This window comes from Bubalus bubalis, chromosome 6 (genome assembly GCF_019923935.1).
Source record: "Bubalus bubalis isolate 160015118507 breed Murrah chromosome 6, NDDB_SH_1, whole genome shotgun sequence".
NCBI classification, from domain to species: domain Eukaryota; kingdom Metazoa; phylum Chordata; class Mammalia; order Artiodactyla; family Bovidae; genus Bubalus; species Bubalus bubalis.
In genome coordinates, this window is record NC_059162.1 from 11,805,156 (window position 1) to 11,877,244 (window position 72,089).

At 40.9% G+C, this 72,089-nt stretch overlaps 2 protein-coding genes and 3 pseudogenes across 3 annotated transcripts; all 5 read right to left on the bottom strand.

The window, feature by feature from the left end:
• Nucleotides 1-4,876: 4,876 nt before the first annotated feature.
• LOC123333961 (T-cell surface glycoprotein CD1b-2) lies at nucleotides 4,877-8,517 on the bottom strand. Of its 2 annotated transcripts, XM_044944164.2 has the most exons (6): nucleotides 8,377-8,517; nucleotides 7,856-8,122; nucleotides 6,917-7,195; nucleotides 6,418-6,696; nucleotides 5,821-5,914; nucleotides 4,877-5,182 (listed from the first exon to the last, which is right to left on the bottom strand). In XM_044944164.2, exons 1-6 carry the CDS (start codon nucleotides 8,435-8,437, stop codon nucleotides 5,155-5,157), a joined length of 1,008 nt encoding a protein of 335 aa, XP_044800099.1. In that variant the 5' UTR covers nucleotides 8,438-8,517; the 3' UTR covers nucleotides 4,877-5,154. The 2 variants fall into 2 exon arrangements, with proteins under 2 accessions (XP_044800099.1, XP_044800098.1); XM_044944163.2 differs by lacking the exon at nucleotides 8,377-8,517 and having other exon boundaries at nucleotides 7,856-8,288.
• A 5,363-nt stretch (nucleotides 8,518-13,880) lies between these two features.
• Nucleotides 13,881-16,513, bottom strand: LOC102389446 (annotated as a pseudogene).
• A 13,382-nt stretch (nucleotides 16,514-29,895) lies between these two features.
• Nucleotides 29,896-33,166, bottom strand: LOC123465916 (annotated as a pseudogene).
• A 4,736-nt stretch (nucleotides 33,167-37,902) lies between these two features.
• LOC123465917 lies at nucleotides 37,903-41,171 on the bottom strand (annotated as a pseudogene).
• Nucleotides 41,172-54,265: 13,094 nt separating this feature from the next.
• Nucleotides 54,266-57,905, bottom strand: LOC102389101 (T-cell surface glycoprotein CD1b-2-like). The gene is made up of 6 exons (XM_045165991.1): nucleotides 57,759-57,905; nucleotides 57,238-57,504; nucleotides 56,306-56,584; nucleotides 55,807-56,085; nucleotides 55,210-55,303; nucleotides 54,266-54,571 (listed from the first exon to the last, which is right to left on the bottom strand). The coding sequence occupies exons 1-6, from the start codon at nucleotides 57,817-57,819 to the stop codon at nucleotides 54,544-54,546; spliced, it is 1,008 nt and encodes a 335-aa protein (XP_045021926.1). The 5' UTR covers nucleotides 57,820-57,905; the 3' UTR covers nucleotides 54,266-54,543.
• Nucleotides 57,906-72,089: the final 14,184 nt, after the last annotated feature.

Sequence of the window (72,089 nt, forward strand, 5' to 3'; positions counted from 1 at the left end):
TCACTGTTTCTATTATTTCCCCATCTATTTACCATGAAGTGATGGGACCAGATGCCATGGTCTTCGTTTTCTGAATGTTGAGTTTTAAGCCAACTTTTTCACTCTCCTCTTTCACTTTCGTCAAGAGGCTCTTTAGTTCCTCTTCAATTTCTGCCGAAAGGGTGGTGTCATCTGCATATCTGAGGCTCTGTAGTGGGGCTAAAGGTGACCTCCTCCAAGAGGACTTATGCCACACACTGCAACTCTCAGGACTGCTGCTGCCAAAGTCCTTGTCACCATGACAGGCCACTACTTACCCCCACAACCTCCACAGGAGACACTCAAATACTCAAAGGCAGGTCTGGCTCAGTCAGCTGTGCAGGTCACTGCTCCCTCCCTAGAACCTGGTGCACACAAGTTTCCTTTGCATGCTCCAAGTGTCTCTAGAGGGTATGAGGTTTATTTTAAGTGCAATTGCCTCACTCTTGCCATCTTGTTTCAGGTTCTCCTTTGCCCTTGGACATGAGGTATCTTTTTTTGGTGGGATCCAATATTCTGTCTATGCTTTTTCAGCAGCCCATTGAAATATTGCTGTTCTTGACAGAGAAGATAAATGTGCATTCTTCTACTCTGCCATCTTATGGGTATGAGATGGTAAATAGAAAGGGAAATAGAAGTTGAAACAGTGAGATATTTTTGTGTGTGTGCTCCAAAATCGCTGCATACTGTGACTGCAGCCATGAAATTAAAAGGCGCTTGCTCCTTTGAAGGAAAGCTATGACAGACTTGTACAGCATGTTACAAAAAACAGAGATATCCCTTTGCCAACTAAGGTCCACATAGTCAAAGCTTTGGTTTTTCCAGTAGTCATGTACAGATAAAAGAGTTGGACCACAAAGAAGGTTGAGCATCAAAGAATTGACGCTTTTGAATTGTGGTGCTGGAGAAGACTTGAGAGTTCCCTGGACTGCAAGGAGATCAAGCCAGTCAATTATAAAGGATATCCACCCTGATTATTCATTAGAAGCACCGATGCTGAATCTGATGCTCTGATAATTTGGCCACATAATGTGAAGAGCTGATGCATTGGGAAAAAAAAAAAAACCCTGATGATGGGAAAGATTGACGACAAAAGGAGAGGAGGCAGCAGAGGATGAAATGGTTAGATAATATCATTAATATAATCAATATAATATCATTAACTCAATGTGACAAAATTCAGGAAAAAGCGAAGTAGAGGGAAGACTAGCATGCTGTAAAGTCCCTGGGATTACAAGGAGTCAGACTCCTGTGTAACTGTTGTTCAGTTACACAGGAGTGACTGAACAACAACAAATGCTAGCCATTGTTTCTTGAGGCTCAAACTGTCCCAACTGTGACATGGGAGCCTTTTCACACCAGTCATTTGTGAATTCTTTCAACACACATTTATCATTGAGCTTCCCTTTATCTTATGGCATGCAGAGTTCCAAAGAATAGCAAGGAGAGATAAGAAAGCCTTCCTCAGTGATCAATGTAAAGAAATAGAGGAAAACAACAGAATGGGAAAGACTAGAGCTCTCTTCAAGAATATTAGCGATACCAAGGGAACATTTCATGCTAAGATGGGCTTGATAAAGGACAGACATGGTATGGACCTAACAGAAGCAGAAGATATTAAGAAGAGGTGGCAAGAATACACAGAAGAAGTGTACAAAAAGGATCTTCACGACCAAGATAATCACGATGGTGTGATCACTCACCAGAACCAGACATCCTGGAATGTGAAGTCAAGTGGGCCTTGGAAAGCATCGCTACGAACAAAGCTAGTGGAAGTGATAGAATTCCAGTTGAGCTCTTTCAAATCCAAAAAAGATGATGCTGTGAAAGTGCTACACTCAATATGCCAGCAAATTTGGAAAACTCATCAGTGGCCACAGCACTGGAAAAGGTCAGTTTTCTTTCCAATCCCTAAGAAACGCAATGCCAAAAATGCTCAAACTACCACACAATTGCACTCATCTCACATGCTAGCAAAGTAATGCTCAAATTTCTCTAAGTTAGGCTTCAGAAATACGTGAACCATGAACTTACAGATGTTCAAGCTTGTTTTAGAAAAGGCAGAGGAACCAGAGATCAAATTGCCAACACCCATTGGAACATCAAAAAAGCAAGAGAGTTCCAGAAAAAAACATCTATTTCTGCTTTATTAACTATGCCAGAGCCTTTGACTGTGCAGATCACAATAAACTGTGGAAAATTCTGAAAGAGATTGGAATACCAGACCACCTGACCTGCCTCTTGAGAAACCTATATTCAGGTCAGGAAGCAACAGTTAGAACTGGACATGGAACAACAGACTGGTTCCAAATAGGAAATGGAGTATGTCAAGGCTATATATTGTCACCCTGCTTATTTAACTTAATGCAGAGAGCATCATGAGAAACCCTGGGCTGGAAGAGGCACAAGCTGGAATCAGGATTGCCAGGAGAAATCTCAATAACCTCAGATATGCAGATGACACCACCCTTATGGCAGAAAGTGAAGACGAACTAAAAAACCTCTTGATGAAAGTGAAAGTGGAGAGTGAAAAATTTGGCTTAAAGCTCAACATTCAGAAAACGAAGATCATGGCATCTGGTCCCATCACTTTATGGCAAATAGATGGGGAAACAGTGAAAAAAGTGTCAGATTTTATTTTTTGGGCTCCAAAATCACTGTAGATGGTGACTGCAGCCATGAAATTAAAAGATGCTTACTCCTTGGAAGGAAAGTTACGACCAACCTAGATAGCATATTCAAAAGCAGAGACATTGCTTTGCCAACAAAGGTCCATCTAGTCAAAGCTATGGTTTTTCCAGTGGTCATGTATGGATGTGAGAGTTGGACTGTGAAGAAGGCCGAGCGCTGAAGAATTGATGCTTTTGAACTGTGGTGTTGGAAAAGACTCTTGAGATTCCCTTGGACTGCAAGGAGATCCAAATAGTCCATTCTAAAGGAGATCATTCCTGGGTGTTCTTTGGAAAGACTGATGCTAAAGCTGAAACTCCAATACTTTGGCCACCTCATGCGAAGAGTTGACTCATTGGAAAAGACTCTAATGCTGGTAGGGATTAGGGACAGGAGGAGAAGGGGACGACAAAGGATGAGATGGCTGGATGGCATCACCAACTCGAAGGACATGAGATTGGGTGAACTCTGGGAGTTGGTGATGGACAGGGAGGCCTGGTGTGCTGGAATTCATGGGGTCACAAAGAGTTGGACATGACTGAGCACATGAACTGAACTAAACTGAATTGATGGCAAAGTTTTTTCAGATTCTTGAAGAATCTTTCTGCCCCAACTAGAAATCAGCCATTTCTTCAAGGTGTTTTGGTTCCTTTAGTGTGAAAATATGTCAAAGCCATAATGTGAGCACTAAGTCTTGGTTTTGTGGTTTTTTAAGTAGTCAGGACATTTTTTAAGCCTAAATATTATGATTTATTAATTATGCTTGCAATTCAAGTTTAAGATTAAAGAGTTTAATATTACATCTATCTCACATCACCTTCTCTAAACAGAAAATTTGGTTCCAAGTGAATTAACACAACTATATAATCACCTAAACTATCCACCTATCACACTGTATACTATATTTCACTAGCCTATACAAACATGATAATCTTAAAATAACAGTAATAACTCTACCATCAAAAAAAAGTTTTTGACAGAGATCCACTGAGAACAAGCCATTCTCTCAAGGAACTCATGAGTAGAAGGAAAAGAAAAAGAAAAGGAACTGCAGTGTTCTGGGTACAGAGTAAAATGAATCTCTGCACAATACCAGTCAAGGGAGAGTTACTTCTACTCTAACAGTAAGGAAGGCTATCTAGAGAAACAAGCTGCTCAGCTGACCCTCATAGTTAGAAAATCATCCAAATAAAGAGATTGAAATTATGTTAAAAATGTTCAGCAACTCTTCAAATACAATTACCTCAGCATAACTATCAGATCAGATCAGATCAGTCACTCAGTCCTGTCCAACTCTTTGCGACCCCATGAATCGCAGCACGCCAGGCCTCCCTGTCCATCACCAACTCCCGGAGTTCACTCAGACTCACATCCATCGAGTCAGTGATGCCATCCAGCCATCTCATCCTCTGTCGTCCCCTTCTCCTCCTGCCCCCAATCCATCCCAGCATCAAAGTCTTTTCCAATGAGTCAACTCTTCGCATGAGGTGGCCAAAGTACTGGAGTTTCAGCTTTAGCATCATTCCTTCCAAAGAAATCCCAGGGCTGATCTCCTTTAGAATGGACTGGTTGGATCTCCTTGCAGTCCAAGGGACTCTCAAGAGTCTTCTCCAACACCACAGTTCAAAAGCATCAATTCTTCGGCGCTCAGCCTTCTTCACAGTCCAACTCTCACATCCATACATGACCACAGGAAAAACCATAGCCTTGACTAGATGAAACTTTGTTGGCAAAGTAATGTCTCTGCTTTTCAGTATGCTGTCTAGGTTGGTCATAACTTTCCTTCCAAGGAGTAAGCATCTTTTAATTTGATGGCTGCAGTCACCATCTGCAGTGATTTTCGATCCCAGAAACATAAAGTCTGACACTGTCTCCACTGTTTCCCCATCTATTTCCCATGAAGTGGTGGGACCGGATGCCATGATCTTCGTTTTCTGAATCTTGAGCTTTAAGCCAACTTTTTCACTCTCCACTTTCTTTCGTCAAGAGGCTTTTGAGTTCCTCTTCACTTTCTGCCATAAGGGTGGTGTCATCTGCATATCTGAGGTTATTGAGATTTCTCCCGGCAACCTTGATTCCAGTTTGTGTTTCTTCCAGTCAACTATAGTTAGTTCAATTTGAAAAATGATATTTCAGCAGAAGCAAAAAAAAAGGTTTAAATAAGAAATCAAAGACATGTCACCATGAATTGTGTACATCATTTCATTTATTCCAAGGTATATTCTTTCTCACAAATAACATCTATGAAATCTGAGTGGATCCTGCTAGTGATATTGTCTCATAATAACAATTTTCATTTATGTTTCTGCTAGGGTATAAATTATGATTTATCTTGCAACCTACAGCAACAATGATTTGATCAAATGTGATGATTATTTGATGAAATATGATGAGCTTGACTCCTAGACTGACAACTTGAGTTTCAGGGTTCCTGGATACTTATTCCAAATGGAAAAGGAGACATGGTCAGGGCTCACAAGATATTTCATATGACCTGTTAAGAACACAAGCAAAAAAATGATCAACTTAAGAGATATTTGTACACTATGTTCATAGCAGCAATATTCACAACAGCTAAAATGTGAATTAACCCAAGTGTCTGTTGAGAGATGAACAGGTAAACAAAACAACATTTAAAAGGAAAGAAATTCTAATACAGGCCACCACATGAATGAATTATGAGGACATAATACTAGGTGGAGAAAGCCATTCACAAAATGACAAATGATTTCATTTCTATGAGGTACCTAGAGTAGACAGATTCATATAGACAGAAAGTAGAATGATGGTTGGCAAGGCCTGAGGGAGAAAGGATTGGGGAAAGTGGTTTAATGGGCATAGACTTCTAGTTGTTCAAGATGAAAAGAATTCTAAGGATTGGCTGCATAAATGTGAATGTACTTAATACTACTAAACTATATGTGTAAAAATGGCTAATGCAGTAAATTTCCCAAGACATATTTTACTCAATTTAAAAAAAATAAATTTACCTACAGATGAGAGTTGGGGACAAAAGGGAAATGTTCTAGCAGAAATTTTGAGACTAAAGAGATGTAATATTAATAGATAAAAAGGAGGGAAAGAATAAAAGGATGGACAGAAAAAAAAAAAGATTAAAAAATGAAAACTCACCTGCGTCTCCAGAACCATAATGCAAGGCATATCAAAAGGATCAAGGAGGGTACTATTATTGCCACAAGTATCAAGCCAATGGATGTGGGGGGTCCTGGCAATTGGGAGAAGACAAAGGAATGTCACTTCAAACCCATTCTCTAGTTCTCCAGGCCTTCTTGCCCATCTGAGTGTCAGCACCATCATTAACTGCTTCTGATGCATGGGCATCTCCGGGTCCCTTTCTCATATTCCCAGAGGTCTTATACGCACAGCCACCCTTAATCTTTCCTTCTTGCTGAATCCCACCGAGACTACAGTGGGACTACTACTCTAGTAGTGAAGACTACTTCATTTTTATCTACTGTACAGCTTAGATCAGCTATTTTCATTCCTCTGGCACTGTAGTCCTAGAAATAAATCTCAAACTCTGTCTCTCTGACTCTGTCTCTTTCTGTCTCCCTGATTCTCTTTCCTCCCCGCCTATCCTCTCTCCATGCCTGTCTTCCTCTCTCCATCCTTCCCTCATCCATCAAATCCCTCCCCTTCCTGTGTCCCCCTCTCTGTTCTTGAGGGCCATTTCCTCCCATTCCCAGTTGGGCCCCAGTTCCTTCTTACCCCAGTACAGGATGATGTCCTGGTCTCCTAGACTGCTGTGCTTCACTCGGCAATTCAGGCCAGCTGCCTCCCCAGCTGCCACGTTTAGGGTTACTCGGAGATACCAAGTCCAGTCTGCATTGGGCATGAGGTCTCCTTGCTGAGTGCCAGGCTGCTCCTGCTCGCCCCTCATCCACATCACCCGCACAGGTTTTGGGTAGAATCCTGAGACGTGGCACACCAGCAGTAGGCGGCCAGGCCCAGGAGTGGGGCCACTGGACAGCCAGGCTTCAGGCTTCACTGGGGTAGGAAGGAGCAGTAAGAATGTCAGATTATGACTCTAATCCAGAGCATGGGGACTCAGAAACCCACAAATTTGGACAGTTTCCTCTTCCACTCCTATGGGCACCAAATGACTTATTGATTAATCATCTCTCTATTTAGGTACTTCTCACTTTTGAATTTAAAGAAAGTTGTGAGAGGAGAAATAGAAATATCTTGGAGAGAGCACGAGACTAACCTTGCCTCTGCAGTTCTGCCTTCCCTGCATCGAGGACACCCAGGAGATATCGAGGACAGGTTTCTGAGAGGAGTCTCTCAATGATATCAGAGATGCCTTGATACTGACTCATGAGTGCACAAAACTTCTGCCCCCTGCTGCTGCTGTCTGGTGCAGGCACACAGGAATGATTCTGGATCCTCACAAAATCCAGTCCTCCTAAAGCTCCTCTCAAAGAGCTTTCTATGGCCTCCCCAGAATGCAGCTCACAGCCTGCTGTGACCTGGATCACAAAGGGGTCTGTGTAAAGGAAAACTGAGACAAGTTATTAAAAAGCAAACAGGAAAGAAAGAGACGAGAAAAAGGCATAGGATTTTTTACTTTAGTGGCAAGAAGTTGAGGGGTGAAATTATTGACATAAAACCAATTGCAGTATTCAGGACTTTTCAGAAAGAGCACTGGGGAGAGGTATGCATATCATCAATGGTGGGGTTAAGCTGTTTTAAGGATGTAGAGGGGGCAAGAGGGGAGAGGGGCAACGTGTGATGGAGTCAGAAGTGCAGCATTCCACGGTGTAGGGAATGGTTACGTGTAGAGAAGGGATCAGGCAGAAGATGCTTGAGCACATCAATTGGAGGAGTAGGAAGTCACACTTAAGTTCACTCAAGCACAGAGTAGGAAAAGGAGATTCTTCCTTGGGGTTTTAGAGAAGCAAGTTACATAGATGCAAATAAGAAATAACCACAAGAGTCGTCATGTACACAGAAGAGAGCAAGAAACAGGAACAATCTCAGATACTAGATGGAGGTATGGAGTCGGGGTTGAAGGCTACTCTGGACAAGTGTGTACATGAAGTTGGATAAAGAGGGGGGAAAGGGACCATCATCAGAGGGAGCAGTAGCCTGACACAAGAAAAGAAAAGTCATTGAGAGTCTTTCCAGATCACAGGACTATACTCACATTCCAACTGGAACTCATTGACTCGATCCTGCACTTCCCTAGTGAACCCAATGAAGTAGGCTCGGAAGAAGTCCTCCAGCTCAGTCATCTCATCATCACTAAAGTTGCCCTTGGACCAGGGCTTCAGGAAGATGGCAGTGCCCGAGTCACTCTCCCAGCCATGAATCTGCAAGTCATCCAACCAGCCTGAGCCTTGATTTTGAGCACATGTGCTATTGACAAAGGTTGAAATCGGCATGAGATGAAAGGAGGTTGGCCCCTGGAACACTATAGTGGTGGAAAGATAAGAAGAATGAGGGGGAAATGTGGAATCAGGATAGTATGAAAAAGAACCCAGAGTCTGAGCAACAATACAGAACTTGAAACGGTCCCCTGCCCCCAAAGCTTCTGGCTCCATCTCCAGCCTCCAGAATAGGGGAAAGGCCTGGAGACAGCAGAGCCCAGACCCTTAGTGGTAGGTAAAGCATGCTTTTATCCAGAACCCCTGCACCTGTGCTGGGAGCAGCCAGAGTTATTCTTACCATCCTCATTGTCACCACCTGGGAGGATAACTCCAAGTAACAGAAGTGGTAGAAGCAGCATTTCACTGGGAAATAGAACTTCTGACTCTCAGAGCTGGTATTTGATCTCTAATTTCAGCATTTTTTTTCAGTACTCTAAATTGACTTCCTCTCTTCCCCAACTGAAAAATCTTTGACCCACATTGCACATCTCAGAAAAACTGTGCCTCCCACAGCTCTGAACTCCCACTCCATCTCGTTTCAATTCTTTGGTCTTCATCTCTTTTATATGTACTACCCTGGAAAAGCTCCCTTGTGATGCTGAAGAGTTATTTCACCTTCCTAATCCTTTATTGTCACATCTATTCAGTAAGAAGGTAATACTAAACAATTGCTCAACTTCCAGTCTCTTTTAATCTAGAAGTATTCCTTTGGTTTGCCCACCTATCTCATTCTCTCATACGGCAAATATAACACTGACAGTGATGTAGCAGTAACAGAGAGGTAGTGCAGGTAGTCTTGGAGAGAATACCAAATGGATCAGTGTGAGTGGCCACAGTACCTTGGTGTACATTCACAGAGAGACCTCCTCTGAGAATGGAGACATACCATAGAAAGGGAGATTCTGAGAACCCTGACCCCATTTCAGGGAGTCAGACACTGGAAAAGTGAACCTATGCTCTCTATACCATTTTTATCATCACCATTAGTATCTCCTGCTTGGCTAATACTTGGCTAAAGGTACTGACAGACTCACTGGAACACGAAGATGATGTCCAGGAAGTATGGTGCTCAGAGCTTGATTTTCACTCCGCACTAATACTACAAAGGCTGCTCTCTCAATGGCCCTTGGTACCAAAGTGAAAACCTGAGTGGAAACAAATTATTTCTAAATCTCAATTACTCCAATCAAGAGGATCAGTAAACAAGATCTTGCCTTTAATGGTGAAAATTAGACTGAGATGGTAGAGATAAAAAGGTGAAAATTTACCTCTGATTCCCTTAAGTTCCCTTTAAAAATAAATACAACAAGTACCTTAAACTCTACTCCAAAAGTAAGGAAGACACACACCTCAGGTCCAGAAGTAAGATTTCTGCAAACACCAGAGTTCCTTCCACTGAAGCACAAGGCAAGCTTGTATCTAATGGTTGCCTGAGGACAGCTACTGAGCAATCCTATACAGTCTGAGTGGTGGTCACATATCTAAAGAGTGTTAAAACTACATAAACATGGAGTATGGATGTGAGAATTTCCTGAACAGATGAAAACGTTTAAGCTGTGTAAGAAAACTAAAACCAACTTATTTCACAAAAGTAAGTGAAACTCATGCCAGGTTTGTTTTGTAAATGGCTCTGACAATCATAAAAGAAACAGCAGTCAACCACATAAAAATGGCAAGAGAAACTTCTACTGTAGTAACCAATCATTGTAAAAATTAATAACTTCCTCATTTTTGCTCTGTAAGTCATTCTGTAATTTCATGCCCCTGAACTTCACATCAATCTTTTAATTTGGAATCTCCCCATTTGTGAACTGCTTTCATATCCACAATAAATTCTTACTAAATATTACTCACTGATTTGGTGGTTTTAATTTTTCCATTTCTGGATTTGGGGCATGTTGATAAACTAAACAAAGGAAACTCAAGCAACATGTAACCTGGGCTATAACTTTTGTTTTTAATGTTGTAATTTAAACCATGTGCCAAAAGTTAACGTCTAGATGTCCAAGCTGGATTTAGAAAAGGTAGGGGAACCAGAGATCAAATTGTTAACATCTGCTGGAACATAGATAAAGGAAGGGAACTCCAAACAAACAACAACAACAAAAAAGAGTATTAAAACTACATACATATGGAGTATGGATGTGAGAATTTCCTTCTGCATCACTGAAGATCTCCCTTGTGGCTCAGCTAGTAAAGAATCCACCTGCAATGCAGGAGACTTGGGTTTGATCCTTGGGTTGGGAGGATCCCCTAGAGAAGGCAAAAGCTACCCTCTCCAGTATTTTGGTCTAGAGAATTCCATGGACTGTATAGTCCATGGGGTGGCAAAGGGTCTGACACAGCTGAGAGACTTTCACTTTCTGCTTCACTGACTATGCTAAAACCTTTGACTGTGTGGATCACAACAATTTTTTGAAAATTCTTCAAGAGTTGGTTTGAGAAACCTGTATGCAGGTCGAGGAGCAACAGTTAGAACTGGACGTGGGACAACAAACTGGTGAAAACTGGGAAAGGAGTACATCAAGGCTGTATATTGTCAACCTGCTTATTTAGCTTCTGTGCAGAGTACATCATACAAAAAGCCAGCCTGGATGAAGCACAAGCTGTAATCAAGATTGCCAGGAGAAATATCAATAACCTAAGATGTGCAGATGACACTACCCTTATGGAAAAAGTGAAGTGCAACTAAAGAGTCTCTTCATGAAGGTGAAATAGGAGAGTGAAAAGGCTGGCTTAAAACTCAATATTCAGAAAACTAAGATCATGGCAGCTGGTCCCATCACTTGACAGCAAATGCTGCTGCTGCTGCTAAGTCGCATCAGTCGTGTCCGACTCTTAGCAACCCCATGGACTGCAGCCCACCAGGTTCCTCCGTCCATAGGATTTTCCAGGCAAGAGTACTGGAGTGGGGTGCCATTGCCTTCTCTGTGACAGCAAATAGACGGGGAAAAATGGAAACAGTGGCAGATTTCATTTTCTTGGGCTCCAAAATCACTGTGGACAATGACTGCAGCCACAAAATTAAGACACTTGCCCTTGGAAGAAAAGCAATGACAACCATAGACAGCATATTGAAAAGAAGAGACATCACCTTGACAACAAAGGTCTGTATTGTCACAGTTATGGTTTTTCCAGTAGTCGTGTACAGATGTGAGATTTGGACCATGAAGAAAGCTGAGTGCCTAAGAAAAGATGCTTTCAAACTGTGGTGCCAAAGAAGACTCTTGATAGTCCCTTGGACAGCAAAGAGATCAAACCAGTGTATCTTAAAGGAAGCCAAACTTGAACATTCATTGGAAGGATGGATGCTGAAGCTCCTATACTTTGGCCACCTGATGCGACAAGTTGACTCATTGGAAAAGACCTTGATGCTGGGAAAGATCGAAGGCAAGAGGAGAAAGGGGCAACACAGGATGAGATGATTGGATAGCATCACTGATTAAATGGACATGAGTTTGAGAAAACTCCAGATTTGTGATGAACAGGGAAACCTGGTAGGTATGCTGCAGTCCATGGGGTCACAAAGAGTCGGACAGGACTGAGAGACTGAGCAACAGCAACAATGTATGGATGTAAGATTTGGACTGTTCAGAAGGTTGAGTGACAAAGAATTGATGTTTTCTAACTGAAGGGCTGAATAAGACTCTTGAGAGTTCCTTGGACTGCAAAGACATCAAACCAGTCAGGCTTAAAGGAAGTCAACCCTGAATATTCATTGGATAGACTGATGATGAAGCTGAAGCTCCAGCACTTTGGCCACCTGATGCAAGGAGCCGATGAATTGGAAAAGACTCTGATGCTGGGAAAGATGGAAGGCAAAAGGAGAAGGGAGTGTCACAGGATGAGATGATTAGATAGCTTCACTGATTCAGTGGACATGAATTTGAGCAATCTCCAGGAGACCATGAAGGACACTGAAGCCTGGCATGTTGCAGTCCATGGGGTCAAAAAGATTCAACACAACTTAGCTATTAAACAACAACATCAAATCCTAGCCATTGTTTCTCTTGAGACTCAAACTGTCCCAATTATGACGTGGGAGTTTTTTCAACCCAGTCGCGTATTAATCCTTTTATCATACATTTATCATTGAGCTTCCCTTCACCTTCAGGTATAGCAAAGGTGTTCCAGACTCTTGGAGAAACTTCCTGCTCCAAACTAGAAATCAGCCATTTCTCCAAGGTACTTTGGTTCCTTGTAGTGGGAAAATATTATGTGAAAGCCTTAATCTGAGTTCTAAGCCTTCATTTTAGGGTTTTTTAAGTGGCCAAGACCTTTTTTTTAACTCTTAATATTATGATTTTTTATTTATACTTGCAATTCAAGTTTAAAACTACAGTTTTACTCATTTACTCACATCAACTTTTCCACATAGAAAAATTCTAGTTTCCTGTGAATCAACACAATTATGTACTCACTTAAATCCACTATACACTATATTTCATACTATCCACCTGTCTCACTATACACCATATCTCACTAGCCTATACACACAGATAGCTTTAGAATAACAATAAAAACACTACACACAAAAATATGATTTGGGCCAGAGATCCACCAAAAGCCAGTTCTTCTCTTAAGGAACTTATAAGTAGAAAGAAAAGAAAAACAATAAGAACTGTAGTGTTCTGGGTATGAGTAAAGTGGGTCTATGCAGGATACCAGTCAAGGGAGGGTTACTTCCACTGTAGCACTAAGGAAGGCTTTCTGGAGAAACAAGTTGCTCAGCTAACCATTATAGTTAGAAAATCATCAGGCCAAGATGGAGACATTTTGTTAAAAATGCCCAGCAGCTCTGCAAATACAATTACCTCAGCATAATTACAGTTAGTTCAATTTGAAAAATGATATTTCAGCAGAAGCAAAAAAAAGTTTTAAATAAGAAGTCAAAGGCATGTCACCATGAAGTAGTGTACATCATTTCATTTATTTCAAGGTATATTCTTTCTCCAACTCACATCTATGAAATCTGAGTGGATCCTGCTAGTGATATTGTCTCATAATAACAATTTTCATTTATGTTTCTGCTAGTGTATAAATTATGATTTATCTTACAACCTACAGGAACAATGATTTGATCAAATGTGATGATCATTTGATGAAATATGATGAGACTGACTCCTAGGCTGACAACTTGAGTTTCAGGGTTCCTGGATACTTATTCCAAATGGAAAAGGAGACATTCAGGGCTCATGAGATATTCTGATATGACCTGTTAAGAACATAAGTGAAAAATTGCTCTTCTTAAGTAATATTTGTACACTATGTTTATAGCAGCATAATTCACAACAGGCAAAAGGTGACTGTTGAATTAACCCAAGTGTCTGTTGAGAGATCAACAGGTAAACAAAACAATCTTTAAAAGGAAAGAAATTCTAATACAGATCATCACACAAATGAATTATGAGGACATAATGCTAAATGTAATAACCATTCACAAAAAGGCAAATGATTCCACTTCTAGAGGTACCTAGAGTATAGAGATTCATATAGACTGAAAATAGAATGGTGGTTGCCAGGGTCTGAGGGAGCAAGGATTGGGGAAAATAGTTTAATGGGCATAGACTTCTAGTTTTTCAAGATGAAAAGAGTTCTAGAGATTGGCTGCATAAAATGTGAATTTACTTAAGACTACTAAACTATATGTGTAAAAATGGCTAATGCAGTAAATTTTCCATGATGTATTTTACTGCAATTTTTTAAAAATAAATTTACCTACAGATAGGAGTTGGGGAAAGTTTCTAGTGGAAATATTGAGGCTAAAAAAGGCATAATATTAATAGATAAAATGCAGGGAAAGAATAAAAGGATGGACAGAAAAGAAAGATTAAAAAATGAAAACTCACCAGCATCTCCAAAACCATAATGCAAGGCATATCGAAAGGATCAAGGAGGGCACTATTATTGCCACAAGTATCAAACCAATGGATGTGGGATGTCCTGGCAATTGGGAGAACACAAAGGGATATCACTTCAAATCCATCCTCTAGTTCTCCATGGCTTCTTGCCCACCCAAGTGTCAACACCCACTGTTACCTGCTTTTGATGATTGGACATCTCTGATCCCCTTTCTCATATTCCCCGATGTCATATTCTCACAGCCACCCACAGTCTGTTCTTGCTCCATCCCACCTAGTTTATAGTCCTTCATTCCTACCTATTGCCTGCCTTAGATCAGCTATTTTCATTCCTCTGGCACTGGAGTCTCAGAAATAAATCCCAAACTCTATCTCTCTTTCTTTGTCTCTCCCTTCCTACCTCTCCTTCTGTCACTCTTTCTTCCCCCTCTCCTACCCTCCCTCCATAGTTCATCCATCAAGTCTCTCCCCTTCCTCAGGACTGCCCTCTGTTCTTGAAGACCACCTTCTCCCATCCCCAGCTGGGCTCCAGTTCTTTCTCACCCCAGTACAGGATAATGTTCTGGTCTCCTAGACTGCTGTGCTTCACTCGACAACTCAGGCCAGCCACATCCCCAGCCGCCACATCAAAGGTTACTTGGAGATACCAAGTCCAGTCAGCATTGGGCATGATATCTTCTTGCTGAGTGCCAGGCTGCTCCTGCTCACCCCTCATCCACATCACCCACACAGGTTTGGGTAGAATCCTGAGACATGGCAGACCAGCAGTAGGCAGCCAGGCCCAGGAGTGGGGCCACTGGACAGCCAGGCTTCAGGCTTCACTGGGGTAGGAAGGAGCAGTAAGAATGTGAAATGTAAGAATGACTCTAATCCAGAGCATGGGGACTCAGAAACCCACAAATTTGGATAGTTGCCTCTTCCACTTCCATGGAAATCAGATCATTTATTGATTAAACACCTCTCAATTTAGGTATTCTCCACTTTTTAATTTAAAGAAGGTGATAGGAGGTAAAAGAGAAAAGTCTTGGGGAGAGAACAAGACTAACCTTGCTTCTGCAGTTCTGCCTTCCCTGCATCGAGGACACCCAGGAGATATCGAAGACAGGTTTCTGAGAGGAACCTCTCAATGATATCAGAGATGCCTGGATACTGACTCTTGAGTGCACAAAACTTCTGCCCCCTGCTGCTGCTGTCTGGGGCAGGCACACAGGAATGATTCTGGATCCTCACAAAATCCAGTCCTCCTAAAGCTCCTCTCAAAGAGCTTCCTATGGCCTCCCCAGAATGCAGCTCACAGCCTGCTATGACCTGGATCACAAAGGGGTCTGTGTAAAGGAAAACTGAGACAAGTTATTAAAATGCAAACAATGAAGAAAAGGATGAGGAAAAGGCATAGGCCTTTGGATTTTAGTGGCAAGAAAGGTCTGAGATGTGAAATTATCAGTCAAAAACCAATTGCAGTATTCAGGACTTTTCAGGAAAAAGAGCATTGGTTAGAGGTATGCCTATTGTAAACGGTGGGGATTTGCTCTTTTAAGGATCTGCAGTGGACAAGAGGGAAGAAAAGGAGCAATGTGTGATGGAGTCAGGAGGGCAGCATTCCAGGATGAAGGGGAAGCTTACACTGAGAGAGGAGATTAGGCAGCAGATGCTTGAGGATACGAATTGGAGGATGGGGAAGTCATACTTTAGTTCATTCAGGCACACAGTAGGAAAAGGAGTTTTTCCTAGGTTTTGAGAGTGGCAAGTGACATACACGCAAAACAGGAAACGGCTACAAAGCATGAACATCATCTATTACACAAAAGTGCAAGAAACAGGAAGAATATGGGATACTGGGTGGAGATAAGGAGTCAGGGTTGGAGACTACTCTGGAGAGCTGTGTGCATGCAGTTGAGTAAAGAGGGAAGGAGTAGACCATGATCAGAGGGAACAGTAGCCTGACCAAGGGAGAGAAAAGTCATTGAGAGTCTCTCCAGATCAGAGGACTGTACTCAAATTCCAACTGGAACTCACTGACATGGTCCTGCACAACCCAAGTGAATCCAATGAAGTAGACTCGGAATAGGTCCTGCAGCTCAGTCATCGCCTCATCACTAAAGTTCCCCTTGGACGAGGGCTTCAGGAAAATGGTAGTGCCCAAGTCAGAATCCCAGCCTTGAATTTGCAAATTATCCAACCAGCCTGAGCCTTGGTTTTGAGCCCAGGAGCTGTTGGCAAAGGTCCAAATATGGATGATATGGTAGGAGGTTGGCCAGTGGAACACTGTGTTGGTGGAAGATTGAAAAGAACGAGGAAAAATGTAGAATCAGGATGGAATGAAAAGGCACCCAGAGTCTGAACAATATAGAGCCTGAAACAGTTCTCTCCCCAAGCCCTCTGACTCAATCCCCAGCCTCCAGAATAGGGGAGAGGGCTGGAGACAGCAGAGCCCAGACCTTTAGTGGTAGGTGTGGCATGCTTTTATCCAGAACCCCTGCACCTGTGCTGGGAGCAGCCAGAGTTATGCTTACCATCCTAACTGTCACCATGTGGGAGGATAATCACTAGCAATAGAAGAGGTAGAGGCAGCATTTCACTGGGAAGTAGAACTTCTGACTCTCAGAGCTGGTATGTAATCTCTTATTTCAGAACACCCTTTTCTCAGTACTCTAAAGTGACTTCCTCTCTTCCCCAGCTGAAAAATCTCGGAACCAAATTGCACGTCTCAGAAAAACTGTACCTCCCACAGCTCTAGACTCCCACTCTGCTTCTCATTTCCATTCCTTGAACTCAGTCTCCTTTATACTTACTACCCTGGAAAAGCATTTTCCAAGGTAGCAAATGATGATGAAAGGTTATTTCACCTTCCCAGTTCTTATTTCCACATCTTTGAAATAAAAGGATAATATTAAACAATTGCTTAGCTTCCCATCTCTGTAATATAGAATACCTTTGGCTTCTCTACCTGTCTTGTTCTCCCTCCCCATGGCCTTCTCACCACTGGCACTTTGTCATTACCTCTTCCCAACATCTCAATGGTCCTTCTTTCTTATCTCATTCTTCTTACCTGGCTTTTTTTTTTTTTTTTTTTTGATCATTGTCACATCAGATTTTATTCATAAACTAGCAAAAAATCTAAGGTCTAAAAACAGTAAATTTCCATAAGTGTGGTGGGATGCATTGCTGTTTTTGTGCATTCTGAATAACAGAACTCAGGTTATTAACAGTGAAGATATTTTTTAAAATGAGATAAATATTTTTGATTGAAGGAGATAAAATAAATGTACACATATCACTGTTTAGCATAAAGAATATGCATGTTTTGTGGCATAATCTAGAAGAATTGTTAAGTGCTTGGAATAGTAATTATGAAATATATTATTATGCATATATATATATCAATACTATCATTGTTAAAAAGAAAACATAATATGTATAGTTCAAAATAGTATTTTTATCAACTGAATGAATTTTTTTTTTAATTTTATTTTATTTTTAAACTTAACATAACTGTATTAGATTTGCCAAATATCAAAATGAATCTGCCTCAGGTATACATGTGTTCCCCATCCTGAACCCTCCTCCCTCCTCCCTTCCCATTCCATCCCTCTGGGTCGTCCCAGTGCACCAGCCCCAAGCATCCAGCATCGTGCATCGAACCTGGACTGGCAACTCATTTCATACATGATATTTTACATGTTTCAATGCCATTCTCCCAAATCTTCCCACCCTCTCCCTCTCCCACAGAGTCCATAAGACTGTTCTATACATCAGTGTCTCTTTTGCTGTCTCGTACACGGGGTTATTGTTACCATCTTTCTAAATTCCATATATATGCGTTAGTATACTGTATTGGTGTTTTTCTTTCTGGCTTACTTCACTCTGTATAATAGGCTCCATACTTTCCGGTTTCTCTTCATATTGCACAAATCTTTCGCTTCTTACCTGGCTTTTTAATTCCACGTTAAATTTTCTGAGTGTGCATGTGTGTTAACAATCACTGTCTTTTTTATATTGATTCTGGGGCCCAAATCCAGAATTAAATATAATAAATACTTTATATTCTGACCAAAATTCTCTTACACCACAGGAATTTTTGAGGTTGACAATTACATTGGCCAATGGTATGTGACCTTCTGTTCAGTAGCTCTTCTCCTCTACTACTTTCAATAACCCATCTTCATGAGACAAATAAAACTTCAGGAATTATGCCCCAGCTTCAGGCCAAGTCAAAATAACTTTTTGTAGTAGGCTCATTAACAGTAGAACTTCCTTCTCCTTTTGTAATATTTTACAATCTCCATCTATATTTTGATCTTTCCTATTACCAAATAAAGCATTGTTATGTCAGCAAGTAACTTGGCATTTTTTCACCAAAATTCAGAGATGTTTTTCTTAAGATGTCATATCCTACATCCTCTTTATATACATTTGGCAAGTTTCAACAATACATTTAGCATTCACTGGAGAAATATTTGGACTGTAATCAATATGTTGGCTCTCAGGATAATTCTTGGTTTTCTCCACTCAGGAAAATATTCCAAATTTGTGGATATATATCATCTATATTTTGAGTGTAAAGAGAGGTTTTCACTAGTCATCCTATTTACATAGATAAGAAGATACAATATGAGTAATAAAACATTCTTTTTTCCTGGAAATAAATCAAATAGACTTCATCCTTCAATACTCAAAAGTCCCTCAAGCTAGGCTTCAACAGCACATGAACCAAGAGCTCCCAGATGTACAACTTGGATATAGAAAAGGCAGAGGAACCGCAGATCAAATTGCTAACATCTATTGGATCATAGATCACAAGAAAAAAACAGGGGAAATCCAGAAAAACATCTACTTGTGCTTTATTGACTACACTAAAGCCTTTGGCTGGGTGGAGCAGAACAAACTGTGGAAAATTCTTCAAGAGATGGGAATACCAGGCCATCTTACCTGCCTCCTGAGAAACCTGTATGCAGGTCAAGAAGCAGCAGTTAGAAACAGACTTGGAAAAACGAACTGGTTCAACATTGGGAAAGAACTACATCAGGGATGTATATTGTCAACCTGATTATTTGATGTCTCTGCAGAATACATCATGTGAAATGCTGGGCTGGGTAAAGCTCAGCTTGGAATCAAGGTTGCCAGGAAAAATATCAACAACCACAGATAAGCAGATGATACAACTCTAATGGCAGAAAGTGAAGAGAACTAAAAAGCCTCTTGATGAGGACGAAAGAGGAGAGTGAAAAAGCTGGCCTGAAACTCAGTATTCTAAAACTAAGATCATGGCAACCAGTCCCATCACTTACTGGCAAATTGTTGCCACGGTTCAGTTGCTCAGTTGTGTCTGCCTGTTTGCAACCCCATGGACTGCAGCACACCAGGCTTCCCTGTCCTTCACCATTTCCCAGAGCTTGCTCAAACTCATATCCATTGAGTTGGAGATGCCATCTGAACATCTCATCCTCTGTCACCCCCTTCTCCTCCTGCCCTCAATATTTCCCAGCATTGGAGCCTTTTCTAAAGACTCAGCTCTTCATATCAGGTAGCCACAATATTGGATCTTCAGCTTCAGCAACAGTCCTCCCAATGAATATTCAGGATTGATTTCTTTAAGATTGCCTGGTTTGATCTCCTTGTTGTCCAAGGGACTCTCAGGACTTTTCTCCAAGATCACAGTTCAAAAGCATCAATTCTACAGCACTCAGCCTTCTTTATGGTTCAATTCTCACATCCAAACATGACTTCTGAAAAATCATAGCTTTGACTCTATGGACCTTTGTTGGTAAAGTAATGTCTCTGCTTTTTAATATGTTGTATAGGTTTGTCATAGCTTTTCTTCCAAGGAGCAAGTGTCCTTTAATTTCATGGCTGCAGTCACCATCTGCAGTGATTTTGGAGCCCCCCAAAGTACAGTCTGTCAGTGTTTCCACTGTTTCCCCATCTATTTGCTGTCAAGTGATGGGACCAGATGCCATGATCTTATTTTTCTGAATGTTGAGCTTTAAGACAACTTTTTCACTCTCTTCTTTCACTTTCATCAAGAGGCTTTTTAGTTCTTTTTCACTTTCTGCCATAAGGGTGAGGTCATCTGCATATCTGAGGTTATTGGTATTTCCCCCGGCAGTCTTGATTCAAACTTGTGCTCATCCAGCCCAGTATTTCTCATGATGTACTCTGCATATAAGTTAAATAAGGTGGCAATATACAGCTTTTTTTCCCCAATTTTGAATCAGTTTTTTACTCTTTATCTGGTTCAAACTGCTGCTTCTTGACCTACATACAGGTTTCTCAGGAGGCAGGTCAGGTGGTCTGGTATTCCCATCTCTTGAGGAACTTTCCACATTTTGTTCTACTCCACACAGCCAAAGGCTTTAGCATAGTTAATGAAGCAGAAGGGGGTATTCTTCTGGAATTCTCTTGCTTTTCCTATGATTCAATGGATGTTGGCAATTTGATCTCTGGTTACTCTGCCTTTTCTAAATCCAGCTTTTACATCTGGAAGTTCTAGGTCCACATACTGTTGAAACTTAGCTTGGAGAATTTTGAGCATGACCTTGATAGCATGAGAAATGACTGCAATTGTAAGTAGTTTGAAATTCTTTGGAATTGCCCTTCTTTGGGATTGGAATGAAAACTGACATTTTCCAGGCCTGTAGCCAGTGCTGAGTTTTCCAAATTTGCTGGCATATTCAGTGCAGCACTTTCACAGCATCATCTTTTATGATTTGAAATAGCTCAGCTAGAATTCCATCACCTCCACTAGCTTTGTTTGTAGTGCAGTTTCCTGAGGCTCACTAGACTTCTCACTCCAGGATGTCTGGCTGTAGGTGACTGATCACACCTTTTGGTTATCCAGATCATTTTTGTGTAGTTCTTCTGTTATTCTTGCCACTTTTCTTAATATCTTCTGTTTCTGTTAGGTCCATACCATTTCTGTCCTTTATTGTGCCCATCTTTGCATGAAATGTTGCCTTGGTATTTTTATTTTCTTGAAGAGAATTCTAATCTTTCCCATTCTATTTTTTTCCTCTATGTCTTTACATTGTTCACTTAGAAAGGTTTTCTTATCTCTCCTTGCTCTTCTTTAGAACTCTCCATTCAGATGGGTATATCTTTCCTTTTCTCCTTTGCCTTTCACTTCTTGTCTTTCCTCAGCTATTTGTAAGGCTTCCTCAGACAACCATTTTGCCTTTTTGCATTTCTTTTTCCTGGGCATGGTTTTGATCACTGCCTCCTGTACAATGTTACAAACCTCTGTTCATAGTTCCTCAGGCACTCTATCTGTCAAATCTAATCCCTTGAATCTATTTCTCACTTCCACTGTATAATTGTAAGGGAATCGATTTAGGTCATACCTGAATGACCTAGTGGTTTTGCCTACTTTCTTCGATTTAAGTCTGATAGTTGCAATAAGGATCTGAGCCACAGTCAGATCCCAGTCTCCTTTTTTCTGACTGTGTAGAATTTCTTTTGGCTGCAAAAAATATGATCGATCTGATTTCAATATTGACCATCTGATGATGTCCATGTGTAAAGTCATCCCTTTTGTTGTTGGAAGTGTTTCTTTGCTATGACCAGTGCATTCTCTGGGCAAAACGTTGTTAGCCTTTGCCCTGCTTCATTTTGGACTCCAAAGCCAAACTTGCCTGTTACTCCAGGTATCTCTCAACTTGCTACTTTTGCATTCCAGTCTCCTATGATGAAAAGGACATCTTTTTTGGTGTTAGCTCTAGAAGTTCTTGTAGGCCTTAGAACTATTCAACTTCAGTTTCTTTGGCATTAGTGGTTGGGGCATAGACTTGGATTACTATGATACTGAACATTCTGTCATTTTTGAGATTTCACCCATATACTGCATTTCAAACTCTTTTGTTGACTATGAGGGTTACTCCATTTCATCTAAGGGATTCTTGCCCACATTCTTGCCCATTTGAATTAAATTCGCCCTTTCCAGTCCATTTTAGTTCACTGATTTCTAAAATGTCAATGTTCACTCACCATCTCCTGTTTGACCACTTCCAATTTATCTTGATTCATGGACCTAACATTCCAGGTTCCTATGCACTATTGCTCTTTATAGCATCAGAATTTAATTTCACCACCAGGCACATTCACAGCTGGACTTTTTTTTTCCACTTTGGGCCATACTTTTCTTTTCTTTTCTTTTAATTTTATTTTATTTTTAAACTTTACATAATTGTATTAGTTTGGCCAAATATCAAAATGAATCCACCACAGGTATACATGTGTTCCCCATCCTGAACCCTCCTCCCTCCTCCCTCCTCCCTCCCCATACCATCCCTCTGGGTCGTCCCAGTGCACCAGCCCCAAGCATCAGGGATCGTGCATCGAACCTGGACTGGTGACTCATTTCATACATGATATTTTACATGTTTCAATGCCATTCTCCCAAATCTCCCCACCCTCTCCCTCTCTCACAGTCCATAAGACTGTTCTATACATCAGTGTCTCTTTTGCTGTCTCATACACAGGGTTATTGTTAACATCTTTCTAAATTCCATATATATGCATTAGTATACTGTATTGGTGTTTTTCTTTCTGGCTTACTTCACTCTGTATAATAGGCTCCAGTTTCATCCACCTCATTAGAACTGATTCAAGTGTATTCTTTTTAATGGCTGAGTAATACTCCATTGTGTATATGTACCACAGCTTTCTTATCCATTCATCTGCTGATGGACATCTAGGTTGCTTCCATGTCCTGGCTATTATAAACAGTGCTGCGATGAACATTGGGGTACACGTGTCTCTTTCCCTTCTGGTTTCCTCGGTGTGTATGCCCAGCAGTGGGATTGCTGGATCATAAGGCAGTTCTATTTCCAGTTTTTTAAGGAATCTCCACACTGTTCTCCATAGTGGCTGTACTAGCTTGCATTCCCACCAACAGTGTAAGAGGGTTCCCTTTTCTCCACACCCTCTCCAGCATTTATTATTTGTAGACTTTTGGATCGCAGCCATTCTGACTGGTGTGAAATGATACCTCCTAGTGGTTTTGATTTGCATTTCTCTGATAATGAGTGATGTTGAGCATCTTTTCATGTGTTTGTTAGCCATCTGTATGTCTTCTTTGGAGAAATGTCTATTTAGTTCTTTGGCCCATTTTTTGATTGGGTCATTTATTTTTCTGGAGTTGAGCTGTAGAAGTTGCTTGTATATTTTTGAGATTAGTTATTTGTCAGTTGCTTCATTTGCTATTATTTTCTCCCATTCTGAAGGCTGTCTTTTCACCTTGCTAATAGTTTCCTTTGATGTGCAGAAGCTTTTAAGGTTAATTGGGTCCCATTTGTTTATTTTTGCTTTTATTTCCATACTTTTCATTCCATCTGGAGCTACATCTCTGCTCTTCTCCAGCAGTATATTGGGCACCTACTGTCCTGTGGACTTCATCTTTCAATTTCATACCTTTTTATCTTTCATATTGTCCATGGGGTCCTCAAGACAAGAATGCTGAAGTGATTTGCCATTCCCTTCTCCAGTGGACAACATTTTGTCAGAACTCCCCACCATCCGTCTTGGGTGGCCCTACATGGCATGCCTCATAGTTTCACTGAGTTAGACAAAACTGTGATCCATGTGATCAGTTTGGTTTTCTGGGATTGTGGTTTGCATTCTGTCTGCCCTCTAATGGATGAGGATAAAAGCTTGTGGAAGCTTCCTGGTGGGAGATACTGACCGTGGTGAAAACCGTGTCTTGCTCTGATGGGCAAGGTCATGCTCAGTAAATCTTTAATCCAATTTTCTGCTGATGGGAGGGCCTAAAGCCGAACCCTGGTAGGGGTAATGGCAACCTCCTCCAGGACTTATGCCAGCATGCTGCATATCCCAGGACTATTGCACTCAATGTCTCTGGCCTGGGACAGGCCAGTGTGGACCCACACCTCTGCCAGAGACTCCCAAATACTCACAGGCAAGTCTGGTTCAGTCTCTTGTGGGATCAGTGCTCTTTTCTCCTGGGTCCTGGTGCACACAATGTTTTGTTTGTGCCTTCCAATAGTCTGTTTACCCAGTCTTGTGGAAGTTCTGTAATCAAATCCCACTGGCCTTCAAAGGTATATTCTCTGGGGATTCTTAGCCCCTCTGCAAGATCCCCAGGTTGGGAAATTTCTTGTGGCCCCAGAACTTTCACAGTGAGAAAGAACTGTTGTTAAATTTGTTATACCAGAACTCCTTTGATTCTCCAGTTTGTGGGTCGTATGCTCAGTTGCTCTATTCAGTTCAGTCACAATCATGTTCAACTCTTTGCAAACCCATGGACTGCAGCACATCAGACTTCCCTGTCCATCAGCAACTCCTAGATCTTACTCAAAGTCACATTCATGAAGTCAGTGATGCCATCCAACCATCTTATCCTTTATTGTCCCCTTCTCCTCCTGTCTTCAATCTTTCCCACCTTCAGGGTCTTTTCAAATGAGTCAGTTCTTCGCATCAGGTGGCCACAGTATTGGAGCTTCAGCTTCAGCATCAGTCCTTCCAGAGAATATTCAGGACTGATTTCCCTTAGGATTGACTGGTTTGATTTCCTTGCAGTCCGAGAAACTCAAGAGTCTTCTCCAACACCACGGTTCAAAAGTATCAATTCTTTGGTGCTCAGTATTCTTTATGGTCCAGCTTTGACATCCTTATATGACTACTGGAAAAATCACAGCTTTGACTAGATGCACCTTTGTCAGCAAAGTAATGCCTCTGCTTTTAATATGCTGTCTAGATTAGTCACAGGATTTCTTACAAGGAGCAAGTGTTTTAATTTCATGGTTGCAATCGCCATCTGCAGTGATTATGGAGCCCAAGAAAATAAAGTCTCTCACTGTTTCTATTATTTCCCCATCTATTTACCATGAAGTGATGGGACCAGATGCCATGGTCTTCGTTTTCTGAATGTTGAGTTTTAAGCCAACTTTTTCACTCTCCTCTTTCACTTTCGTCAAGAGGCTCTTTAGTTCCTCTTCAATTTCTGCCGAAAGGGTGGTGTCATCTGCATATCTGAGGCTCTGTAGTGGGGCTAAAGGTGACCTCCTCCAAGAGGACTTATGCCACACACTGCAACTCTCAGGACTGCTGCTGCCAAAGTCCTTGTCACCATGACAGGCCACTACTTACCCCCACTACCTCCACAGGAGACACTCAAATACTCAAAGGCAGGTCTGGCTCAGTCAGCTGTGCAGGTCACTGCTCCCTCCCTAGAACCTGGTGCACACAAGTTTCCTTTGCATGCTCCAAGTGTCTCTAGAGGGTATGAGGTTTATTTTAAGTGCAATTGCCTCACTCTTGCCATCTTGTTTCAGGTTCTCCTTTGCCCTTGGACATGAGGTATCTTTTTTTGGTGGGATCCAATATTCTGTCTATGCTTTTTCAGCAGCCCATTGAAATATTGCTGTTCTTGACAGAGAAGATAAATGTGCATTCTTCTACTCTGCCATCTAATGGGTATGAGATGGTAAATAGAAAGGGAAATAGAAGTTGAAACAGTGAGATATTTTTGTGTGTGTGCTCCAAAATCGCTGCATACTGTGACTGCAGCCATGAAATTAAAAGGTGCTTGCTCCTTTGAAGGAAAGCTATGAAGACTTGTACAGCATGTTACAAAAAACAGAGATATCCCTTTGCCAACTAAGGTCCACATAGTCAAAGCTTTGGTTTTTCCAGTAGTCATGTACAGATAAAAGAGTTGGACCACAAAGAAGGTTGAGCATCAAAGAATTGACGCTTTTGAATTGTGGTGCTGGAGAAGACTTGAGAGTTCCCTGGACTGCAAGGAGATCAAGCCAGTCAATTACAAAGGATATCCACCCTGATTATTCATTAGAAGCACCAATGCTGAATCTGATGCTCTGATAATTTGGCCACATAATGTGAAGAGCTGATGCATTGGGAAAAAAAAAAAAAAAACCCTGATGATGGGAAAGATTGACGACAAAAGGAGAGGAGGCAGCAGAGGATGAAATTGTTAGATAATATCATTAATATAATCAATATAATATCATTAACTCAATGTGACAAAATTCAGGAAAAAGCGAAGTAGAGGGAAGACTAGCATGCTGTAAAGTCCCTGGGATTACAAGGAGTCAGACTCCTGTGTAACTGTTGTTCAGTTACACAGGAGTGACTGAACAACAACAAATGCTAGCCATTGTTTCTTGAGGCTCAAACTGTCCCAACTGTGACATGGGAGCCTTTTCACACCAGTCATTTGTGAATTCTTTCAACACACATTTATCATTGAGCTTCCCTTTACCTTATGGCATGCAGAGTTCCAAAGAATAGCAAGGAGAGATAAGAAAGCCTTCCTCAGTGATCAACGTAAAGAAATAGAGGAAAACAACAGAATGGGAAAGACTAGAGCTCTCTTCAAGAATATTAGCGATACCAAGGGAACATTTCATGCTAAGATGGGCTTGATAAAGGACAGACATGGTATGGACCTAACAGAAGCAGAAGATATTAAGAAGAGGTGGCAAGAATACACAGAAGAAGTGTACAAAAAGGATCTTCACGACCAAGATAATCACGATGGTGTGATCACTCACCAGAACCAGACATCCTGGAATGTGAAGTCAAGTGGGCCTTGGAAAGCATCGCTATGAACAAAGCTAGGGAAGTGATAGAATTCCAGCTGAGCTATTTCAAATCCAAAAAAGATGATGTTGTGAAAGTGCTACACTCAATATGCCAGCAAATTTGGAAAACTCATCAGTGGCCACAGCACTGGAAAAGGTCAGTTTTCTTTCCAATCCCTAAGAAACGCAATGCCAAAAATGCTCAAACTACCACACAATTGCACTCATCTCACATGCTAGCAAAGTAATGCTCTAATTTCTCTAAGTTAGGCTTCAGAAATACGTGAACCATGAACTTACAGATGTTCAAGCTTGTTTTAGAAAAGGCAGAAGAACCAGAGATCAAATTGCCAACACCCATTGGAACATCAAAAAAGCAAGAGAGTTCCAGAAAAAACATCTATTTCTGCTTTATTAACTATGCCAGAGCCTTTGACTGTGCAGATCACAATAAACTGTGGAAAATTCTGAAAGAGATTGGAATACCAGACCACCTGACCTGCCTTTTGAGAAACCTATATTCAGGTCAGGAAGCAACAGTTAGAACTGGACATGGAACAACAGACTGGTTCCAAATAGGAAATGGAGTATGTCAAGGCTATATATTGTCACCCTGCTTATTTAACTTAATGCAGAGAGCATCATGAGAAACCCTGGGCTGGAAGAGGCACAAGCTGGAATCAGGATTGCCAGGAGAAATCTCAATAACCTCAGATATGCAGATGACACCACCCTTATGGCAGAAAGTGAAGACGAACTAAAAAACCTCTTGATGAAAGTGAAAGTGGAGAGTGAAAAAGTTGGCTTAAAGCTCAACATTCAGAAAACGAAGATCATGGCATCTGGTCCCATCACTTTATGGCAAATAGATGGGGAAAACAGTGAAAAAGTGTCAGATTTTATTTTTTGGGCTCCAAAATCACTGTAGATGGTGACTGCAGCCATGAAATTAAAAGATGCTTACTCCTTGGAAGGAAAGTTACGACCAACCTAGATAGCATATTCAAAAGCAGAGACATTGCTTTGCCAACAAAGGTCCATCTAGTCAAAGCTATGGTTTTTCCAGTGGTCATGTATGGATGTGAGAGTTGGACTGTGAAGAAGGCCGAGCGCTGAAGAATTGATGTTTTTGAACTGTGGTGTTGGAGAAGACTCTTGAGATTCCCTTGGACTGCAAGGAGATCCAAATAGTCCATTCTAAAGGAGATCATTCCTGGGTGTTCTTTGGAAAGACTGATGCTAAAGCTGAAACTCCAATACTTTGGCCACCTCATGCGAAGAGTTGACTCATTGGAAAGACTCTAATGCTGGGAGGGATTAGGGACAGGAGGAGAAGGGGACGACAAAGGATGAGATGGCTGGATGGCATCACCAACTCGAAGGACATGAGATTGGGTGAACTCTGGGAGTTGGTGATGGACAGGGAGGCCTGGTGTGCTGGAATTCATGGGGTCACAAAGAGTTGGACATGACTGAGCAAATGAACTGAACTAAACTGAATTGATGGCAAAGTTTTTTCAGATTCTTGAAGAATCTTTCTGCCCCAACTAGAAATCAGCCATTTCTTCAAGGTGTTTTGGTTCCTTTAGTGTGGAATATGTCAAAGCCATAATGTGAGCACTAAGTCTTGGTTTTGTGGTTTTTTAAGTAGTCAGGACATTTTTTAAGCCTAAATATTATGATTTTTTTAATTATGCTTGCAATTCAAGTTTAAGATTAAAGAGTTTAATATTACATCTATCTCACATCACCTTCTCTAAACAGAAAATTTGGTTCCAAGTGAATTAACACAACTATATAATCACCTAAACTATCCATCTATCACACTGTATACTATATTTCACTAGCCTATACAAACATGATAATCTTAAAATAACAGTAATAACTCTACCATCAAAAAAAAGTTTTTGACAGAGATCCACTGAGAACAAGCCATTCTCTCAAGGAACTCATGAGTAGAAGGAAAAGAAAAAGAAAAGGAACTGCAGTGTTCTGGGTACAGAGTAAAATGAATCTCTGCACAATACCAGTCAAGGGAGAGTTACTTCTACTCTAACAGTAAGGAAGGCTATCTAGAGAAACAAGCTGCTCAGCTGACCCTCATAGTTAGAAAATCATCCAAATAAAGAGATTGAAATTATGTTAAAAATGTTCAGCAACTCTTCAAATACAATTACCTCAGCATAACTATCAGATCAGATCAGATCAGTCACTCAGTCCTGTCCAACTCTTGCGACCCCATGAATCGCAGCACGCCAGGCCTCCCTGTCCATCACCAACTCCCGGAGTTCACTCAGACTCACATCCATCGAGTCAGTGATGCCATCCAGCCATCTCATCCTCTGTCGTCCCCTTCTCCTCCTGCCCCCAATCCATCCCAGCATCAGAGTCTTTTCCAGTGAGTCAACTCTTCGCATGAGGTGGCCAAAGTACTGGAGTTTCAGCTTTAGCATCATTCCTTCCAAAGAAATCCCAGGGCTGATCTCCTTCAGAATGGACTGGTTGGATATCCTTGCAGTGCAAGGGACTCTCAAGAGTCTTCTCCAACACCACAGTTCAAAAGCATCAATTCTTTGGCGCTCAGCCTTCTTCACAGTCCAACTCTCACATCCATACATGACCACAGGAAAAACCATAGCCTTGACTAGATGAAACTTTGTAGGCAAAGTAATGTCTCTGCTTTTCAATATGCTGTCTAGGTTGGTCATAACTTTCCTTCCAAGGAGTAAGCGTCTTTTAATTTGATGGCTGCAGTCACCATCTGCAGTGATTTTGGATCCCAGAAACATAAAATCTGACACTGTCTCCACTGTTTCCCCATCTATTTCCCATGAAGTGGTGGGACCGGATGCCATGATCTTCGTTTTCTGAATGTTGAGCTTTAAGCCAACTTTTTCACTCTCCACTTTCTTTCATCAAGAGGCTTTTGAGTTCCTCTTCACTTTCTGTCATAAGGGTGGTGTCATCTGCATATCTGAGGTTATGAGATTTCTCCCGGCACCTTGATTCAGTTTGTGTTTCTTCAAGTCACTATAGTTAGTTCAATTGACAAATGATATTTCAGCAGAAGCAAAAAAAAAGGTTTAAATAAGAAATCAAAGACATGTCACCATGAATTGTGTACATCATTTCATTTATTCCAAGGTATATTCTTTCTCACAAATAACATCTATGAAATCTGAGTGGATCCTGCTAGTGATATTGTCTCATAATAACAATTTTCATTTATGTTCTGCTAGGGTATAAATTATGATTTATCTTGCAACCTACAGCAACAATGATTTGATCAAATGTGATGATTATTTGATGAAATATGATGAGCTTGACTCCTAGACTGACAACTTGAGTTTCAGGGTTCCTGGATATTATTCCAAATGGAAAAGGAGACATGGTCAGGGCTCACAAGATATTTTCATATGACCTGTTAAGAACACAAGCAAAAAAATGATCAACTTAAGAGATATTTGTACACTATGTTCATAGCAGCAATATTCACAACAGCTAAAATGTGAATTAACCCAGTGTCTGTTGAGAGATGAACAGGTAAACAAAACAACATTTAAAAGGAAAGAAATTCTAATACAGGCCACCACATGAATGAATTATGAGGACATAATACTAGGTGGAGTAAGCCATTCACAAAATGACAAATGATTTCATTTCTATGAGGTACCTAGAGTAGACAGATTCATATAGACAGAAAGTAGAATGATGGTTGGCAAGGCCTGAGGGAGAAAGGATTGGGGAAAGTGGTTTTAATGGGCATAGACTTCTAGTTGTTCAAGATGAAAAGAATTCTAAGGATTGGCTGCATAAAGTGAATGTACTTAATACTACTAAACTATATGTGTAAAATGGCTAATGCAGTAAATTTTCCAAGACATATTTTACTCAATTTAAAAAAAATAAATTTACCTACAGATGAGAGTTGGGGACAAAAGGAATGTTCTAGCAGAAATTTTGAGACTAAAGAAATGTAATATTAATAGATAAAAAGGAGGGAAAGAATAAAAGGATGGACAGAAAAAAAAAAAGATTAAAAAATGAAACTCACCTGCGTCTCCAGAACCATAATGCAAGGCATATCAAAAGGATCAAGGAGGGTACTATTATTGCCACAAGTATCAAGCCAATGGATGTGGGGGGTCCTGGCAATTGGGAGAAGACAAAGGAATGTCACTTCAAACCCATTCTCTAGTTCTCCAGGCCTTCTTGCCCATCTGAGTGTCAGCACCATCATTAACTGCTTCTGATGCACGGGCATCTCCGGTTCCCTTTCTCATATTCCCAGAGGTCTTATACGCACAGCCACCCTTATCTTTCCTTCCTTGCTGAATCCCACCGAGACTACAGTGGGACTACTACTCTAGTAGTGAAGGACTACTTCATTTTTATCTACTGTACAGCTTAGATCAGCTATTTTCATTCCTCTGGCACTGTAGTCCTAGAAATAAATCTCAAACTCTGTCTCTCTGACTCTGTCTCTTTCTGTCTCCCTGATTCTCTTTCCTCCCCGCCTATCCTCTCTCCATGCCTGTCTTCCTCTCTCCATCCTTCCCTCATCCATCAAATCCCTCCCCTTCCTGTGTCCCCCTCTCTGTTCTTGAGGGCCATTTCCTCCCATTCCCAGTTGGGCCCCAGTTCCTTCTTACCCCAGTACAGGATGATGTCCTGGTCTCCTAGACTGCTGTGCTTCACTCGGCAATCAGGCCAGCTGCCTCCCCAGCTGCCACTTAGGGTTACTCGGAGATACCAAGTCCAGTCTGCATTGGGCATGAGGTCTCCTTGCTGATGCCAGGCTGCTCCTGCTCGCCCTCATCCACATCACCCGCACAGGTTTTGGGTAGAATCCTGAGACATGGCACACCAGCAGTATGGCGGCCAGGCCCAGGAGTGGGGCCACTGGACAGCCAGGCTTCAGGCTTCACTGGGGTAGGAAGGAGCAGTAAGAATGTCAGATTATGACTCTAACCAGAGCATGGGGATCAGAAACCCACAAATTTGGACAGTTTCCTCTTCCACTCCTATGGGCACCAATGACTTATTGATTAATCATTTCTCTATTTAGGTGCTTCTCACTTTTGAATTTAAAGAAAGTTGTGAGAGGAGAAATAGAAATCTTGGGAGAGCACGAGACTAACCTTGCCTCTGCAGTTCTGCCTTCCCTGCATCGAGGACACCCAGAAGATATCGAGGACAGGTTTCTGAGAGAGTCTCTCAATGATATCAGAGATGCCTGATACTGACTCATGAGTGCACAAAACTTCTGCCCCCTGCTGCCGCTGTCCATTGCAGGCACACAGAATGATTCTGGATACACACAAAATCCTCCTCCTAAAGCTCCTCTCAAAGAGCTTTCTATGGCCTCCCAGAATGCAGCTCACAGCCTGCTGTGACCTGGATCACAAAGGGGTCTGTGTAAAGGAAAACTGAGACAAGTATTAAAAAGCAAACAGGAAAGAAAGAGACGAGAAAAAGGCATAGGATTTTTTACTTAGTGGCAAGAGTTGAGAGGTGAAATTATTGACATAAAACCAATTCAGACTTTTCAGAAAGAGCACTGGGGAGAGGTATGCATATCATCAATGGTGGGGTAGGCTGTTTTAAGGATGTAGAGGGGGCAAGAGGGGAGAGGCAACGTGTGTGGAGTCGAAGTGCAGCATTCCACGGTGTAGGGAATGGTTACGTGTAGAGAAGGGATCAGGCAAAGATGCTTGAGCACATCAATTGGAGGAGTAGGAAGTCACACTTAAGTTCTCTCAAGCACAGAGTAGGAAAAGGGATTCTTCCTTGGGGTTTTAGAGAAGCAATTACATAGACGCAAACAAGAAATAACCACAAGAGTGGTCATGTACACAGAAGGAGAGCAAGAACAGGAAGAATCAGATACCAGATTGAGTATGGAGTCGGAATTGAAGGCTACTCTGACAATGTGTACATGAAGTTGGATAAAGGGGGGAAAGGGACCATCATCAGAGGGAGCAGTAGCCTGACAACAAGAGAAAGCAGTCATTGAGAGTCTTTCCGATCACAGGACTATACGCACATTCCAACTGGAACTCATTGACTCGATTCCGCTTCCCGAGTGATCCAATGAAGTAGGCTCGGAAGAGGTCCTCCAGCTCAGTCATCTCATCATTAAAGTTGCCCTTGGACCAGGGCTTCAGGAAAGTGGCAGTGCCCGGTCACTCTCCCAGCCATGATCTGCAAGTCATCCAACCAGCCTGAGCCTTGATTTTGAGCACATGTGCTATTGACAAAGGTTGAAATCATCATATGGTAGGAGGTTGCCCCTGGAACACTGTAGTGGTGGAAAGATAAGAAAGATGGGGAAATGTGGAATCAGGAGAGTATGAAAAAGAACCCAGAGTCTGAGCAACAATACAGAACTTGAAACGGTCCCCTGCCCCCAAAGCTTCTGGCTCCATCTCCAGCCTCAAATAGGGGAAAGGCCTGGAGACAGCAGAGCCCAGACCCTTAGTGGTAGGTAAAGCATGCTTTTATCCAGAACCCCTGCACCTGTGCTGGGAGCAGCCAGAGTTATTCTTACCATCCTCATTGTCACCACCTGGGAGGATAACTCCAAGTAACAGAAGTGGTAGAAGCAGCATTTCACTGGGAAATAGAACTTCTGACTCTCAGAGCTGGTATTTGATCTCTAATTTCAGCATTTTTTTCAGTACTCTAAATTGACTTCCTCTCTTCCCCAACTGAAAAATCTTTGACCCACATTGCACATCTCAGAAAAACTGTGCCTCCCACAGCTCTGAACTCCCACTCCATCTCATTTCATTCTTTGGTCTTCATCTCTTTATATGTACTACCTGGAAAAGCTCCCTTGTGATGCTGAAGAGTTATTTCACCTTCCTAATCCTTTATTGTCACATCTATTCAGTAAGAAGGTAATACTAAACAATTGCTCAACTTCCAGTCTCTTTTAATCTAGAAGTATTCCTTTGGTTTGTCCACCTATCTCATTCTCTCATACGGCAAATATAACACTGACAGTGATGTAGCAGTAACAGAGAGGTAGTGCAGGTAGTCTTGGAGAGAATACCAAATGGATCAGTGTGAGTGGCCACAGTACCTTGGTGTACATTCACAGAGAGACCTCCTCTGAGAATGGAGACATACCATAGAAAGGGAGATTCTGAGAACCCTGACCCCATTTCAGGGAGTCAGACACTGGAAAAGTGAACCTATGCTCTCTATACCATTTTTATCATCACCATTAGTATCTCCTGCTTGGCTAATACTTGGCTAAAGGTACTGACAGACTCACTGGAACACGAAGATGATGTCCAGGAAGTATGGTGCTCAGAGCTTGATTTTCACTCCGCACTAATACTACAAAGGCTGCTCTCTCAATGGCCCTTGGTACCAAAGTGAAAACCTGAGTGGAAACAAATTATTTCTAAATCTCAATTACTCCAATCAAGAGGATCAGTAAACAAGATCTTGCCTTTAATGGTGAAAATTAGACTGAGATGGTAGAGATAAAAAGGTGAAAATTTACCTCTGATTCCCTTAAGTTCCCTTTAAAAATAAATACAACAAGTACCTTAAACTCTACTCCAAAAGTAAGGAAGACACACACCTCAGGTCCAGAAGTAAGATTTCTGCAAACACCAGAGTTCCTTCCACTGAAGCACAAGGCAAGCTTGTATCTAATGGTTGCCTGAGGACAGCTACTGAGCAATCCTATACAGTCTGAGTGGTGGTCACATATCTAAAGAGTGTTAAAACTACATAAACATGGAGTATGGATGTGAGAATTTCCTGAACAGATGAAAACGTTTAAGCTGTGTAAGAAAACTAAAACCAACTTATTTCACAAAAGTAAGTGAAACTCATGCCAGGTTTGTTTTGTAAATGGCTCTGACAATCATAAAAGAAACAGCAGGTACACCACATAAAATGGCAAGAGAAACTTCTACTGTAGTAACCAATCATTGTAAAATTAATAACTTCCTCATTTTTGCTCTGTAAGTCATTCTGTAATTTCATGCCCCCTGAACTTCACATCAATCTTTTAATTTGGAATCTCCCCATTTGTGAACTGCTTTCATATCCACAATAAATTCTTACTAAATTGACTCACTGATTTGGTGGTTTAATTTTTCCATTTCTGGATTTGGGGCATGTTGATAAACTAACAAAGGAACTCAAGCAACATGTAACCTGGGCCTATAACTTTTGTTTTTAATGTTGTAATTTAACCATGTGCCAAAAGTTAACGTCTAGATGTCCAAGCTGGATTAGAAAGGTAGGGGAACCAGAGATCAAATTGTTAACATCTGCTGGAACATAGATAAAGGAAGGGACCCAAAACAAACAACAACAACAAAAAAGAGTATAAAACTACATACATATGGAGTATGGATGTGAGAATTTCCTTCTGCATCACTGAAGATCTCCCTTGTGGCTCAGCTAGTAAAGAATCCACCTGCAATGCAGGAGACTTGGGTTTGATCCTTGGGTTGGGAGGATCCCCTAGAGAAGGCAAAAAGCTACCCCTCTCCAGTATTTTGGTCTAGAGAATTCCATGGACTGTATAGTCCATGGGGTGGCAAAGGGTCTGACACAGCTGAAGGACTTTCACTTTCTGCTTCACTGACTATGCTAAAACCTTTGACTGTGTGGCTCACAACAATTTTTTGAAAATTCTTCAAGAGTTGGTTTGAGAAAACCTGTATGCAGGTCGAGGAGCAAAAGTTAGACCTGGACGTGGGACAAACAAACTGGGTTGAAAACTGGGAAGGAGGAAAGTACATCAAGGCTGTATATTGTCAACCTGCTTATTAGCTTCTGTGCAGAGTACATCATACAAAAAGCCAGCACTGGATTGAAGCACAAGCTGTAATCAAGATTGCCAGAGAAATATCAATAACCTAGATGTGCAGATGACACTACCTTATGGAAAAAGTGAAGTGCAACTAAAGAGTCTCTTCATGAAGGTGAAATAGGAGAGTGAAAAGGCTGGCTTAAAACTCATATTCAGAAACTAAGATCATGGCAGCTGGTCCCATCACTTGACAGCAAATGCTGCTGCTGCTGCTAAGTCGCATCAGTCGTGTCCGACTCTTAGCAACCCCATGGACTGCAAGCCCACCAGGTTCCTCCGTCCATAGGATTTTCCAGGCAAGAGTACTGGAGTGGGGTGCCATTGCCGTCTCTGTGACAGCAAATAGACGGGGAAAATGGAAACAGTGGCAGATTTCATTTTCTGGTGCTCCAAAATCACTGTGGACAATGACTGCAGCCACAAAATTAAGGACACTTGCCCTTGGAAGAAAAGCAATGACAACATAGACAGCATATTGAAAGAAGAGACGACTCACCTTGACAAACAAAGGTCTGTATTGTCACAGTTATGGTTTTTCCAGTTAGTCGTGTACAGATGTGAGATTTGGACCATGAAGAAAGCTGAGTGGCCTAAGAAAGATTGCTTTCAAACTGTGTGCCAAAGAAGACTCTTGATAGTCCCTTGGACAGCAAAGAGATCAAACCAGTGTATCTTAAAGGAAGCCAAACTTGAACATTCATGGAAGATGGATGCTGAAGCTTCCTATACTTTGGCCACATGATGCGACAAGTTGACTCATTGGGAAAGACCTTGATGCTGGGAAAGATCGAAGGCAAGAGGATGAAAGGGGCAACACAGGATGAGATGATTGGATAGCATCACTGATTAAATGGACATGAGTTTGAGAAAACTCCAGATTTGTGATGAACAGGGAAACCTGGTAGGTATGCTGCAGTCCATGGGGTCACAAAGAGTCGGACAGGACTGAGAGACGAGCAACAGCAACAATGTATGGATGTAAGATTTGGACTGTTCGAAGGTTGAGTGACAAAGAATTGATGTTTTCTAACTGAAGGGCTGAATAAGACTCTTGAGAGGTTCCTTGGACTGCAAAGACATCAAACCAGTCAGGCTTAAAGGAAGTCAACCCTGAATATTCATTGGATAGACTGATGATGAAGCTGAAGCTCCAGCACTTTGGCCACCTGATGCAAGGAGCCGATGAATTGGAAAAGACTCTGATGCTGGGAAAGATGGAAGGCAAAAGGAGAAGGGAGTGTCACAGGATGAGATGATTAGATAGCTTCACTGATTCAGTGGACATGAATTTGAGCAATCTCCAGGAGACCATGAAGGACACTGAAGCCTGGCATGTTGCAGTCCATGGGGTCAAAAAGATTCAACACAACTTAGCTATTAAACAACAACATCAAATCCTAGCCATTGTTTCTCTTGAGACTCAAACTGTCCCAATTATGACGTGGGAGTTTTTTCAACCCAGTCGCGTATTAATCCTTTTATCATACATTTATCATTGAGCTTCCCTTCACCTTCAGGTATAGCAAAGGTGTTCCAGGACTCTTGGAGAAACTTCCTGCTCCAAACTAGAAATCAGCCATTTCTCCAAGGTACTTTGGTTCCTTGTAGTGGGAAAATATTATGTGAAAGCCTTAATCTGAGTTCTAAGCCTTCATTTTAGGGTTTTTTAAGTGGCCAAGACCTTTTTTTTAACTCTTAATATTATGATTTTTTATTTATACTTGCAATTCAAGTTTAAAACTACAGTTTTACTCATTTACTCACATCAACTTTTCCACATAGAAAATTCTAGTTTCCTGTGAATCAACACAATTAGGTACTCACTTAAATCCACTATACACTATATTTCATACTATCCACCTGTCTCACTATACACCATATCTCACTAGCCTATACACACAGATAGCTTTAGAATAACATAAAACACTACACACAAAAATATGATTTGGGCCAGAGATCCACCAAAAGCCAGTTCTTCTCTTAAGGAACTTATAAGTAGAAGAAAAGAAAAACAATAAGAACTGTAGTGTTCTGGGTATGAGTAAAGTGGGTCTATGCAGGATACCAGTCAAGGGAGGGTTACTTCCACTGTAGCACTAAGGAAGGCTTTCTGGAGAAACAAGTTGCTCAGCTAACCATTATAGTTAGAAAATCATCAGGCCAAGATGGAGACATTTTGTTAAAAATGCCCAGCAGCTCTGCAAATACAATTACCTCAGCATAATTACAGTTAGTTCAATTTGAAAAATGATATTTCAGCAGAAGCAAAAAAAAGTTTTAAATAAGAAGTCAAAGGCATGTCACCATGAAGTAGTGTACATCATTTCATTATTTCAAGGTATGTTCTTTCTCCAACTCACATCTATGAAATCTGAGTGGATCCTGCTAGTGATATTGTCTCATAATAACAATTTTCATTTATGTTTCTGCTAGTGTATAAATTATGATTTATCTTTACAACCTACAGGAACAATGATTTGATCAAATGTGATGATCATTTGATGAAATATGATGAGACTGACTCCTAGGCTGACAACTTGAGTTTCAGGGTTCCTGGATACTTATTCCAAATGGAAAAGGAGACATTCAGGGCTCATGAGATATTCTGATATGACCTGTTAAGAACATAAGTGAAAAATTGCTCTTCTTAAGTAATATTTGTACACTATGTTTATAGCAGCATAATTCACAACAGGCAAAAGGTGACTGTTGAATTAACCCAAGTGTCTGTTGAGAGATCAACAGGTAAACAAAACAATCTTTAAAAGGAAAGAAATTCTAATACAGATCATCACACGAATGAAATATGAGGACATAATGCTAAATGTAATAACCATTCACAAAAAGGCAAATGATTCCACTTCTAGAGGTACCTAGAGTATAGAGATTCATATAGACTGAAAATAGAATGGTGGTTGCCAGGGTCTGAGGGAGCAAGGATTGGGGAAAATAGTTTAATGGGCATAGACTTCTAGTTTTTCAAGATGAAAAGAGTTCTAGAGATTGGCTGCATAAAATGTGAATTTACTTAAGACTACTAAACTATATGTGTAAAAATGGCTAATGCAGTAAATTTTCCATGATGTATTTTACTGCAATTTTTAAAAATAAATTTACCTACAGATAGGAGTTGGGGAAAGTTTCTAGTGGAAATATTGAGGCTAAAAAAGGCATAATATTAATAGATAAAATGCAGGGAAAGAATAAAAGGATGGACAGAAAAGAAGATTAAAAAATGAAAACTCACCAGCATCTCCAAAACCATAATGCAAGGCATATCGAAAGGATCAAGGAGGGCACTATTATTGCCACAAGTATCAAACCAATGGATGTGGGATGTCCTGGCAATTGGGAGAACACAAAGGGATATCACTTCAAATCCATCCTCTAGTTCTCCATGGCTTCTTGCCCACCCAAGTGTCAACACCCACTGTTACCTGCTTTTGATGATTGGACATCTCTGATCCCCTTTCTCATATTCCCCGATGTCATATTCTCACAGCCACCCACAGTCTGTTCTTGCTCCATCCCACCTAGTTTATAGTCCTTCATTCCTACCTATTGCCTGCCTTAGATCAGCTATTTTCATTCCTCTGGCACTGGAGTCTCAGAAATAAATCCCAAACTCTATCTCTCTTTCTTTGTCTCTCCCTTCCTACCTCTCCTTCTGTCACTCTTTCTTCCCCCTCTCCTACCCTCCCTCCATAGTTCATCCATCAAGTCTCTCCCCTTCCTCAGGACTGCCCTCTGTTCTTGAAGACCACCTTCTCCCATCCCCAGCTGGGCTCCAGTTCTTTCTCACCCCAGTACAGGATAATGTTCTGGTCTCCTAGACTGCTGTGCTTCACTCGACAACTCAGGCCAGCCACATCCCCAGCCGCCACATCAAAGGTTACTTGGAGATACCAAGTCCAGTCAGCATTGGGCATGATATCTTCTTGCTGAGTGCCAGGCTGCTCCTGCTCACCCCTCATCCACATCACCCACACAGGTTTGGGTAGAATCCTGAGACATGGCAGACCAGCAGTAGGCAGCCAGGCCCAGGAGTGGGGCCACTGGACAGCCAGGCTTCAGGCTTCACTGGGGTAGGAAGGAGCAGTAAGATGTGAAATGTAAGAATGACTCTAATCCAGAGCATGGGGACTCAGAAACCCACAAATTTGGATAGTTGCCTCTTCCACTTCCATGGAAATCAGATCATTTATTGATTAAACACCTCTCAATTTAGGTATTCTCCACTTTTTAATTTAAAGAAGGTGATAGGAGGTAAAAGAGAAAAGTCTTGGGGAGAGAACAAGACTAACCTTGCTTCTGCAGTTCTGCCTTCCCTGCATCGAGGACACCCAGGAGATATCGAAGACAGGTTTCTGAGAGGAACCTCTCAATGATATCAGAGATGCCTGGATACTGACTCTTGAGTGCACAAAACTTCTGCCCCCTGCTGCTGCTGTCTGGGGCAGGCACACAGGAATGATTCTGGATCCTCACAAAATCCAGTCCTCCTAAAGCTCCTCTCAAAGAGCTTCCTATGGCCTCCCCAGAATGCAGCTCACAGCCTGCTATGACCTGGATCACAAAGGGGTCTGTGTAAAGGAAAACTGAGACAAGTTATTAAATGCAAACAATGAAGAAAAGGATGAGGAAAGGCATAGGCCTTTGGATTTTAGTGGCAAGAAAGGTCTGAGATGTGAAATTATCAGTCAAAAACCAATTGCAGTATTCAGGACTTTTCAGGAAAAAGAGCATTGGTTAGAGGTATGCCTATTGTAAACGGTGGGGATTTGCTCTTTTAAGGATCTGCAGTGGACAAGAGGGAAGAAAAGGAGCAATGTGTGATGGAGTCAGGAGGGCAGCATTCCAGGATGAAGGGGAAGCTTACACTGAGAGAGGAGATTAGGCAGCAGATGCTTGAGGATACGAATTGGAGGATGGGGAAGTCATACTTTAGTTCATTCAGGCACACAGTAGGAAAAGGAGTTTTTCCTAGGTTTTGAGAGTGGCAAGTGACATACACGCAAAACAGGAAACGGCTACAAAGCATGAACATCATCTATTACACAAAAGTGCAAGAAACAGGAAGAATATGGGATACTGGGTGGAGATAAGGAGTCAGGGTTGGAGACTACTCTGGAGAGCTGTGTGCATGCAGTTGAGTAAAGAGGGAAGGAGTAGACCATGATCAGAGGGAACAGTAGCCTGACCAAGGGAGAGAAAAGTCATTGAGAGTCTCTCCAGATCAGAGGACTGTACTCAAATTCCAACTGGAACTCACTGACATGGTCCTGCACAACCCAAGTGAATCCAATGAAGTAGACTCGGAATAGGTCCTGCAGCTCAGTCATCGCCTCATCACTAAAGTTCCCCTTGGACGAGGGCTTCAGGAAAATGGTAGTGCCCAAGTCAGAATCCCAGCCTTGAATTTGCAAATTATCCAACCAGCCTGAGCCTTGGTTTTGAGCCCAGGAGCTGTTGGCAAAGGTCCAAATATGGATGATATGGTAGGAGGTTGGCCAGTGGAACACTGTGTTGGTGGAAGATTGAAAAGAACGAGGAAAAATGTAGAATCAGGATGGAATGAAAAGGCACCCAGAGTCTGAACAATATAGAGCCTGAAACAGTTCTCTCCCCAAGCCCTCTGACTCAATCCCCAGCCTCCAGAATAGGGGAGAGGGCTGGAGACAGCAGAGCCCAGACCTTTAGTGGTAGGTGTGGCATGCTTTTATCCAGAACCCCTGCACCTGTGCTGGGAGCAGCCAGAGTTATGCTTACCATCCTAACTGTCACCATGTGGGAGGATAATCACTAGCAATAGAAGAGGTAGAGGCAGCATTTCACTGGGAAGTAGAACTTCTGACTCTCAGAGCTGGTATGTAATCTCTTATTTCAGAACACCCTTTTCTCAGTACTCTAAAGTGACTTCCTCTCTTCCCCAGCTGAAAAATCTCGGAACCAAATTGCACGTCTCAGAAAAACTGTACCTCCCACAGCTCTAGACTCCCACTCTGCTTCTCATTTCCATTCCTTGAACTCAGTCTCCTTTATACTTACTACCCTGGAAAAGCATTTTCCAAGGTAGCAAATGATGATGAAAGGTTATTTCACCTTCCCAGTTCTTATTTCCACATCTTTGAAATAAAAGGATAATATTAAACAATTGCTTAGCTTCCCATCTCTGTAATATAGAATACCTTTGGCTTCTCTACCTGTCTGTTCTCCCTCCCCATGGCCTTCTCACCACTGGCACTTTGTCATTACCTCTTCCCAACATCTCAATGGTCCTTCTTTCTTATCTCATTCTTCTTACCTGGCTTTTTTTTTTTTTTTTTTTTGATCATTGTCACATCAGATTTATTCATAAACTAGCAAAAAATCTAAGGTCTAAAAACAGTAAATTTCCATAAGTGTGGTGGGATGCATTGCTGTTTTTGTGCATTCTGAATAACAGAACTCAGGTTATTAACAGTGAAGATATTTTTTAAAATGAGATAAATATTTTTGATTGAAGGAGATAAAATAAATGTACACATATCACTGTTTAGCATAAAGAATATGCATGTTTTTGTGGCATAATCTAGAAGAATTGTTAAGTGCTTGGAATAGTAATTATGAATATATTATTATGCATATATATATATCAATACTATCATTGTTAAAAAGAAAACATAATATGTATAGTTCAAAATAGTATTTTATCAACTGAATGAATTTTTTTTTAATTTTATTTTATTTTTAAACTTAACATAACTGTATTAGATTTGCCAAATATCAAAATGAATCTGCCTCAGGTATACATGTGTTCCCCATCCTGAACCCTCCTCCCTCCTCCCTTCCCATTCCATCCCTCTGGGTCGTCCCAGTGCACCAGCCCCAAGCATCCAGCATCGTGCATCGAACCTGGACTGGCAACTCATTTCATACATGATATTTTACATGTTTCAATGCCATTCTCCCAAATCTTCCCACCCTCTCCCTCTCCCACAGAGTCCATAAGACTGTTCTATACATCAGTGTCTCTTTTGCTGTCTCGTACACGGGGTTATTGTTACCATCTTTCTAAATTCCATATATATGCGTTAGTATACTGTATTGGTGTTTTTCTTTCTGGCTTACTTCACTCTGTATAATAGGCTCCATACTTTCCGGTTTCTCTTCATATTGCACAAATCTTTCGCTTCTTACCTGGCTTTTTAATTCCACGTTAAATTTTCTGAGTGTGCATGTGTGTTAACAATCACTGTCTTTTTATATTGATTCTGGGGCCCAAATCCCAGAATTAAATATAATAAATACTTTATATTCTGACCAAAATTCTCTTACACCACAGGAATTTTTGAGGTTGACAATTACATTGGCCAATGGTATGTGACCTTCTGTTCAGTAGCTCTTCTCCTCTACTACTTTCAATAACCCATCTTCATGAGACAAATAAAACTTCAGGAATTATGCCCCAGCTTCAGGCCAAGTCAAAATAACTTTTTGTAGTAGGCTCATTAACAGTAGAACTTCCTTCTCCTTTTGTAATATTTTACAATCTCCATCTATATTTTGATCTTTCCTATTACCAAATAAAGCATTGTTATGTCAGCAAGTAACTTGGCATTTTTTCAACCAAAATTCAGAGATGTTTTTCTTAAGATGTCATATCCTACATCCTCTTTATATACATTTGGCAAGTTTCAACAATACATTTAGCATTCACTGGAGAAATATTTGGACTGTAATCAATATGTTGGCTCTCAGGATAATTCTTGGTTTTCTCCACTCAGGAAAATATTCCAAATTTGTGGATATATATCATCTATATTTTGAGTGTAAAGAGAGGTTTTCACTAGTCATCCTATTTACATAGATAAGAAGATACAATATGAGTAATAAAACATTCTTTTTTCCTGGAAATAAATCAAATAGACTTCATCCTTCAATACTCAAAAGTCCCTCAAGCTAGGCTTCAACAGCACATGAACCAAGAGCTCCCAGATGTACAACTTGGATATAGAAAAGGCAGAGGAACCGCAGATCAAATTGCTAACATCTATTGGATCATAGATCACAAGAAAAAAACAGGGGAAATCCAGAAAAACATCTACTTGTGCTTTATTGACTACACTAAAGCCTTTGGCTGGGTGGAGCAGAACAAACTGTGGAAAATTCTTCAAGAGATGGGAATACCAGGCCATCTTACCTGCCTCCTGAGAAACCTGTATGCAGGTCAAGAAGCAGCAGTTAGAAACAGACTTGGAAAAACGAACTGGTTCAACATTGGGAAAGAACTACATCAGGGATGTATATTGTCAACCTGATTATTTGATGTCTCTGCAGAATACATCATGTGAAATGCTGGGCTGGGTAAAGCTCAGCTTGGAATCAAGGTTGCCAGGAAAAATATCAACAACCACAGATAAGCAGATGATACAACTCTAATGGCAGAAAGTGAAGAGAACTAAAAAGCCTCTTGATGAGGACGAAAGAGGAGAGTGAAAAAGCTGGCCTGAAACTCAGTATTCTAAAACTAAGATCATGGCAACCAGTCCCATCACTTACTGGCAAATTGTTGCCACGGTTCAGTTGCTCAGTTGTGTCTGCCTGTTTGCAACCCCATGGACTGCAGCACACCAGGCTTCCCTGTCCTTCACCATTTCCCAGAGCTTGCTCAAACTCATATCCATTGAGTTGGAGATGCCATCTGAACATCTCATCCTCTGTCACCCCCTTCTCCTCCTGCCCTCAATATTTCCCAGCATTGGAGCCTTTTCTAAAGACTCAGCTCTTCATATCAGGTAGCCACAATATTGGATCTTCAGCTTCAGCACAGTCCTCCCAATGAATATTCAGGATTGATTTCTTTAAGATTGCCTGGTTTGATCTCCTTGTTGTCCAAGGGACTCTCAGGACTTTTCTCCAAGATCACAGTTCAAAAGCATCAATTCTACAGCACTCAGCCTTCTTTATGGTTCAATTCTCACATCCAAACATGACTTCTGAAAAATCATAGCTTTGACTCTATGGACCTTTGTTGGTAAAGTAATGTCTCTGCTTTTTAATATGTTGTATAGGTTTGTCATAGCTTTTCTTCCAAGGAGCAAGTGTCCTTTAATTTCATGGCTGCAGTCACCATCTGCAGTGATTTTGGAGCCCCCCAAAGTACAGTCTGTCAGTGTTTCCACTGTTTCCCCATCTATTTGCTGTCAAGTGATGGGACCAGATGCCATGATCTTATTTTTCTGAATGTTGAGCTTTAAGACAACTTTTTCACTCTCTTCTTTCACTTTCATCAAGAGGCTTTTTAGTTCTTTTTCACTTTCTGCCATAAGGGTGAGGTCATCTGCATATCTGAGGTTATTGGTATTTCCCCCGGCAGTCTTGATTCAAACTTGTGCTCATCCAGCCCAGTATTTCTCATGATGTACTCTGCATATAAGTTAAATAAGGTGGCAATATACAGCTTTTTTTCCCCAATTTTGAATCAGTTTTTTACTCTTTATCTGGTTCAAACTGCTGCTTCTTGACCTACATACAGGTTTCTCAGGAGGCAGGTCAGGTGGTCTGGTATTCCCATCTCTTGAGGAACTTTCCACATTTGTTCTACTCCACACAGCCAAAGGCTTTAGCATAGTTAATGAAGCAGAAGGGGGTATTCTTCTGGAATTCTCTTGCTTTTCCTATGATTCAATGGATGTTGGCAATTTGATCTCTGGTTACTCTGCCTTTTCTAAATCCAGCTTTTACATCTGGAAGTTCTAGGTCCACATACTGTTGAAACTTAGCTTGGAGAATTTTGAGCATGACCTTGATAGCATGAGAAATGACTGCATTGTAAGTAGTTTGAAATTCTTTGGAATTGCCCTTCTTTGGGATTGGAATGAAAACTGACATTTTCCAGGCCTGTAGCCAGTGCTGAGTTTTCCAAATTTGCTGGCATATTCAGTGCAGCACTTTCACAGCATCATCTTTATGATTTGAAATAGCTCAGCTAGAATTCCATCACCTCCACTAGCTTTGTTTGTAGTGCAGTTTCCTGAGGCTCACTAGACTTCTCACTCCAGGATGTCTGGCTGTAGGTGACTGATCACACCTTTTGGTTATCCAGATCATTTTTGTGTAGTTCTTCTGTTATTCTTGCCACTTTTCTTAATATCTTCTGTTTCTGTTAGGTCCATACCATTTCTGTCCTTTATTGTGCCCATCTTTGCATGAAATGTTGCCTTGGTATTTTTATTTTCTTGAAGAGAATTCTAATCTTTCCCATTCTATTTTTTCCTCTATGTCTTTACATTGTTCACTTAGAAAGGTTTTCTTATCTCTCCTTGCTCTTCTTTAGAACTCTCCATTCAGATGGGTATATCTTTCCTTTTCTCCTTTGCCTTTCACTTCTTGTCTTTCCTCAGCTATTTGTAAGGCTTCCTCAGACAACCATTTTGCCTTTTTGCATTTCTTTTTCCTGGCATGGTTTTGATCACTGCCTCCTGTACAATGTTACAAACCTCTGTTCATAGTTCCTCAGGCACTCTATCTGTCAAATCTAATCCCTTGAATCTATTTCTCACTTCCACTGTATAATTGTAAGGGAATCGATTTAGGTCATACCTGAATGACCTAGTGGTTTTGCCTACTTTCTTCGATTTAAGTCTGATAGTTGCAATAAGGATCTGAGCCACAGTCAGATCCCAGTCTCCTTTTTTCTGACTGTGTAGAATTTCTTTTGGCTGCAAAAAATATGATCGATCTGATTTCAATATTGACCATCTGATGATGTCCATGTGTAAAGTCATCCCTTTTGTTGTTGGAAGTGTTTCTTTGCTATGACCAGTGCATTCTCTGGGCAAAACGTTGTTAGCCTTTGCCCTGCTTCATTTTGGACTCCAAAGCCAAACTTGCCTGTTACTCCAGGTATCTCTCAACTTGCTACTTTTGCATTCCAGTCTCCTATGATGAAAAGGACATCTTTTTGGTGTTAGCTCTAGAAGTTCTTGTAGGCCTTAGAACTATTCAACTTCAGTTTCTTTGGCATTAGTGGTTGGGGCATAGACTTGGATTACTATGATACTGAACATTCTGTCATTTTTGAGATTTCACCCATATACTGCATTTCAAACTCTTTTGTTGACTATGAGGGTTACTCCATTTCATCTAAGGGATTCTTGCCCACATTCTTGCCCATTTGAATTAAATTCGCCCTTTCCAGTCCATTTTAGTTCACTGATTTCTAAAATGTCAATGTTCACTCACCATCTCCTGTTTGACCACTTCCAATTTATCTTGATTCATGGACCTAACATTCCAGGTTCCTATGCACTATTGCTCTTTATAGCATCAGAATTTAATTTCACCACCAGGCACATTCACAGCGGGACATTTTTTTTCCACTTTGGGCCATACTTTTCTTTTCTTTTCTTTTAATTTTATTTTATTTTTAAACTTTACATAATTGTATTAGTTTGGCCAAATATCAAAATGAATCCACCACAGGTATACATGTGTTCCCCATCCTGAACCCTCCTCCCTCCTCCCTCCTCCCTCCCCATACCATCCCTCTGGGTCGTCCCAGTGCACCAGCCCCAAGCATCAGGGATCGTGCATCGAACCTGGACTGGTGACTCATTTCATACATGATATTTTACATGTTTCAATGCCATTCTCCCAAATCTCCCCACCCTCTCCCTCTCTCACAGTCCATAAGACTGTTCTATACATCAGTGTCTCTTTTGCTGTCTCATACACAGGGTTATTGTTAACATCTTTCTAAATTCCATATATATGCATTAGTATACTGTATTGGTGTTTTTCTTTCTGGCTTACTTCACTCTGTATAATAGGCTCCAGTTTCATCCACCTCATTAGAACTGATTCAAGTGTATTCTTTTTAATGGCTGAGTAATACTCCATTGTGTATATGTACCACAGCTTTCTTATCCATTCATCTGCTGATGGACATCTAGGTTGCTTCCATGTCCTGGCTATTATAAACAGTGCTGCGATGAACATTGGGGTACACGTGTCTCTTTCCCTTCTGGTTTCCTCGGTGTGTATGCCCAGCAGTGGGATTGCTGGATCATAAGGCAGTTCTATTTCCAGTTTTTTAAGGAATCTCCACACTGTTCTCCATAGTGGCTGTACTAGCTTGCATTCCCACCAACAGTGTAAGAGGGTTCCCTTTTCTCCACACCCTCTCCAGCATTTATTATTTGTAGACTTTTGGATCGCAGCCATTCTGACTGGTGTGAAATGATACCTCCTAGTGGTTTTGATTTGCATTTCTCTGATAATGAGTGATGTTGAGCATCTTTTCATGTGTTTGTTAGCCATCTGTATGTCTTCTTTGGAGAAATGTCTATTTAGTTCTTTGGCCCATTTTTTGATTGGGTCATTTATTTTTCTGGAGTTGAGCTGTAGAAGTTGCTTGTATATTTTTGAGATTAGTTATTTGTCAGTTGCTTCATTTGCTATTATTTTCTCCCATTCTGAAGGCTGTCTTTTCACCTTGCTAATAGTTTCCTTTGATGTGCAGAAGCTTTTAAGGTTAATTGGGTCCCATTTGTTTATTTTTGCTTTTATTTCCATACTTTTCATTCCATCTGGAGCTACATCTCTGCTCTTCTCCAGCAGTATATTGGGCACCTACTGTCCTGTGGACTTCATCTTTCAATTTCATACCTTTTTATCTTTTCATATTGTCCATGGGGTCCTCAAGACAAGAATGCTGAAGTGATTTGCCATTCCCTTCTCCAGTGGACAACATTTTGTCAGAACTCCCCACCATCCGTCTTGGGTGGCCCTACATGGCATGCCTCATAGTTTCACTGAGTTAGACAAAACTGTGATCCATGTGATCAGTTTGGTTTTCTGGGATTGTGGTTTGCATTCTGTCTGCCCTCTAATGGATGAGGATAAAAGCTTGTGGAAGCTTCCTGGTGGGAGATACTGACCGTGGTGAAAACCGTGTCTTGCTCTGATGGGCAAGGTCATGCTCAGTAAATCTTTAATCCAATTTTCTGCTGATGGGAGGGCCTAAAGCCGAACCCTGGTAGGGGTAATGGCAACCTCCTCCAGGACTTATGCCAGCATGCTGCATATCCCAGGACTATTGCACTCAATGTCTCTGGCCTGGGACAGGCCAGTGTGGACCCACACCTCTGCCAGAGACTCCCAAATACTCACAGGCAAGTCTGGTTCAGTCTCTTGTGGGATCAGTGCTCTTTTCTCCTGGGTCCTGGTGCACACAATGTTTTGTTTGTGCCTTCCAATAGTCTGTTTACCCAGTCTTGTGGAAGTTCTGTAATCAAATCCCACTGGCCTTCAAAGGTATATTCTCTGGGGATTCTTAGCCCCTCTGCAAGATCCCAGGTTGGGAAATTTCTTGTGGCCCCAGAACTTTCACAGTGAGAAAGAACTGTTGTTAAATTTGTTATACCAGAACTCCTTTGATTCTCCAGTTTGTGGGTCGTATGCTCAGTTGCTCTATTCAGTTCAGTCACAATCATGTTCAACTCTTTGCAAACCCATGGACTGCAGCACATCAGACTTCCCTGTCCATCAGCAACTCCTAGATCTTACTCAAAGTCACATTCATGAAGTCAGTGATGCCATCCAACCATCTTATCCTTTATTGTCCCCTTCTCCTCCTGTCTTCAATCTTTCCCACCTTCAGGGTCTTTTCAAATGAGTCAGTTCTTCGCATCAGGTGGCCACAGTATTGGAGCTTCAGCTTCAGCATCAGTCCTTCCAGAGAATATTCAGGACTGATTTCCCTTAGGATTGACTGGTTTGATTTCCTTGCAGTCCGAGAAACTCAAGAGTCTTCTCCAACACCACGGTTCAAAAGTATCAATTCTTTGGTGCTCAGTATTCTTTATGGTCCAGCTTTGACATCCTTATATGACTACTGGAAAAATCACAGCTTTGACTAGATGCACCTTTGTCAGCAAAGTAATGCCTCTGCTTTTTAATATGCTGTCTAGATTAGTCACAGGATTTCTTACAAGGAGCAAGTGTTTTAATTTCATGGTTGCAATCGCCATCTGCAGTGATTATGGAGCCCAAGAAAATAAAGTCTCTCACTGTTTCTATTATTTCCCCATCTATTTACCATGAAGTGATGGGACCAGATGCCATGGTCTTCGTTTTCTGAATGTTGAGTTTTAAGCCAACTTTTTCACTCTCCTCTTTCACTTTCGTCAAGAGGCTCTTTAGTTCCTCTTCAATTTCTGCCGAAAGGGTGGTGTCATCTGCATATCTGAGGCTCTGTAGTGGGGCTAAAGGTGACCTCCTCCAAGAGGACTTATGCCACACACTGCAACTCTCAGGACTGCTGCTGCCAAAGTCCTTGTCACCATGACAGGCCACTACTTACCCCCACTACCTCCACAGGAGACACTCAAATACTCAAAGGCAGGTCTGGCTCAGTCAGCTGTGCAGGTCACTGCTCCCTCCCTAGAACCTGGTGCACACAAGTTTCCTTTGCATGCTCCAAGTGTCTCTAGAGGGTATGAGGTTTATTTTAAGTGCAATTGCCTCACTCTTGCCATCTTGTTTCAGGTTCTCCTTTGCCCTTGGACATGAGGTATCTTTTTTTGGTGGGATCCAATATTCTGTCTATGCTTTTTCAGCAGCCCATTGAATATTGCTGTTCTTGACAGAGAAGATAAATGTGCATTCTTCTACTCTGCCATCTAATGGGTATGAGATGGTAAATAGAAAGGGAAATAGAAGTTGAAACAGTGAGATATTTTTGTGTGTGTGCTCCAAAATCGCTGCATACTGTGACTGCAGCCATGAAATTAAAAGGTGCTTGCTCCTTTGAAGGAAAGCTATGAAGACTTGTACAGCATGTTACAAAAAACAGAGATATCCCTTTGCCAACTAAGGTCCACATAGTCAAAGCTTTGGTTTTTCCAGTAGTCATGTACAGATAAAAGAGTTGGACCACAAAGAAGGTTGAGCATCAAAGAATTGACGCTTTTGAATTGTGGTGCTGGAGAAGACTTGAGAGTTCCCTGGACTGCAAGGAGATCAAGCCAGTCAATTACAAAGGATATCCACCCTGATTATTCATTAGAAGCACCAATGCTGAATCTGATGCTCTGATAATTTGGCCACATAATGTGAAGAGCTGATGCATTGGGAAAAAAAAAAAAAAACCCTGATGATGGGAAAGATTGACGACAAAAGGAGAGGAGGCAGCAGAGGATGAAATTGTTAGATAATATCATTAATATAATCAATATAATATCATTAACTCAATGTGACAAAATTCAGGAAAAAGCGAAGTAGAGGGAAGACTAGCATGCTGTAAAGTCCCTGGGATTACAAGGAGTCAGACTCCTGTGTAACTGTTGTTCAGTTACACAGGAGTGACTGAACAACAACAAATGCTAGCCATTGTTTCTTGAGGCTCAAACTGTCCCAACTGTGACATGGGAGCCTTTTCACACCAGTCATTTGTGAATTCTTTCAACACACATTTATCATTGAGCTTCCCTTTACCTTATGGCATGCAGAGTTCCAAAGAATAGCAAGGAGAGATAAGAAAGCCTTCCTCAGTGATCAACGTAAAGAAATAGAGGAAAACAACAGAATGGGAAAGACTAGAGCTCTCTTCAAGAATATTAGCGATACCAAGGGAACATTTCATGCTAAGATGGGCTTGATAAAGGACAGACATGGTATGGACCTAACAGAAGCAGAAGATATTAAGAAGAGGTGGCAAGAATACACAGAAGAAGTGTACAAAAAGGATCTTCACGACCAAGATAATCACGATGGTGTGATCACTCACCAGAACCAGACATCCTGGAATGTGAAGTCAAGTGGGCCTTGGAAAGCATCGCTATGAACAAAGCTAGGGAAGTGATAGAATTCCAGCTGAGCTATTTCAAATCCAAAAAAGATGATGTTGTGAAAGTGCTACACTCAATATGCCAGCAAATTTGGAAAACTCATCAGTGGCCACAGCACTGGAAAAGGTCAGTTTTCTTTCCAATCCCTAAGAAACGCAATGCCAAAAATGCTCAAACTACCACACAATTGCACTCATCTCACATGCTAGCAAAGTAATGCTCTAATTTCTCTAAGTTAGGCTTCAGAAATACGTGAACCATGAACTTACAGATGTTCAAGCTTGTTTTAGAAAAGGCAGAAGAACCAGAGATCAAATTGCCAACACCCATTGGAACATCAAAAAAGCAAGAGAGTTCCAGAAAAACATCTATTTCTGCTTTATTAACTATGCCAGAGCCTTTGACTGTGCAGATCACAATAAACTGTGGAAAATTCTGAAAGAGATTGGAATACCAGACCACCTGACCTGCCTTTTGAGAAACCTATATTCAGGTCAGGAAGCAACAGTTAGAACTGGACATGGAACAACAGACTGGTTCCAAATAGGAAATGGAGTATGTCAAGGCTATATATTGTCACCCTGCTTATTTAACTTAATGCAGAGAGCATCATGAGAAACCCTGGGCTGGAAGAGGCACAAGCTGGAATCAGGATTGCCAGGAGAAATCTCAATAACCTCAGATATGCAGATGACACCACCCTTATGGCAGAAAGTGAAGACGAACTAAAAAACCTCTTGATGAAAGTGAAAGTGGAGAGTGAAAAAGTTGGCTTAAAGCTCAACATTCAGAAAACGAAGATCATGGCATCTGGTCCCATCACTTTATGGCAAATAGATGGGGAAACAGTGAAAAAAGTGTCAGATTTTATTTTTGGGGCTCCAAAATCACTGTAGATGGTGACTGCAGCCATGAAATTAAAAGATGCTTACTCCTTGGAAGGAAAGTTACGACCAACCTAGATAGCATATTCAAAAGCAGAGACATTGCTTTGCCAACAAAGGTCCATCTAGTCAAAGCTATGGTTTTTCCAGTGGTCATGTATGGATGTGAGAGTTGGACTGTGAAGAAGGCCGAGCGCTGAAGAATTGATGTTTTTGAACTGTGGTGTTGGAGAAGACTCTTGAGATTCCCTTGGACTGCAAGGAGATCCAAATAGTCCATTCTAAAGGAGATCATTCCTGGGTGTTCTTTGGAAAGACTGATGCTAAAGCTGAAACTCCAATACTTTGGCCACCTCATGCGAAGAGTTGACTCATTGGAAAAGACTCTAATGCTGGGAGGGATTAGGGACAGGAGGAGAAGGGGACGACAAAGGATGAGATGGCTGGATGGCATCACCAACTCGAAGGACATGAGATTGGGTGAACTCTGGGAGTTGGTGATGGACAGGGAGGCCTGGTGTGCTGGAATTCATGGGGTCACAAAGAGTTGGACATGACTGAGCAAATGAACTGAACTAAACTGAATTGATGGCAAAGTTTTTTCAGATTCTTGAAGAATCTTTCTGCCCCAACTAGAAATCAGCCATTTCTTCAAGGTGTTTTGGTTCCTTTAGTGTGGAAATATGTCAAAGCCATAATGTGAGCACTAAGTCTTGGTTTTGTGGTTTTTTAAGTAGTCAGGACATTTTTTAAGCCTAAATATTATGATTTTTTAATTATGCTTGCAATTCAAGTTTAAGATTAAAGAGTTTAATATTACATCTATCTCACATCACCTTCTCTAAACAGAAAATTTGGTTCCAAGTGAATTAACACAACTATATAATCACCTAAACTATCCATCTATCACACTGTATACTATATTTCACTAGCCTATACAAACATGATAATCTTAAAATAACAGTAATAACTCTACCATCAAAAAAAAGTTTTTGACAGAGATCCACTGAGAACAAGCCATTCTCTCAAGGAACTCATGAGTAGAAGGAAAAGAAAAAGAAAAGGAACTGCAGTGTTCTGGGTACAGAGTAAAATGAATCTCTGCACAATACCAGTCAAGGGAGAGTTACTTCTACTCTAACAGTAAGGAAGGCTATCTAGAGAAACAAGCTGCTCAGCTGACCCTCATAGTTAGAAAATCATCCAAATAAAGAGATTGAAATTATGTTAAAAATGTTCAGCAACTCTTCAAATACAATTACCTCAGCATAACTATCAGATCAGATCAGATCAGTCACTCAGTCCTGTCCAACTCTTTGCGACCCCATGAATCGCAGCACGCCAGGCCTCCCTGTCCATCACCAACTCCCGGAGTTCACTCAGACTCACATCCATCGAGTCAGTGATGCCATCCAGCCATCTCATCCTCTGTCGTCCCCTTCTCCTCCTGCCCCCAATCCATCCCAGCATCAGAGTCTTTTCCAGTGAGTCAACTCTTCGCATGAGGTGGCCAAAGTACTGGAGTTTCAGCTTTAGCATCATTCCTTCCAAAGAAATCCCAGGGCTGATCTCCTTCAGAATGGACTGGTTGGATATCCTTGCAGTGCAAGGGACTCTCAAGAGTCTTCTCCAACACCACAGTTCAAAAGCATCAATTCTTTGGCGCTCAGCCTTCTTCACAGTCCAACTCTCACATCCATACATGACCACAGGAAAAACCATAGCCTTGACTAGATGAAACTTTGTAGGCAAAGTAATGTCTCTGCTTTTCAATATGCTGTCTAGGTTGGTCATAACTTTCCTTCCAAGGAGTAAGCGTCTTTTAATTTGATGGCTGCAGTCACCATCTGCAGTGATTTTGGATCCCAGAAACATAAAATCTGACACTGTCTCCACTGTTTCCCCATCTATTTCCCATGAAGTGGTGGGACCGGATGCCATGATCTTCGTTTTCTGAATGTTGAGCTTTAAGCCAACTTTTTCACTCTCCACTTTCTTTCATCAAGAGGCTTTTGAGTTCCTCTTCACTTTCTGTCATAAGGGTGGTGTCATCTGCATATCTGAGGTTATTGAGATTTCTCCCGGCAACCTTGATTCCAGTTTGTGTTTCTTCAAGTCAACTATAGTTAGTTCAATTTGAAAAATGATATTTCAGCAGAAGCAAAAAAAAAGGTTTAAATAAGAAATCAAAGACATGTCACCATGAATTGTGTACATCATTTCATTTATTCCAAGGTATATTCTTTCTCACAAATAACATCTATGAAATCTGAGTGGATCCTGCTAGTGATATTGTCTCATAATAACAATTTTCATTTATGTTTCTGCTAGGGTATAAATTATGATTTATCTTGCAACCTACAGCAACAATGATTTGATCAAATGTGATGATTATTTGATGAAATATGATGAGCTTGACTCCTAGACTGACAACTTGAGTTTCAGGGTTCCTGGATATTTATTCCAAATGGAAAAGGAGACATGGTCAGGGCTCACAAGATATTTCATATGACCTGTTAAGAACACAAGCAAAAAAATGATCAACTTAAGAGATATTTGTACACTATGTTCATAGCAGCAATATTCACAACAGCTAAAATGTGAATTAACCCAAGTGTCTGTTGAGAGATGAACAGGTAAACAAAACAACATTTAAAAGGAAAGAAATTCTAATACAGGCCACCACATGAATGAATTATGAGGACATAATACTAGGTGGAGTAAGCCATTCACAAAATGACAAATGATTTCATTTCTATGAGGTACCTAGAGTAGACAGATTCATATAGACAGAAAGTAGAATGATGGTTGGCAAGGCCTGAGGGAGAAAGGATTGGGGAAAGTGGTTTAATGGGCATAGACTTCTAGTTGTTCAAGATGAAAAGAATTCTAAGGATTGGCTGCATAAATGTGAATGTACTTAATACTACTAAACTATATGTGTAAAAATGGCTAATGCAGTAAATTTTCCAAGACATATTTTACTCAATTTAAAAAAAATAAATTTACCTACAGATGAGAGTTGGGGACAAAAGGGAAATGTTCTAGCAGAAATTTTGAGACTAAAGAAATGTAATATTAATAGATAAAAAGGAGGGAAAGAATAAAAGGATGGACAGAAAAAAAAAAAGATTAAAAAATGAAAACTCACCTGCGTCTCCAGAACCATAATGCAAGGCATATCAAAAGGATCAAGGAGGGTACTATTATTGCCACAAGTATCAAGCCAATGGATGTGGGGGGTCCTGGCAATTGGGAGAAGACAAAGGAATGTCACTTCAAACCCATTCTCTAGTTCTCCAGGCCTTCTTGCCCATCTGAGTGTCAGCACCATCATTAACTGCTTCTGATGCACGGGCATCTCCGGTTCCCTTTCTCATATTCCCAGAGGTCTTATACGCACAGCCACCCTTAATCTTTCGTCCTTGCTGAATCCCACCGAGACTACAGTGGGACTACTACTCTAGTAGTGAAGACTACTTCATTTTTATCTACTGTACAGCTTAGATCAGCTATTTTCATTCCTCTGGCACTGTAGTCCTAGAAATAAATCTCAAACTCTGTCTCTCTGACTCTGTCTCTTTCTGTCTCCCTGATTCTCTTTCCTCCCCGCCTATCCTCTCTCCATGCCTGTCTTCCTCTCTCCATCCTTCCCTCATCCATCAAATCCCTCCCCTTCCTGTGTCCCCCTCTCTGTTCTTGAGGGCCATTTCCTCCCATTCCCAGTTGGGCCCCAGTTCCTTCTTACCCCAGTACAGGATGATGTCCTGGTCTCCTAGACTGCTGTGCTTCACTCGGCAATTCAGGCCAGCTGCCTCCCCAGCTGCCACGTTTAGGGTTACTCGGAGATACCAAGTCCAGTCTGCATTGGGCATGAGGTCTCCTTGCTGAGTGCCAGGCTGCTCCTGCTCGCCCCTCATCCACATCACCCGCACAGGTTTTGGGTAGAATCCTGAGACATGGCACACCAGCAGTAGGCGGCCAGGCCCAGGAGTGGGGCCACTGGACAGCCAGGCTTCAGGCTTCACTGGGGTAGGAAGGAGCAGTAAGAATGTCAGATTATGACTCTAATCCAGAGCATGGGGACTCAGAAACCCACAAATTTGGACAGTTTCCTCTTCCACTCCTATGGGCACCAAATGACTTATTGATTAATCATTTCTCTATTTAGGTGCTTCTCACTTTTGAATTTAAAGAAAGTTGTGAGAGGAGAAATAGAAATATCTTGGAGAGAGCACGAGACTAACCTTGCCTCTGCAGTTCTGCCTTCCCTGCATCGAGGACACCCAGAAGATATCGAGGACAGGTTTCTGAGAGGAGTCTCTCAATGATATCAGAGATGCCTGGATACTGACTCATGAGTGCACAAAACTTCTGCCCCCTGCTGCCGCTGTCCAGTGCAGGCACACAGAAATGATTCTGGATACACACAAAATCCAGTCCTCCTAAAGCTCCTCTCAAAGAGCTTTCTATGGCCTCCCCAGAATGCAGCTCACAGCCTGCTGTGACCTGGATCACAAAGGGGTCTGTGTAAAGGAAAACTGAGACAAGTTATTAAAAAGCAAACAGGAAAGAAAGAGACGAGAAAAAGGCATAGGATTTTTTACTTTAGTGGCAAGAAGTTGAGAGGTGAAATTATTGACATAAAACCAATTCAGGACTTTTCAGAAAGAGCACTGGGGAGAGGTATGCATATCATCAATGGTGGGGTTAGGCTGTTTTAAGGATGTAGAGGGGGCAAGAGGGGAGAGGGGCAACGTGTGATGGAGTCAGAAGTGCAGCATTCCACGGTGTAGGGAATGGTTACGTGTAGAGAAGGGATCAGGCAGAAGATGCTTGAGCACATCAATTGGAGGAGTAGGAAGTCACACTTAAGTTCTCTCAAGCACAGAGTAGGAAAAGAAGATTCTTCCTTGGGGTTTTAGAGAAGCAAGTTACATAGACGCAAACAAGAAATAACCACAAGAGTGGTCATGTACACAGAAGAGAGCAAGAAACAGGAAGAATCTCAGATACCAGATTGAGGTATGGAGTCGGAATTGAAGGCTACTCTGGACAAGTGTGTACATGCAGTTGGATAAAGAAGGGGGAAAGGGACCATCATCAGAGGGAGCAGTAGCCTGACACAAGAGAAAGAAAAGTCATTGAGAGTCTTTCCAGATCACAGGACTATACGCACATTCCAACTGGAACTGATTGACTCGATTCCGTACTTCCCGAGTGATTCCAATGAAGTAGGCTCGGAAGAGGTCCTCCAGCTCAGTCATCTCATCATCATTAAAGTTGCCCTTGGACCAGGGCTTCAGGAAAGTGACAGTGCCCGAGTCACTCTCCCAGCCATGAATCTGCAAGTCATCCAACCAGCCTGAGCCTTGATTTTGAGCACATGTGCTATTGACAAAGGTTGAAATCATCATAACCTGGTAGGAGGTTGGCCCCTGGAACACTGTAGTGGTGGAAAGATAAGAAGAATGAGGGGGAAATGTGGAATCAGGAGAGTATGAAAAAGAACCCAGAGTCTGAGCAACAATACAGAACTTGAAACGGTCCCCTGCCCCCAAAGCTTCTGGCTCCATCTCCAGCCTCCAGAATAGGGGAAAGGCCTGGAGACAGCAGAGCCCAGACCCTTAGTGGTAGGTAAAGCATGCTTTTATCCAGAACCCCTGCACCTGTGCTGGGAGCAGCCAGAGTTATTCTTACCATCCTCATTGTCACCACCTGGGAGGATAACTCCAAGTAACAGAAGTGGTAGAAGCAGCATTTCACTGGGAAATAGAACTTCTGACTCTCAGAGCTGGTATTTGATCTCTAATTTCAGCATTTTTTTCAGTACTCTAAATTGACTTCCTCTTTTCCCCAACTGACAAACCTTTGACCCACATTGCACATCTCAGAAAAACTGTGCCTCCCACAGCTCTGAACTCCCACTCCATCTCATTTCCATTCTTTGGTCTTCATCTCTTTTATACATTCTACTCTGGAAAAGCTCTCTTGTGATGCTGAAGAGTTATTTCACCTTCCTAATCCTTTATTGCCACATCTATTCAATAAGAGGGTAATACTAAACAATTGCTCAACTTCCAGTCTCTTTTAATCTAGAAGTATTCCTTTGGTTTGTCCACCTATCTCATTCTCTCATACAGCAAATATAACACTGACAGTGATGTAGCAGTAACAGAGAGGTAGTGCAGGTAGTCTTGGAGAGAATACCAAATGGATCAGTGTGAGTGGCCACTGTACCTTGGTGTACATTCACAGAGAGACCTCCTCTGAGAATGGAGACATACCATAGAAAGGGAGATTCTGAGAACCCCAGCCTCATTTCAGGGAGTCAGACACTGGAAAAGTGAATCTGTGCTCTTGTACTGTTGTTACCGTCACCATTAGTATCTCCTACTTGGCTTAAACTTGGTTAAAGGTATTGACAGACTCGCTGGGACATGAAGATGATGGCCAGGAATAAGGGCCCTCAGAACTTAATTTTTGTTCCATACTAATACTATAAAACACAGTCCAGTTTTCTTGGGCTCCCCTAGTGGCTCAGATGATAAAGAATCTGCCTGCAATGCAGGAGACCCTTGTTCATATCCTCTCTCAAAAGCCCATGTTGCCAAAGCAAAAACCTGAGTGAAAATAAATTATTTCTGAAGCTCAGTTACAGCAATCAAGAAGCTCAGAAGACAAGGTCCTATCTTTATTGGTGAAAAGCAGAGTGAAAGGGTAGCAAGGAAAAGGTAAAAATTTACCTCTGATTCCCTAAAAAAATAAATACAACAAATATCTTACAGTCTACTCCAAAAGCAGGAGAAACATACACCGTGGGTCCAGAATTAAGACTTCTAAGCCTGAGGACAACAGAGGACCTTCCACTGAAGTACCTGGCAGGTGCCCAAGTGAGCTGGTACCTAATGGTTGCCTGAGGGCCGCTACTGCGTGCAATCTTATACAGTTTGAGTGGTGTTCACAGTATCTAAGAGTATTAGTATTAAATACAAATGGAGTCTGTATTTGGGAATTTCCTGAGCAGACATTAAAACCATGTAACAAAAATTAAATCCGGCTTATTTCATGACTGTAAGTGAAATTCAACCTAGATTATTCTTTGTAAATGGCTCTGACAATCATGCAAGAAAAAGTCATCTTCCTAAAAATGGCATGAGAAACTTCCACTATAATAACCAATCACTGTAAAAATTAATAACATCCTCGTTTTTACTCTGTAAGTCATTCTGTAAATTCATGTCCCCAAGCTTCACATCAGTCTGCAGACTTCATGGCTTCAGTAACCATCTGCAGTGATTTTGGAGCCTATAAAAATAAAGTTTGACACTTTTTCCAGTTTCCCCATCTATTTCCCATGAAGTGATGGGACCATATGCCATGATCTTCCTTTTCTGAATGTTGAGCGTTAAGCCAACTTTTTCACTCTCCACTTTCACTTTCATCAAGAGGCTTTTGAGTTCCTCTTCACTTTCTGCCATAAGGGTGGTGTCATCTGCATATCTGAGGTTATTGAGATTTCTCCCGGCAATCTTGATTCCAGCTTGTGTTTCTTCCAGTCCAGCGTTTCTCACGATGTACTCTGCATAGAAGTTAAATAAACAGGGTGACAATATACAGCCTTGATGAACTCCTTTTCCTATTTGGAACCAGTCTGTTGTTCCATGTCCAGTTTTAACTGTTGCTTCCTGACCTGTATACAAATTTCTCAAGGGGCAGATCAGGTGGTCTGGTATTCCCATCTCTTTCAGAATTTTCCACAGTTTATTGTGATCCACACAGTCAAGGCTTTGGCATAGTCAATAAAGCAGAAATAGATGTTTTTCTGGAACTCTCTTGCTTTTTCCATGATCCAGCAGATGTTGGCAATTTGATCTCTGGTTACTCTACCTTTTCTAAAACCAGCTTGAACATCAGGAAGTTCATGGTTCACATATTGCTGAAGCCTGGCTTGGAGAATTTTGAGCATTACTTTACTAGCGTGTGAGATGAGTGCAATTGTGCGGTAGTTTGAGCATTCTTTGGCATTGCCTTTCTTTGGGATTGGAATGAAAACTGACCTTTTCCAGTCCTGTGGCCACTGCTGAGTTTTCCAAATTTGTTGGCATATTGAGTGCAGCACTTTCACAGCATCATCTTTCAGGATTTGGAATAGCTCAAGTGGAATTCTATCACCTCCACTAGCTTTGTTTGTAGTGATGCTTTCTAAGGCCCACTTGACTTCACATTCCAGGATGTCTGGCTCTAGGTCAGTGATCACACCATCGTGATTATCTGGGTCATGGAGATCTTTTTTGTACAGTTCTTCCGTGTATTCTTGCCATCTCTTCTTAATATCTTCTGCTTCTGTTAGGTCCATACCATTTCTGTCCTTTATCGAGCCCATCTTTGCATGACATGTTCCTTTGGTATCTCTGATTTTCTTGAAGAGATCTCTAATCTTTCCCATTCTGTTGTTTTCCTCCATTTCTTTGCATTGGTCACTGAAGAAGGCTTTCTTATCTCTTCTTGCTATTCTTTGGAACTCTGCATTCAGATGTTTATATCTTTCCTTTTCTCCTTTGCTTTTCGCTTCTCTTCTTTTCACAGCTATTTGTAAAGCCTCCCCAGACAGCCATTTTGATTTTTGCATTTCTTTTCCACGGGGATGTTCTTGATCCCTGTCTCCTGTACAATGTCACGAACCTCACTCCATAGTTCATCAGGCACTCTATCTATCAGATCTAGGCCCTTAAATCTATTTCTCACTTCCACTGTATAATCATAAGAGATTTGATTTAGATCATACCTGAATGGTCTAGTGGTTTTCCCTACTTTCTTCAATTTAAGTCTGAATTTGGCAATAAAGAGTTCATGGTCTGAGCCACAGTCAGCTCCTGGTCTTGTTTTGCTGACTGGATAGAGCTTCTCCATCTTTGGCTGAAAAGAATATAATCCATCTGATTTCAGTGTTGACCATCTGGTGATGTCCATGTATAGAGTCTTCTCTTGTGTTGTTGGAAGAGGGTGTTTGTTACAACCAGTGCATTTTCTTGGCAAAACTCTATTAGTCTTTGCCCTGCTTCATTCCATATTCCAAGGCCAAATTTGCCTGTTACTCCAGGTGTTTCTTGACTTCCTACTTTTGCTTTCCCGTCTCGTATAATGAAAAGGACATCTTTTGGGGGTGTTAGTTCCAAAAGGTCTTGTAGGTCTTCATAGAACCGTTCAACTTCAGCTTCTTCAGCGTTACTGGTTGGGGCATAGACTTCGATTACTGTGATATTGAATGGTTTGCTTTGGAAACAAACAGAGATCATTCTGTCGTTTTTGAGATTGCATCCAAGTACTGCATTTCAGACTCTTTTGTTGACCATGGTGGCCACTCCATTTCTTCTGAGGGGATTCCTGCCCGCGGTAGTAGATATAATGGTCGTCTGAGTTAAATTCACCCATTCCAGTCCATTTTAGTTCACTGATTCCTAAAATGTCGACATTCACTCTTGCCATCTCTTGTTTGGCCCCTTCCAATTTGCCTTGATTCATGAACCTGACATTCCAGGTTCCTATGCAATATTGCTCTTTACAGCATCGGACCTTGCTTCAATCACCAGTCACATCCACAGCTGGGCATTCTTTTTGCTTTGTCTCCATCCTTTCGTTATTTCTGTAGTTATTTCTCCACTGATCTCCAGTAGCATATTGGGCACCTACTGACCTGGGGAGTTCCTCTTTCAGTATCCTATCATTATAGGTTATTACAGATATTTACTATAGTTCCCTGTGCTAAACAGTAAACCTTCTTGCTTGCTGCATATCTATTTTTTAAATTAGAAATCTAGCATTCTATTCATACCAATTCAAACAAGTTCTATCAAAATGTCATTAATTTTAAATTAGGCAAAAATTCATGATTTCTAAATTATATATATTATACACATTATATATATATATATATATATACACAGAAGTTTTTCTACAACTCTTGATAAAGGTTTGAGAAAGAACATCAGAACAACAACAACAAAAAAAAGAGATGGAGAAATTGGAAAACATAAATTAAATGAAATGGGAGCTCTGAATATAAAATAGAAAAAATGAAGCAAACTAGATAAAAGTATAAGATCATCATACAGTCCAGTTATTTTCAAGCATGGCTGCTCATTAGAAACATATCTGGAGCTCTGGAAAAAAGAAAATAATACCTGAGCATTTGTATTTTTCAAAAAATTCCAAAATAATTCTGATACACATCTGGATTTTGAAAAGTGATGAGATCTTTCTATTAAACTGTAGTTTGGGTGATATAAAGTTCTATTTTTCTGTTGGCCAATCATGACATAATGGTATTAAGTGAGTAATACTTATATAATCACAATAGTAAAAGATGTTTAGGTTTCACCATCAAGAGCCAGACAAAAAACAAAATTACAATTGCAAGCCATAATGGGAACATGATTAACTTAATATAAAATAATTACATACAATTTGGGAGGGCCAAGCAGAGCGATGTGATAAATAGAAGTGCATGCATGCACATGTTTTCATCTGCTCAGCCAGTCTGTGGCTTTTGGTTGGTGCATTTAATCCATTTACATTTAAGGTAATTATTGATAAGTATGATTCTATTACCATTTTCTTAATTATTTTGTGTTTATTTTCTGTAGGTCTTTTCATTCTCTTGTGTTTTCTGCCTAGAGAAATTCCTTCAGCATTTGTTGTAAAGTCAGTTAAGTGGTGCTGCATTCTCTTAACTTTTACTTCTCTGGAAAGCTTTTGATTTCTCCATCAAATCTGAATGAGAGTCTAGCTGGGCAGAGTATTCCTGGTTGTAGTTTCTTCTCTTTCATCACTTTAAATGTATCGTGCCTTTCCCTTCTGACTTGTAGAGTTTCTGTTGAGAAATCAGCTGATAGCCTGAAGGAAGTTCCCTTACATGTTATTTGTCATTTTTCCCTTGTTGTTTTTAATATTTTATCTTTGTCTTTAAGTTTTGTCAGTTTGACTATGTATGTCTTGGTATGTTCTTCCCTGGGTTTATCCTGCCTGGGACTTGCTGTGCTTCCTGGACTTGATTGACTATTTCACTTCCCATGTTAGAGATATTTTCAGCTATTTTCTTCAAATATTTTCTCTTCAAATATTTCAGGATCCATAGATTCTTAAGTATTAGAGAAAAACCTCAAAATTGATCTGAAAGCGACATCTTTTCAGTGAAAATTTGCCTGCCTCCCCAGTTACTTGGACACAGAAAGATTTCAGCTTCTGAGACAGACTGATTGACTGATTAGTTACGGTTCTCTACCTTTTAAGACTGCACATAGTGAGGTCCATATCAGCCTTGTAGCTGAATAACAGATACAGATCCAGGTAAATCTGTATTTCAAATTCTAGTATCAAATTCTATTTTATGGTTTGCTGCACCTGCTATTGATGAGGAAACTACGGCTAGTCTACCTGTTACTACTTTATAAGCAATTTGTCTCTCTAAAGATTTTCCATCTTTTCTTCCATTATTATATAATGGACCATCTTAGACTCTAGAGTTTCTATTATAGTGTGAGTATCTCACAATTGTTTATTCATTTTTCACTGGAGTGAAACATAACAAAAATTACTAATAACTGCACAATTCAATGACATGTAGTATACTATTTTGTTGTGCAACCACCAGCTCTAACAACTTCCAAAACATTTTTGTCACCCCAAAAATATCCTGTACCCATTAAGCAGTGACCAATCTCCATTTTTCCTTCACTTCAAACCCTTACCAGTAATCTTCTTTCTGTCTCTATGGATTTACCTATTTGAGATACTTCTTTCTTCTTCTTCTTCTTCTTCTTCTTCTTCTTCTTTTTTAATTTTATTTAATTTAACTTTACAATATTGTATTGGTTACTTCTTATAAATGGAATCACATATTATGTCTTTTAGTGTCTAACTTCTTTCACTTAGCATAATACACTGATCATAATATTTTTGGAGTACATCAAGGCTGCATCCTTCATGCCGTTTTGGGCTGGATAATATTCCATTGTACGTACATACCTTTTTTTGTTTGTTTATTTATTCAGTCATCAATGAGAAGACATTTGGCTATTTCCTCCTATTTACTATTCACTATTCTAAAGGAGATCAGTCCTGGGTGTTCTTTGGAAGGACTGATGCTAAAGCTGAAACTCCAGTACTTTGGCCACCTCATGCGAAGAGTTGACTCATTGGAAAAGACTCTGATGCTGGGAGGGATTGGGGGCAGGAGGAGAAGGGGACGACAGAGGATGAGATCCTGGATGGCATCACCGACTCGATGGACGTGAGTTTGAGTGAACTCCGGGAGTTGGTGATGGACAGGGAGGCCTGGCATGCTGCAATTCATGGGGTCGCAGAGTCGGACACAACTGAACAACTGAACTGAAATGAACTGATTGTGAACAGTGCTTCTATGTACCTCCATGTACAAATATTTCTTTGAACATTTGTTTTCAGTCATTATGGGTATTACACCTAGAAGTGGAATTGTTGAGTGAAATGATTACCTCAATGTCTAATTTTGTGTAATAATCAGTTTTCCATAGCACCTGTACAATCTTACATTCACACAAGCAATGTGTGAGGGATGGAATTTTAAATGGGTGGATAGATACATACATATATAATAGATGCATACTATATTAGGGGTAAAAAATAACATTTTAAAATACACATTATTAACTATTAAAAATAAAAATAAACTAATAGTAACAGAGAATTTTTAAATACTTTTTGCAGTTGTTTTGAACATCTGACTTAGTAGAATACAGGTATATTTTCATATCTGCTCCCAAATACAATCTGATGTCCTATAGTCTCTGGAAAACAATATACACTCAAATGACATCTTGGTTTTGGTATAAAAATAGCTTTGAACTCATGTCAGGAGCAGGCAAGTGTCCCTGAACACACCTCAAGAACAACTGACCTAGATCTGTTATTTCTGTAGGGGATGTGTGAAGGTATCATGTCTTCTAAGTTAGAATATTTCCAAAAAAAATTCATTTTAAATAACTATCTCATTACCCTGAGGTAACCAAAGGCAGAATGAGTACTTGATTCTTTCCATATATTTACCAATTTTCGAGAGAATGAATTGCTTATACTGCTTCCTAGGAGAACAATGGTAAGTTTTTGCATTATTGAACAGTCATGAATTTCAGCATATTAAAAATACTTGAATCTATCCTGGCCATTGTTTTTCTTGAGATTCAAACTGTCCCCAGCTGTGACATGGGAGCCTTTTAAAGCCAGTCACTTATGAATCCTTTCAACATGGCTTTATCATTTAGCGTCCCTTTACCTTCTGGTACAGCAAAGTTGTTCCAGACTCTTGTAGAAACTTCCTACCCCAAACTAGAAATTAGCCATTTCCCCAAGATGCTTTGGTGACTTTCAATGGGAAAATAATATGTGGAAACCATACTCTGAGTCCTAAGCATTGGTTTGGGGGATTTTCAAGTGGCTAGGACCTTTTTCTAAAGTTTAAATATTATGATTTTTTTTTAATTTATACTTGCAATAAATATATTTTATACTTTTATGTATATTTCAAGTTTAAAACTACAGTTTTATTTGTCCATCTCATATCAACTTCTCTTCTCCACAAAGAAAATCCTGGTTCCCAGGTAATCAACACAAATGTACTCATCTAATTTCACTATATACTATACTCTATACTATCTACCTGTCCCACTGTACACTCTATCTCACTAGCCTATATACACACGATAGTCTTAGAACAACAATAAAAACCCTACCACCAAAAATATGATGTGGGATAATTTAAGATTTTTTTTCTTACCCTACAGTGTATCCCCTGGAGACAAATAAATTTTTATGCTTTAAATCACCCTGAATTCTGGTGTGTTACAAACTTTATAAGCAGTTATGCTCCTTGTTGCATTTTGCTTTAATTTTTAGGAATTGAAACTCCTGTTTGTTCAATTTATCATGTTATTAAATGTCTATGTGGAGCAGGACATCCTGAATGTCAGAGTTAGGAGCTCAGCAAATCCTTTCTCCAAATATTGATAATAATAGTTGGACAAAATTTTCAAAATAACCAATTTTAGATTTCTAGAAAATCACCAAAGATATGGAACAAAAGCTATTCAAAGAACTACCTGAACCTCAGCAAGAACAATGGGAGGAGCAACTAACATGGGGTTGTTTCCATGCTTTCCTTGACTTCTGGATACAGGTATTTGGCAACCTCTTTGACCTCCAAACTCCTCCAAGAACCAAACACAATTTAAGCCCCACCCAAATCACTCACAAGCACCAGATCTCATCTTTATTGAATCTTCTTGTCAGTAGCAAGCACTTAGTTTGCAGTTTTAGGAAGCTATAGCTGATATAATGCTACATGTTAACCATATTTTTTGCCTAGTAACCTATTCTTAAAATGCCTCTGTTTTTCTCTCTTGTAATTGACTCAAGGCCATGTTACCGAGTTCTGAGCAATGAAATGCAGTGTGCTGGAGATGTAGCTTCCTCTAGGCCTGACCATGTAGGCAATGGCAGCTGATCATCTTGCCATGCAGTGCCATCCTGGAGGTCACCTGTTAGGGAATGTTTAACAGGAGGATTCCTATGTGCTGTTTCTCATAAATCGTCTGTTCCTTATCAGTGGAACAGCAAGCTGCTCCCAGGACTGAGGTCATTATATGATACAGGTTTGTTCTCCTTCAGTAAACATTCTCTTTATGACAAAACTGCTTAGTCTTGATCCTCTTTCTTGAGATATGGATTGTCTCCTGACCTTTTGACCAATATTAATCCCTTGTTCCCTTGGTAACAGTTGCTGTACATTTGGTTTTCTGATCTTTATCATTGTCGAAAGAAATTTCTTGTACAACAGCCTATATATACTCACAGAAAGATCATCAAAGCACCTTTGCTCCATCAGAGCTTGGGTCCCTGTGTCTTTCTTTCTTTTCTCTCTTTCTCTCCGGTTAATTCTCTGGAGTGTAGAAACCCATCGTGCTCATTCTCCTGCCCGGGCTTCCAAGACCCCATCGAGAGGGCACCCTGTGCCTTTGTGAGCAATGCAAGCCCTGTGTCAAGGTCTTTATTGGTTTTCTGCATAAACCAGGGAATATCAGCCTCTTTCTCTCTTTCACTTTCTTATCGTCAACTCTGGACCACCAGGTTCCGGTCCATTAAAGGATCCCAAGAGTTACCTGTTACAGATGGCAAATACAAAGGGCTGTCTGGCCTACATGAGATTTGCTTGCATGAGAAATATACTTTGTTGTCTTTAGCCGCTAAGATTCTCAGATTTATTTATAACTGCAACACAACTAGCTTTACTGGTTAATATTGTTACCAAACCAAACTTGGGTCCACTTGTCCAACTTGCAGTAAAATCAATCTACTGACATTGCATGATGGTGAAGGAAAATACAGCATTTATTGCAAGGTGCCCAGCATGGGACCAAGCAAGGAGAATGGGCAACTCATGCTCGAAAGACCTGAACTCCCTGAAGGCTTTCAAGGAACGATTTTTTAAAGACTGAATGAGGGAGAAGGTCTCCAGGTGCATGATCAGATTGTGCACACCCTTCTGATGGGTTGATGATGAGGTAACTGGGTGGTATTTCAGCAGTTAAAATCATCAACCTCTGGTTCCAACTAGTCTGGGATTTATCTGTTGGTGGTCAGCCTGCAGTTAACTTCTTTCACCTGACAAAGGTTTTAGCATCTGCAAAATAGCACACAGATATGGTTTGGAATATTATCTATGTCCCTTGAGGAGGAATTAAAGGCTGTTGACTTTGTTCTGTAGCTAAACTATAATATTATCTTGTCATGCTTGACTATTTTCCTTTGTTTCTGCATTTCCTCACTTCTCCAATTAAGTTTGCCCTTGGGAATTCAGAGATGGCCTAGGAGGGGAAAGCTTTTCTACAGACAAAAAACAGAGAACACTGGGTTTGTTCCCAGAAAGGCCTTGCAGGGTCCTGCTCAGTTACCATATTATAGATCCCAGTAACTAGTATTCTTTCCCTTCTCCTGAATTCAGAACAAAATGAGATACAGATATAGAGGATAAGATATGTGGATCAAATTGTCAATTTAATTTCTGATAAACTTCCTAGAGAATTTTTCTTAAGTGTGTAATCCAAGTAATCTTGCTGGCACTGAAAATTGAAGTGGCCTTACTCACTCATATAAACTGTTTTTGTTCAAGCCCCAAAATCCATATGTTGAAGCCCTAACTTCCTGTGTGGCTATATTTTAAAATGAAGCCTCTAAGAAAGTATTGATAATTGAGGTTAAATAATGTCCTGAGTGTGGGAACTTTTAAGAAGAGACACCAGAGAACTCTCACCTTCTGTCTCTCCCTCTCTCTCTTTCCCTTTCTCTCTCTTTCTCCTATCCCCCACCCCCCGCTCACCACAAGCACTGAAGAAAGGTCACACGAGGACATATCAAAAAGGTGGCTGTCTATAAGCAAGCCAAAAAGAGAACCTTCACCAGACTTCTCAAGAATTGTGAAAAAATATGTCTGTGGTTTTATGTAACCCAGGTTGTGTGTTTTGCTATGCAGCCTAGACAGACTAATATACTCATCTAGTCCAGGCAATTCTGGAAAATCTCCAAGCACCCCCACCTGAGGGTGTGTTTCTGATCAAGTCAGGGGATGGAGGAGAGACCAGAGCTGACACTTCTGAGAGCTGCTTGGCTCCAGAGACAAAAAGCAGGAAGAAGCTGTTGAGACATATCACAAACCCAGTTTCTCTCCTGGAGTCACCAGAGAGCTAATTCACTCTATTGTCATGGGAAAGAATAGGAATAAGAAAAAAAAATATTTAGGGGAAATAAGATGGTATCAGCTCCACCCCTGAAATGACAATGCCCATCCACCCATTCAAACAGAAACCTAGAAACCTGTATTTTTTAAAAATTGATCTCTCCTTTACTCCTCACAGTCACCATGGCATTTGTCTCCATAATCTATAAAATATGCCTCTTCCTCTCTAACCTCACTATCATTTAGTTCTACTTTCATCACATATGACCCAGGTCAAGGCCGCAACCCTTTATCTAGACAATGCAATCCAAACCCTCTCTCTATCTTTTCAGCACTCTGGTCATCATTGCTACAAAAGAAAGCAAACTTCATCATGTCAAGTTCGTGCTTTTAATACCTCATTTATTTTCAAAAAAAAATAATCCAAACTCCTATATATGTCAGTTTTATACACACAGGTTTGTATATTAGTATATCATTACCCAACAAAAAGGGTTGAGGAGGTGAAAGGAGTGAGATGTGCAAGAAGGGAAACTGACAGACTATTTATATCAGGGAACATTTATGAACATGTATCCAAGAGTCTGAAATCTGTATGAAGTGCAACAGGGAAAGAAGGAGGTGGTTATATAAGCTCTCTAGACACACATGATCCCCACAAAATAATCTGATATGGGTGGGTCATCCTGATTAAAATCCAACCTGGGACTTCCCTGGTGGTCCAGTGGTTAAGAATCCACCTTGCAATGCAGGAGACATGGGTTCAATCCCTGGTCAGGGAACTAAGATCCCACATCCTGCAGAGCAACTAAGCTCACACACTGCAACTAGAGAGTCCATGCACAGCAACAAAATATCCCACATGATGCAATGAAGACCCACATGCCACAAGGAAGAACTGAGGTAGCCACATAAGTAAATAAATATTAAAAAGAATGTGTCCTGCCTGAGGGCCCTTGCCCATCATGGGGGATCCCAGTGCTCTTCCTCTGTCACCAGCCTTCCCCACGCTCCCTCTTCTCGCCCCATTGGTGCCTAGCCACTGGTGTCCTCATGCTCACCTTTGCCTGGGCTCTTACCTGGCCCTCCACCAAGCTCACATCAGTGGGTTGTTTAACCGCTAGAGATCACTGTCCTCAGCACTCCACTGTTGTATGCCCACCCCACAGTGTCACACTCTACTCCATCATCCCCTCTCTGCCAGCATAAACCTCACCCTCTGACCACTTCCCTGCTCAAGAAACCATACTGCCTCCCATAACACATGCCTTTTACTGGTCTTTCATTTCCCCATCAGCACTTCTTCAAGTGATTCTCTCCCCTTCCTGGCTCCCAGCATCAGTCTCTGCTTCTGTTCTGGGTCCTCCTACCTCTCACATCTACAGCAGTGGAAAGGGTACCACCCTGAGATCCAGGATAAACTTCTTACTAGAGTACACTGATTATTGCCCAGGGTCTCAATTTCTCCCACTGTAAAATGACTGCACTAAAAGAATTTGACATTCTCCAATTCTGCTTAAACTCTAACATTTTTTGACTTGGTTTGTATATACATTTATTTTTATTTACATAGTCTTTTCTTTCTCTACCTCCTGGACCTTTTTTCTGTGGTTCTATAATATTCTCTATTTACCTTTAACCTGAGTCCCCTAGGTCTCCTCTCTTTTATCACCACTCTTCCTTATCCATTCATTCTAAGTGCTGCCCACCACCTTGGCTAAATTTTGAAACCTAAAGTATTGCCTTATCACTGGACCTTAACTTTTCTTTGTGTAAATATATTAACAACAGGCAAAATGCTTTTTTTGTAAAATAAAAGCCAAGAAATGAACAAGAAATAACTACCACAAGACAGAGGTATATCAGGTAAGCTATATAGCTTTGTAAATTACTAATACATGCATATGCTGACCTCACAAGATGGATAAAATCTTTAAGAAGGAACTCAAATAAGACATTGAAAATAAGAGTGGGAAATGGAAGCCGACACTTAGGCTTCCCAGGGCATTGTCATTAGTTGGTTCCCAAGACTTATGTCTATGGTAGCCACATGGGTGAGGAAGTAATGTCTTGAGATCACCCCCTCCCAAAATGCAAGTTATCATGGGACTTTTTGGGGCTTCCCAGGTAGGGCTAGTAGTAAAGAACCCATCTGCCAATGTACAAAACATAAAAGATGTGTGTTTGATCCCTGGGTTGGGAAGATCCCCTGGAGGAGGGCATGGCAACCCACTCCAGTATTCTTGCCTAGAGAATCCCACGGACAGAGGAACCTCACGGGCTACCGTCTGTAAGGTCACAAAAAGTTGGACACAACTGAAGTAACTTGGCGTGCACGAGTGCATGGGACTTTTTGCTACACTCTCAGTGAAACTGAATTAGGAAAAAAGAAAATCCACCCATATGAACAGGGAAATAATAAGAAAACTTATGGTTGCCTTATGCTCTGCCTAGAAAATTTTTACATTATTCTTATGAAAGTTCTTAATCACAGGTTTACTAACATGAGTTTGGCATTGAAAATATCTACTTAATTTTTAATGCCCAATCTAAGAATTTAATATCTTCCCCACCCAGAGATCAAACCCATGTCTTTTATGTCTCCTACATTGGCAGGCAGGTTCTTTACCACTAGTGCCACCTGGGAAGCCCATATGCCACTATACACTTGCCCAAATCCACAGAATGCCGCAGGTGATACTAGAGGTAAAGAACCTGCCTGCCAATACAGGAGATGTAGGAGATGTGGGTTCGACCTCTACGTTGGGAAGATTCCCCTGGAGGAGGGCATGGCAACCCACTCCAGTTTTCTTGCCTGGAGAATCTCATGGACAGAGGACCTGGCGGGCTACAGCTCATGGGTATGCAAAGAGTTTGTGACCTGAAGTGACTGAGCATGCACAGAATGCACAAAACCTTTTCTAAACAGCCAGTTTAAAAAGAAAATCAATTCTGATCAACTTATGCTAGACAACAGACTGAATTACCTTGCCATGCTCTCTAAGGAAGATGATAATTTTTTAATTTTCTTATTTCTTTGGATGATATATTACTTCTGGTATTTTTCCAGCTTTTTTAAAACTGAAGTACAGTTTACATAAAACTGTATATAAATCACAGGCATATGATATAGTGATTCAGAATTTTTAGATGTTATACTCCATTTGTAGATATTATAAGATATTGACTATACTCTCTGTTGTGCAATATATCCTTGTTTGTCAGCCTTTTAAACTAAAAAGTTATTGTCATTTCCGTTGTGT

Coding starts and splice junctions, on each gene's coding strand:
- LOC123333961 (XM_044944163.2), bottom strand. CDS start 8,252: ATGGAGCCAGAAGCTTTGGGGGCAGGGGACCGTTTCAAGTTCTGTATT. Junction 7,196..7,855: donor CAATGAGTTCCAGTTGGAAT/GTGAGTATAGTC, acceptor TCCTTTACACAG/ACCCCTTTGTGATCCAGGTC. Junction 5,183..5,820: donor TTATGGTTCTGGAGACGCAG/GTGAGTTTTCAT, acceptor TGTTCTTAACAG/GTCATATGAAATATCTTGTG.
- LOC102389101 (XM_045165991.1), bottom strand. CDS start 57,819: ATGCTGCTTCTACCACTTCTGTTACTTGGAGTTATCCTCCCAGGTGGT. Junction 57,505..57,758: donor AGGTGGTGACAATGAGGATG/GTAAGAATAACT, acceptor CCACCACTACAG/TGTTCCAGGGGCCAACCTCC. Junction 55,304..55,806: donor GGACATCATCCTGTACTGGG/GTAAGAAGGAAC, acceptor CCCAATTGCCAG/GACCCCCCACATCCATTGGC.